The 55,567-nt window shown below is 44.3% G+C and overlaps 2 protein-coding genes across 2 annotated transcripts; both read right to left on the bottom strand.

The window, feature by feature from the left end:
- Positions 1-2,844: 2,844 nt before the first annotated feature.
- Positions 2,845-16,739, bottom strand: LOC149866584 (TRPM8 channel-associated factor homolog). The gene is made up of 8 exons (XM_090041619.1): positions 16,123-16,739; positions 13,476-14,470; positions 12,423-12,517; positions 10,794-11,007; positions 10,001-10,240; positions 9,078-9,415; positions 7,289-7,536; positions 2,845-2,974 (listed from the first exon to the last, which is right to left on the bottom strand). Exons 1-8 carry the CDS (start codon positions 16,737-16,739, stop codon positions 2,845-2,847), a joined length of 2,877 nt encoding a protein of 958 aa, XP_089897745.1.
- An 8,922-nt stretch (positions 16,740-25,661) lies between these two features.
- Positions 25,662-47,831, bottom strand: TCAF2 (TRPM8 channel associated factor 2). Its single transcript, XM_090043943.1, has 8 exons — positions 47,560-47,831; positions 43,884-44,517; positions 39,816-40,798; positions 39,030-39,124; positions 36,399-36,612; positions 35,337-35,576; positions 32,783-33,120; positions 25,662-31,424 (listed from the first exon to the last, which is right to left on the bottom strand). Exons 2-8 carry the CDS (start codon positions 44,498-44,500, stop codon positions 31,170-31,172), a joined length of 2,742 nt encoding a protein of 913 aa, XP_089900069.1. The 5' UTR covers positions 44,501-44,517; positions 47,560-47,831; the 3' UTR covers positions 25,662-31,169.
- Between the last annotated feature and the right edge of the window lie 7,736 nt (positions 47,832-55,567).

Below are 55,567 nucleotides of genomic sequence, written 5' to 3'. Positions count from 1 at the left end.
TTCAAAAGTAGCATCTCCCGATTTACATTCCAAATATCTTGATCTTTAAGAATTTGTCTCATAATTTTCGACCTGGTGAAGTTGGCAATGCTGCATCCAATTAGAGCTAAAAACAATCTACAGGGCTGTGAACAGAAGAGACACATTGCTAGGGCAGGCTGTAGACATGGGCAGTAACTGACAGACCATACTGACTAGGGCAGACTACCAACCTAGCAAAAGCTTGAGTTATGAATGATATTTGCTTCAGCTGGTACACAATCAACAATCAAGAACTTGCCTTTAAATTAAAAGCAATAGCCTGGGAAAGTAGAATAAGAATCTGTTTGTTAGAAATGGAGTATTGTTAGAATATTGTTAGAAATGGAGTGTTGTTAGAAATGCACAGTTTGCATCTTGTACCTGATAAGAAAAAACACTGCCAAGGACTTTTTTTCCTTGGCCAGCCTTGTTACAGTTTTTCTTATGCTAAATCACTCTCTCTCCCCCACGCTCCCCCTGGTTTTCTCATGCAGATTACAGAAGCTGGAATTCAACTGACTGTGTCCTTGAAAGGGGGGGGATTTAAACTCTTGGTGACCTAAAGAATTTTCTGAGCATGCGCAATTAGCTGATGCATATTTACTTATCCGCCCTGCATACTTAAGAAGTTAATTATAATATACATGCGATGGATGAAGTGACGTAGCCACATACATGTTTGTATGAAATGGAAATGAGCTGTAAGAGTTCCTGTTTCTGCACACGTGCCCAGGAGGGGAAGAATAAAATACCAGCTGAGAATTTCCTCAGGGGTTCAGAGTAATCTGAGTCTTTTTGGCTCTGCTCTGACCCTATTTGCAAATACACCTTTTGTGCTGCTAATAAGTGTGTGTCTGAGATTTCTTTGCGTGCCTCCAGAGAAATGAACCGCAATTTTTGCAACATGTTTATCAAGATGTTAATATTAGACTAGGCCAAGAATAAAAACTGCATTTTGGAAAGATGTGTAACAGCAGCTAGAAGTACCAATCGATGTTTTGTTAACCTGTTGAACACTATAATTGGTGTATTCAGCAAAACAGAAGAAACAAAATAGGGTTAAGGAAAGAGATAAGAAGTTCTCCCTCCCAAGCCTGCATTTTTCTCAAGGACATAGACCCCAGCTAACTGGCATCTTCCAAGTCTACAGGAAAAAATGGTTCAGTCCATTTCCCAAAGTTTCAGTGAAACAAAGAAATTTGAATAACAGCAATCAGAGCATTTATTTAAATAACCCACATATAAATATTGGGTGTAAACAGTGGGTGTCTTTAGGAAGACCTCTGCAAAGTCAAGACAACCTTTTGCCAGCCTGCATGCCTTTCCCCTCCCTTCTGTGTCTCTCCCAACTAGTACAGACAAGAATTTGTATTGTGCTGATGCAGGGAGCTAAATAAGCATACAGAAAAGTGCTTATTCTTAAGCTTTGGGTTGTAATCAATAAAAGGTTGGACCTGTCTCTTGCCTCTGTATCTGATGTGGATGATAGTAATGCTTTAGAGGGAATGGAGGATCATTGGGAAATGTGGTTGTACCTTGGCTTGATTTACAAAAGGAGTAATTAGTAAGGGAACTGTAATTGTCCCTGCATTCTGGGTCTAATCTTGAAAAGAAGTCCTGATCATAAATGGGTTGTTATCTTGTCTCTCAAAAAACTGAAAAGTACTTGGTTTTTGACACCAGGAATGGCTAAGGGTCAGCAAAATTGCAGAAGAATGCATAGTTGGAATAGTTCAAAACCATTAAAACAGATAGGGGGTCGTTAATACCTGTGAAGTGGAGAGGGATTAGCAGGAATCATGGGGAGGATAATGAGCCAGGAAGTCAATTGACTGTCTCACCACTGACATAATAGAAATGCTGGTGCCCCACACAGGCAGTTGTTTTTAAAGTTCGGGTGGAACAGGAATCAAAATGTTGGGGGTACCATTGGCATCACTGTACCCACCCTGGAGGGCACAACTATACCACTGTTCCCCCTTCTGCCCTCCCCCCATAAATTTGCCCCTGGACATTTGCTACAGAGCAGGCTCCAAATGCGCTGCAATAAAGAGACAGCTCTTCTGTGTCCCAATCAGAGAAAACAATGAGCAGCCCCAGCAGCACTTCACCCAGAGCAGAGCCTGGTTTTCAAATCAATCCTCTCAAAGCCCTGGGCAGTGAGGAGGAGAAGCAGAAATGTGGCTCATACATGGGCACAGTGTTACCTACCCCCAAGGTAATTAATAGCCACAGTGAGAGCTGGGGTCTCAGGCCAGTCTATGCAGCCAATCAGCAGCCACTGAACGTCACTTCCAGGGCTGGTGCCCGTGCAGCAGCCTCATAGGTCTGCCTGCAGCTCCAGGGGCACAGCCAGGTCCTGGGATGTCAGCAGTAGCCCCAGAGACTCATTGCCCATGGTGGGGCCTCAGGAGGTTCCTCAGGGCCAGAAGGAGCAGCAGCATCCAGCACTGTCCCGGGCCCTGCCAATGCAACAGGGAAATGAATGGTCTTGTCCTTCTGGTTGTCATGTGAAGCCTCAGGGTCTCCCCAGCAATAGCTGTGGAAGGAAGAGGATGTCCCATGGCAGCAGACAGGCCTCACCCTGCCAGTGCAATGACAGCAGCAATGATTTCCCAAAAAGCACAACTGCTCTTCCTAACCACAGGATTGGTAGTATCAACAACAAAGAGAAGATGCAATAAAGAGCTTAGGTACTGCCACACAGGATCAAAGCCCCTTTCAGGGGAGAAAGGTAAGCTCTACCCCAGGGCTCCCCGAGAAGCAACCTTATACATCTCCCTCTCCTGAGGGGCTCCCCTGAAGTCACACTGGTGTGGCCTCTCAAGGGGCAAGCTTCTGGCTTTCAGACCCTGGCTCTTCTAGGTCCCTGGCATCCCCCGTAACCCATAGCACGCCCACCTCCATGAGCTCCTTCTTTTCCGTCAGCTCGTGGGAAGAGTGGGGTTTTCTTCTTCAGAGAGGAGAGGGGTCAGAACGCCAACATCTCCAACCGCTCAACAGACTGCTTCAAAATAAGCAGTTTTTATTCAGCCATTCTCATTCCCTTTGTCCTTCCATGGATTCTACCTTGTCCTCCCTGGGATTTTATCTCTGTCCTCACTAAGACTTTCTCTCTCTATCCTCCCTGGGATTACCCTTTCTCCAGCTCTGTCCTCCCGTTTTCCCTCTAATCTGCCACCCCTCCCCAAGGGACTTTTCCTCTCAAGCCTCTAGCTCTTTGAGACTCACCTTTTCTCTGCAGGCTCAGTCAGCCACGCTTGCAATAAAACAGTTTCGAAACACTAGTACTCTGTTCACCTGGGGATAACACTCACACAGTACCATGAAGCAAAGTCACGGGGATATCAATTAGGAGACAGTCTTTGTAACCTGATGTCAGGCCCAGGCTGCCACCTCCCTCTAGGATGAGAAGGGCATATAGGTGTTCTGCTTATGAAACTTTGTACAGGAACTATTTACAGGTCATACAGAGCCCCTCCACATTGTTCCCAACAAGAACTGCAGTGTAGAAGTCAGCCACATCAGCCTCTTCATCAGAGGCACCCAAAGGTGAGGATGCTAGAGTGCTGGGCATTCAGGTGCCTGCTTTCTGGGGCAGAATCCAGAACCAGCATGAGGTGCCTGGCATCTCTATATGGATCCTCAACAGCCAGCATGCTGAGCAGCTTTTAACACACACCTGATGTGTTAAAAACTCTGACCCTCACATCCACAGCCCAGACCCCATTCATGAAGGTAGATGCCTAAACCCTTTATTTAAACTAACTAAGTAACGCTCAGTCTTTGAAAGCATCATTGCTTGTTTGTAGGCAGTGAGCCCCTTCTTACATAATAGCCTAGAGGTAAGAGCAGTCATACAAAATATGGGAGACCTGAATTCAACATTGGTGCAAGGAGTGTTCAAAGTGGCTGCTGATGGGGACCAACTGCAAAATACGGTTTCCCCAGAGCAAAGGGAAGCAGGGAGGGAAGTGGGCTTCAGAGATGCTCCTCCTGCAGTGGTGCTACTATACATTCATGCCATTGTAAGGGCTTTGCATAAAGGCACAATCTGGTCCTCAACTCAAAATTTGCTTAAAGGACACTTGATATAAAAGAGTAGTGACTGGTTGCCCTATGTATCAGAGGAGCTCTTGGTAAGAAAGTTCAGATTTCTGTGGAGTAGGGGTGGTATGCATAAGACAGAGAAAGCATTTAACTGAAAAGAAACCTTCTCCTGACCAGGCAATGCACCATAAGACATCTGATCCCCTTCCCACTGTATCATACCCCAGTGCTCCTTTCTTATACCATAATGGACATTTATTTCTGACAATGAAGGAAACTCTGCCAGACAGGACATTATCACACAATGTACAGATATTCATTTGCATAAATCATGGATTTCTTTATTAGCATCACCACAATATACTATGAAGACAGGTACTTCTCTTATGCACACCATAGCTGCAGGTACCAACTTCAGATGCATGTCGGTAGCAGGGCACTAAGGTGCCTGCTATTGAAAAGCAGCAGTATGGGCTCAGGTGCTGGTTGCTAGGGGCAACCAGGAGGAGCTAAAGGCCAGCACCTGGTGGAACAGCTGACCAGAAGGGGCAGGGCTGACCACCATAAAAACAGACAGGAGGCTGTGGGTGCTCCCCCTCTCTATCTCCCTCTCCCAACCAGCAGCTGGACCTAAGGAGCACTGTTAGATTAAGAAAAAGAGCTTGGGCCTGAAAGGGGAAAAGGGAAAGGCCTGGAGGCACAACTCGCTAGTTACAGGTGCAACATGGTGCATGGTTTACAGAACGTTTGGTTTAGAGAATGCTTTAGCCAGGAGGCTTAGGTTTGAGTTACAGCTGATTGATTTGTGTTATTACGTTGGTTGTTTGTGGTTACACCAGAGGACCAGGAGAGGCTATTAGACACAGAGTAGGCCTTGTGGGGGCTCCATGGTAGCGTGGAGACCCCCGCGCCAGAGAGGGTGCAGCGTTTAGGGGTGTATTGACCCCGGCCCCAGTGTGGGCAGGATCACAAGGCAGGGCCCCAGTGCGTGCCACAAGCAAGGAGAAGGTCCCAGTGTGGGCCGCAAGCATGGAGGAGGCCCCAGGGTGAGCGTGAGCACGGAGGAGGCCCCAGGGCAGATGCAAACAAGCCCAGAGAGCGTCCGTGAGGGCACGGGCAATAGCGAGTTGAATAAGGGCGTGCCCGTGAGGGCACGGCAAGGGATTGGTCTAACACGGCCAGTACACCTGCGAGGCTTGGGGTGTGGTACAGGGGTGGTAGGAGCCACGCGTAGCCCCTAAGGCTGTAGTGCACCGAGTCACCAAAGGCAGGGCACAGACTGGGACATCTCAGGGCACCGTGCCAAAGAAGATAAAAAGGCAGCCTCCCTTAAACACTAATAACACCAAAGACGTGGCAGAAGAGATGGTGAGGGTGCGTTGACACCAACTTGGCACGGTAGGGGGTGCTAGGGGGGAGTTCACGGCACCCCTAGGTCCTGCCCTGTCACAATGTCCTTCTGAAAAAGCTATTACCTTCTCAAAGCAGTAGAGGAAATTCTCTTCCTTGAGACTTTTAAAACCAGTTTGGGGAAAACACTCAAGGACAGGCTTTTGGGATTAATCCTGAATTGACAGAAAGATGGACTAGGCTAAATGATCTAAACAGAGGGCTTTGCCCCAACTCTAACTCATGGGGCTGTACCTTGTTGTCCTCAGCCTCTCGTTGGTCAAAAGTCCTATAGTCTTCAAAAGGAAATAAAAGCTGAGGAAAGGCTAGATTGCCCCCTAAGGCTCTAGGAAAACAGCACTGTTTGAACATGTGGTTCCAGACATAGAAATGATTTTTTTCCCCCGAAGATTAGCATAACCACAAAATGATTCAAAGTGATACTGGATGAAATATGCTATCAATCGTAAATGTAAATTCATCGCAGGTTTTGCATTAATGCCTGATATGGCTGCACACATTGCTCTGTAGACTGGGTTCTTAGCTGGGTGTGCATAATCTTAAGAAAGAATTTGATGGGGGAGAAGAATCAATGTATGAAGAATCCCCCCAGCCACATTTCATTGGGGCGGTGGTGGGGAGCAATGAGAAATGACTGCAGAGAGAGGAAATCCAATCATTTTCCATCTCCGCTTTTCCCTACCATGCAGACCAGCATTCTCAGTTTGGAATAACAATATCAGCAATTCTGTGCATCAGGAAGACAGGCACTTTTGCTCCAAGGATCTCAAAATGCTTCACAAAGATGGGCTATTGCTCTTGTCCGTGTTTTACCATGCAGGAAACTGAGGTACCACATTCTGAAAACTGGCCCGTTAGGTGGATCATTGGAACAAATTTGAGATACTAGCCTGAAGCTAGGCACCCAGAAATCACTGCCCTCTTCTGTAAATGTGGATGTAAGTGGCTTCTCTACAGCTACACAATGAGTAACTCAGCCTGTGAAACTCAGAGATTGCAATGTCCTAACTCAGATTTGGAAATTCACACACATTCAACCACATGCATATATGAAGCAAACATGGAGCCACCTGTTACAGCTCTGTTGAACTCAACAGAGCTGTTCAGATCTGGCCCATTGTTTCAAGGTGTAATTTGACTGCCAGGATACTGCCAAGCCCCTGACAGATGCTAAAGTCACAGATTTCCATTGCACAAACTATCATTACTAAAAGTGGAACAAAAGAGAACCCCAATTCAGAATATGAAGTAAATCAAAAATGTTTTGTTTATCCTCCTTACCAAGAGAAATCTCAGTTTCATCTTTGGATTATGAGTCTTAATTCTTTGTACTACTATAGCCATATTTTCACCCCTAATACTACTGTATATTGATTCCTATTTTTATTTCCTACACTATATTTTTCTTGCAATTGCTATTTCCTATATTTCTGCTAATTTTCATTAAGTTTTATATATCTGCAATCACCAAATAACTACCAAGCTGAGAGTTCTTTAGAAACAAGACAACAGAAGAAGAGAAGCTGTCATATTAAGTTGTTTTTTAAATCATAAAGACAGAAATTTCTTTCCCACTGTGGCTAAAGAGAGTGCCAGTAAAAAAGGAACTGATCCAGGTCTAATGTGCATAGAGTAAGCAAGAAAAAACGCTGAACAGAGGGTCTATATATCATTCACATTGATTTAGCCTTACATTATTTCGATTGACAGATAAAACAGCTGCAGAATATTGGATCAATCATAAAGTGGAATGACAGTTTTTATCGATTTCATAGTTTTGCCCTGTCCTTCCTAACCAGTCACTCACTGAGAGACGTATTGTTCCATTGGATTCTCTGACCATACTGGGAACGAATCGGCCAGTTGCTGGGAAAGATTTTCCTTGATAGGCCAGCCCCACGCCTTAAAGAAAGGAGCCAAATTCTTCTTCACCTGCTGAGAGAATATTTCTGCCCACAGATTCATCTTCGAGACCTTGTCTCTTGGGATATAAGGCATTTCTTGATACTTAGAAAAGATTTCCATGAAGGTCTCCCATCCAAAGGCCTCTTGAAGCTGAGGATCAGGAAAATAAAAACATCCTTTAAAATGCAATCCCCTTCCTTGGCATTTTAGAACATGCTTAAACTGTACAACTGTTCCACTGCTGTGTGACACATCTTCACTCAGGACCTCTTTTCTTTTTGCAAGCATGGCTAACAAATTTTAGGGACAGTCATAAAAATTAGAATAATCTCTTAACACTACCAAACTACTTAGCAAACCCTGTGCTAAATAACCTCTATATGTATTCTATTTACTTTTAACAATCATATGAAAATACAAATAAAGACTATGATATTTTATTGAGCTTTTTTCATCCAATGTGCTAAAAGATCACTTGCCATCCATATGTGCACATACATCCTCTGGTGTTCACATACCACCCATACATGCACACATAGAGAAATCTTTTTTGCCATCACTAAAGTGCAGTTGAACACTGCAGCTGTGCTTTAGGGCAGGAAAAGATATAGAATATGGTTTACTATTTTAACTGGAGGGGAAATAAGCTGAATGCAGCTACGAGAACTGGAATTTGGCAGAGACAATGACAAGTGACATACTCTTACAAAAACAGCCATGGTACATCTAGATCTAAGCTGCTGGACTTCTCATGGGCCAGATCACAGGACTATGGGTGGTGGCAGTGGCATTAATACTGACTGCTCCAGAACCCAGGGAGTTAATGCCACTGCCATTCACACCTCCTTTTCCTTTGCCACTGATCTGAGTTGCCAGGGGCAACTAAAAACCCCAGTTTCAGAAGTACTTAAAGAGCAGTGAAGTGGAGGAAACAGGCAAGTGGTGATAATTCCTTGGGCTCCATAGTCACACCAAAAGAGCGGGGATTAATGCCATCACTGCAGGGGCTCCAGCAGCCATGGCAGTAAGCCCCATAGGCTGAACTGAGCCCATGAATGTGCGTGGCCTAGTCCACAGAAAGCCCTGAATCCAAATGACCCACCTCTGGGGGCCAGATCCAGCCCACAAGCCAGATGTCTGATGCACCTGATCTAGATTGTGATTTTAAAACTTTCTGGTTTTGTGCATAATAGTTCATTATTGTACGTCTGAACATAGATGTAAATCAGGTGGTTTTGTTTGTAAATGCTATATTATGTACCCACAAATCAATCATGGGTACAGCTGCATGGATCACTTCACTAGCAAAATGTGGAAGTCAAGTTGAGATCTTTTCTTTTTTAATACCCACACCCACACACAAGCCCAAGTAGTCCATTAGTGGTCCATAGTGGTCAGGGCTGTGGTTTGACATCTTATCTAAAACAGAACCCCACAGTACTGTCCTACAAGCAAAACTGTCTGCCTGCAACCTCCTGCTGAATTCTGCTCTCCAGGCACACAGACTAAGCAATGCGGTGATATCGTAGACAGAGGGGCTATTGCTTGGAGGTTAGTATTCATCAGAAGAAGAGATAAAACAGTTGTGTAGTAAGAGATGATGGAATGAGAAGAGAAAGATATATCTTCAAATGACCCACTCTCAGTCCCCTGTGCATGCTAGTTATGCAGTTAATTCAGGTGCGTGTTACCTGCAGGTAGGTCTCCAGAGCAGTGAATAAATTCCAGCCCTGCAGCTGTGCTCCGTTGTGAATGTAATTTTGAATCCTCTTTTCTCTGTTCTCTGGTTTTAATGCCTCATGGGCCTTATCTCTTGGGATCCCCAGCACAGTCTCATACACATAGACAGACCAGAGATTGCAGGTGGCTTCAGTTGTGTGAGGGGGAAACTCCCATCCCTCCCGCTGCTGGTTGTGGCCTAGCTCATGTATGAGTCCCCAAAAGCCCTTGGTTTTCATGGACTGCACATCTGTCATGCCTGTCACTGACTCCAAATGCACCATGACTGGGTAGCCAGCATGCATCCAACCTAAAGGGAAGGAAGCACATAAATACTGAGAGACTATCCCCCTCAAGACACCTGTTGGGTCCTACTTTCTAAAGAGGACTTAGACAATGAATTGTCTTATATCTGTAATTGTTTTCTAAGCTACAAAAAGTAGTACTCTGCTGACACAAAACGCATAGCCTTCCTTCCTGCCTGTGTAACGCCAAGGTCACATTATCCATTGGGCCACCTGTCCCTCAGCTGAATTCCTCATCCCAACAGCAATATTCACAGCAACTAGCCTTGGCTCCATTATTCCCACCCTTACACTCCACATCCAAGTTACTTGTCATCCTACATGAGCCAGTCAGCCTCTCTCACAAAAGCTGCTGTATTTTATCCCACAGTCACCTGCATTTTGTCCCACAGTCACCTGCGGGTGATGTAAGCCCTATAGAGGAAAATCTTATTCACAGAAACAGGTCTTACTCATGTGACCCATCTCCCCAAGGCCATGAGACTGTTCAGGAGAACAACCATTTGCAGGATCTGATTATAATATTAATACACCATGGAACCTAGTAAGCCCAGAGAAAGGTAACATGTTATGAATATAATTTTACTTGCCAGCAGATATTTGGACATCTGCCACAATCCTCTCCGGCCTTGGAAACGTGGCTGGTATGGCTGCCAGCTCAGCCACAGCTTTCATGCTCAGGTCCCAAATGGAGAGCAGAGTTTCCGGGTTTTGTATCTGGCGCACACTGTCAGCAGGCACTGTCAGGATGACATTGTCCACAGCCAGCTCAGCCCAGGGAGCAGGGTAAAGGCGGATGGTTTCCTGCCAGTCAGAAGTGCTGGTTTCCCCTAGTTCAACATTACAGACAAGTAATAACTGACTTAATAAACTGCTTTGCATTGAAATATAGAAAATGCCACCACCCTAACCTTACCAGTAAAGCTCAGTAAATTTGAAGCTCATGTAGATACAGGAGTTTGTTTTTTTGGGCAGGGAGGTTCAGAGGGTGGGTGTTGATCACACTAACTGCTAGACTTGGGGGAAGCATATAGTGACCTGTCTTGGTGACTGTTCATGACCAATGACTCTATGGATGTTGTCAGAGTTTGAGCAAAAGATTGTTCAACCCAGAAACATTTTTAGTACATTCAAATGAAGTGGTTTGGAATTTGTTGAGGAGACAGCAGTTAGACTAACTAGCTGGACTCAAAGCCAGGAACACAACACCTTCTGCAGTAAGTTCATGAGAAAGTCCTTAGAATAAATGACTGTACCATGGGTACTAAGATGTATCTCATATAAGCAGTCAGTGTAAGATGTCAGGAAAACACAGTCAAGTCCATGAACAAGGAACTATTCCTTTACTCTCTTTGTCTCAAGATAGGGGCAGCAGCCACTTACCGAGCTTGAAGAAAGGAGCCTGCACAGCACCTTCTATTGTGACAGATATCTGACCAAGTGTGCACTTCCTTGGCACTAAGACATATATGAGGCCACCCCACAGAGTTGAGACCTTCATTCTTTCTGTCTCAACTTTAAATATCTTTATCACCACCGGAGGACGCTTTAGCTCATTGGTGTTGCTGAGGTCATCAGAGTGACAGCCAATTTGCACCTAGAGGAGGAACTAGGAGTCAGCTGATGGCAGCAGAGAGCTAACACATTTTGAACAGTTGCTCTGAATATATATACCCCCAGCTGTTATAGATAACACACTTCAACTCCAGAAGGACAGACTATACATTGTATAAAACCTCAGATGGGCATCAACCCTTTGGACTGCCTCAGAGGAGGGTGACAGGAATTCAAGGACAAAATTAAGCCAAGTGCCTAAGCAGACTATCCTAATTAAGTTAGCAGACTTCTCCTTCCATGGCACTGCTATGGGAGGGGGGACTTTCCCATTTAAACTATTTCCAGTGTGACTAGGACCCTAGCAACTTACACCAGTTTTAGCCAGCCATGCCCACTCACTAACAGCCGCACTGCTGCAGATGGGCAAAGCCGCTGTTTATATCAACCAGTCTTACCTTGGGCTTGAAATTGGGATGAAATTGCACCACTGCAATAACTGCAGAGTCTACCCATTGCTGGCTAAGAGCACGGAAATCTCTGGTGAAGACAAGAGCTAGGTTGGCACCCAATTCAAGGATCAGATAACACTCCAGTCCTTCTGTTGCTGTCTTCTTAAAAGGAGAAATAATCCTACCGCATTATAGCATTATGTGTATGGCTAGATGCATTGTGGGACTCGCACATTTCCCTCAAGAATTGACTACAGACCAATGTCAGAGGTAGGGCTTTAGATTATATGAAATCCAAAGTTATTCCAGAGTGGTACTTCCTGTGACCTTATGGCAAAGTCAAATAACTCAAGAAGGAAAAAGAGAATAAGGGGAGGCAGAAAATGGGAAAAGATGTTTCAAATGAAAAATTGGAAGGGGAAAGATAAAATGTCTACCTGGAAGTGGCATCCAGCTGTTAAAATATTTTCTGTGCATAGAGGCACTGGGGTTGCTTTGAAAAAAGAAGCTTCAAGGGGAGGAAACAGTCACAGACAAAAAGTCAGATCAACTAGAGCAGAGGCTTAAATCATAGATGATGTGGCAAGCCTGAACACCATGGGTGCGTCCACGAAATACTAAATGCACACTAGACTAATTCTACTACACGTTAACATGTCATGGCAAGAGCTGTGCTAATACGCTAATGTGCAATAGTATTAGTCTACTGCACATTGGCAACACTTAAGAGGCATGCATCAGCACTACTGCGCAGTAGTGCCAGTTACTGCACATCGATTTAAACTTAATATGCAATAACTACAGTGCATTAATGAATGTATAGACACGCCCAGTAAGGGTATAACTGTGAAGGAAAGAGGAATGAGAGTAATCTGAGGAAATGAGGATTTTTATAGCGCCAAGGCAGGAAGAATTGTTCATGTGTCTAGCCCAAGAAAAAGCAAAGCAAACTTTGAGGAAATGAGAAATACTCTTCTGGCTGTAATGAGGAGCCGGCAATGGTTACCTTCAGGTTGGCTGTGATGGCAAAAGCAGGAAATACCAAAGTGGCTGTTTCTCCTGGTGAGATATAAAAGCCAGTGCTTCTCCATGCTTCTGGACCTGTAAGAAGTCACAGCAGATGAACCAGTTTCAAAGCATATGATGCTAAGTCACATGACGGTTATAGTTAAGGCTGAGCAGCAGTTTCTATTCTAATTCCCTAATTTCATATGTGCTTGTTTTTCTGACATTTTCACCCTTAGGGCTGAGACACTCTAGCTTGGACTGTGGCTGAAGACATGTTTTTCTTTTTTCTTAGAGTCTTTGATCAAAATCCCTCCAGTTGCTTTTAGGTTATGGAAGAGTGAAAAGTAATATCATGGACCTTCAAATGCTGCCCTCAGCAACATCTGTGCAGCCCTTTTGCCTCCAGTGTGTTGCTGTAGTTGCAACACTTTGATTAGAACTTGAGCAGCAAATCTGTCAGTGATCCATGTGTCAGAAAAAAATACGGGCCTTTCAGAATGGATACGTGATTTTGGGTGCCCAAGTTGAGACACCATCAAAAGACTTAAATTTTCTCAGGAAGGTATCCATTAAGCCAAGCAAAGTACACAGCTCCATCCAGTATGACAGTGGTGGTCAATTTTCTTGGCAAGCATGCCACAAATTCAGTTAAAAGTATGAGATAACACCACTCTAATAAGCAGCCACCACCACTATGCAGTGTCATCAGATCCCATTGCTACCTGAATGTGCCAACATTACACTTGGCAAAACCTGCCTTCATGGCGTCTGCAGGGCCAAAACCTTGAGCCAGCACTGACCTGCTGGCCAGTCCCTAAGTACCATTCTAATCTCTGACTCCTTTCCAACTGCTGCCCCAACCTGCATTACCAGCACCAGGTATAACTTGGCATTTGGGGTTTATAGGCCAAAAACACCTGCTGCCTGAGCCATTTGTGTCACACATGCCATGGGTTGGCCACCGTTGCAGTAGGATCTGCAGCAGCAATGTGCTGAATTATAAAAAAGTAAAGAACAAAAACCCAGAATTAAAACAGAAAATGCCTCCTACCTTCATTGCTTCCATTAAGCTGAATAGTTACAGGAGGGGACACAGGCATTGCTGGAAGATTTTGACTTGGAACATGCACTAGCGACTGGAATTCAGGGTGGTCATTGTAGACCACTGTAGCTAAGCTTATTAAAACTGCTTCCACGGAGTTGCTTTTGATGGGGTTTTCTTTGCTGACATCAGGAAGGCTCGTAGCAGTGATTAGCTCGGCCAGCAACTTGTGAATGGAGGAGACAGATGGATTATCCTGAGCTGAGATCCTCAGAAATGCTGTCGAATCTTCCAGTAGTTTCTTCAGCCATAAAGAATATGGTGGTATTAGAGCCTGTTTTTTCTGAAGGTGTTGCTGAAACCAGAAGAGTGCCTGGCGGAAGTGGTAATAGGAGGAAATGTTTTCAGGTTGGACAGCTGAGTATTCTGATGTCATGACATATTTCCCCAGGATCCCAAGCCCAAACTTGTGCAGGATTTTGTTGCCAGGATACCCAACCATAGTATCTTCATGAGAATTCCTGCTAGCCCAGACCCAGGCCTGTCCGCCAATCAGCAGGCCACCACCTTCTGCGACAAACTCATGGATCTTCTCCGCCTCTCTAGCACTGTAGGCTGTGCAGCAGTACACGCTCAAGTTGTCTGTAAGGTCTGTTAGCTTGCATGGGATTGTCTTCCGATTTAGTGCAGCAAAAAGCTCCTGAAGGTCATCTCCAATGCCAACTAGGCCCCCCTTTCCTGCATCTAGCCAATAAATGGCATTCAGGATAAAAGTCCTCATTTCTGGGAGCTTCATATAACTTTCATGAGGGATTACCACAACGCGACCCCAGCCATAAAAAGCAGCTGCAAGTAATGACTGGTGGGAATCACTGTCAAATCCAATAGGAAATGCTAAAGACCCATGCACCAGGAGAGGCGAGGGGACACTGCTGCTTCTGATGTCAAACTCAACCACTCCATTCAGAAGAGCCTCCAAGTCTTTTTTAACATTTAATCCATGTCTTGAAAATGAAGAGAAACAATTAACACCGAGAACATTACATAAAGGATCAAAGTAGTACTTAGCCACATACTACCATATTTTCTCATCAACAACTCACACCTTTTCCCAAAAGACAGCCGCTGGAAATTGGAATGTGCATGATATGTAAGAAATATGGTAAGAGCAGTTTCCACCATTTCTGGGGCAAATGTGAAAGTAAAATCTACCCCCAGTTCACAGGAAGCAGAACAATGAGCAGGCTCAGCTCTCTAGCTGCTACACCAGTCACTTATTATAACGAAAGATTTTTTTTTCTTTATTTTGCCTTCTAAAACAAGGTACATGTCTTATTCTCAGGCATACTGTATGCTTGTATCCAAGAAAATACTGTACTTTCTGCAGCAGTATAACTAACTTCTAGATCTCATCATTTCAGGATACTTACTTGTTTATCGGCATGGCTTTTGCCAGAGCCTGTATTGGTGCAGCACCAGGACCCAGGAGGTGAACACCACCATTCCTTGCCCCCACTCCCCACCAAACTCCTTGCCTGCCACTGAATTCAGTGGCAAGGAAAAAGGTGGAGAAAGCAGTGGTGGCATTCACACCTGGCTTCCAGACCTGTGCTAATGCAACAGCTCTGGCAGAAGCCACACTGATAAGTCAATATGCTCAGACCACACAGCTGAAGTGGTGTGCAGCCACACTTACATAGATCTGTTCTTGGCTATATTTAAGTTACAAGGGCTATTAACCCTCATCAGGATTAGAGTTGCAGGGGTTTCTGAGGTGTTTGTATCTTCAAAGGCACAAGTTCAAGGCTTGCACTGGACTTGTGCTGAAGACTGATGCCAGTGAACTGAGCTGTATGTAGATGGGTATGTTGCCATTCAAGCTGGAGAGTCAAAGGCAGGTGGATGTGATGCTAGCCACAACACTCCTTTGAGTGCTTGAAGCTGCTAACCCTAAAGACTGCTAGGCTTGGGGCATACTTTAATTAACTCTCACAGTTTCTGCAGCTATAATATTGCTACCTGTTCTTTCAGTCAAGCATCTTCCATCAGCTATCATTTACTCCAAGTAAAGCTTTACTCTCAAAAGTAGCTACAAAAATACCACTTTTTACTCTGCAGATCTGCACCTTAAGTATATACAGAGCCAGATTTCTTTAATGGTAATACCTCTTGCAGCCCTACCAAACCAAACACTCTAAGAAAGCAGAAATAAAATCAATTTCCCTTTGTGCAAGATCCAAGTTGCTAGTTACCAAGTGCTCCAAGGGAAAGGTGAACTTCTGCCTTTGTTCATTTTGTGCCTCCTGCCCCTGTGAAGACCATTTGGGTGTCATTGAGGGCAGAATTTGGCCATGGGATCTTTCCTATTGGCCTCCATGTGTGAGAAGAAAAAAGCCCAGCTCAGCTCTCAAGTCTCGGGCTGATTTTGTGAGACTTGTCTTTCCCCCTGTAAACTGAGCAGGCTGGCTCTGGAATCATGAGGGTGTGATAGAGAGTGTTAGTACAAAGTTACCTTCCAGAGAAGGACTGCACTGCATGGCAAGCAAAGAGTGTAGTTTTCTTGCTCCCTTCTCCATCTGCACTTTCCCTTCCTTGATTTTGCGCTGTAGTTGGTCCCAAAAGAATAAATGTGGGTAAAATGATTAAAGATACTTACTGGGTGATCAGAGAAGTCTTCGGCATTTCTTGGAACACTGAGAAAGTCCCACGTTCTCCCATATTGCCTGTGAAGTACACGCCAGCCACACTGGTCACCCGGTTCCCAGGGAATTGGAAGAGCACCTTGTCCACACCATGTTGAGAAGCCCAGTGCCAGGCCTGGCCTCCGATGAGCAGGCCCCCACCTCTCTTCACAAACGGTACCAGAGCCTGTGCCTGGGTGTAGTCATAGGCATCTGTACAGTACACCCCGATGGAGTCACTGAGCTCCACTCCAGGCTGTACTTTGGTGCCAGCCTGGAGCAGCAGTTCAGAGAGGGAATCCAAACTGTTATGGACACCAATCAGCACTTCTGGGGAGGATCTGAGCCAATTCACAGCATTTTGAAGGAACTGAGAAAACCTGGAATTCCCTAGGTATCCCTCATGAGAGATGACGACCAGCCGCCCCTTTCCATACTGGGACGCTGCAATCAGCACTTTCCCATTGTCACTCACCACAACTGGGAAAGCTTTATCTCCAGTGATCAGCAGCTCACAGGGCTGACAATCTTCAGTGAAGTTGAATGAATCAATACCGTTCACCAGTGAGTTATAGGCAGCTTTGAAATCCATTTGAAAGATCCCCGTTTACTGAGGGTACTGGAGAAGAAAGAGATTCTGGACATTTTAACCTAAAAGCCATAATTTAAACATCTCATTAATATCTCCTGTCCTCCAAACATTAATGATCTTACCAAAGTTGCTGTTCAACAGTTGCAAGAAATGCCCACGATTGTGAATGAGGGCAATGTGCACTTACATATATAGATATGCAGATAGCCACAAACGGATTTAGAAAAGAATGATAAGAATGGGGATCCTTTCAATTGGCTTTCAATCATAAAAGACAATATCCCTGCTGATTTGTCACTGAATGTGTGACAAAAGGCCTAATCCCAATGAAATCTTCCCTTATTTCTCTGCCTACCACTGTTCAAATACTAATAAAGCTGATTTATTGCCCCAACATGTCCAGAATGGCAGGAGAAAAATTATAAGCATTTTAAATTAAATATTGGGCAATTTCTAATGCTTTATAACCCTCAGATTGTAAAGCCTGCTCCTGTGTGGTTTCAGATCCCCAGTTCTAAATAGGAACATTCTGACCTAAGTGCTTCATGGAGGCAAAAGCTTTCCGGGTTTCATGGGTTTATGAATTCTTCTCTGGCACCACACAGGCAACTAGGGTACATGTCAAAGTACACCCAAAGTAAGGAAAGTGCCATGCTCCCGTGCAATGCATGTCCATTATATAATTCTACCCATTTCAACAGCTTCCTACTTCAGCAGCATGCTGGGTTCATGGACACAAGGGTCTTATGTAGCCTTCCTTGCTGCTAGCTCCTGCACTGGTCATTGAGCTTTGCCATGGTTGCTTTACACTTGTGTCTGCTGAGCCTACCAGTGATTCTCAACCTTTTTAGATTTGAGGAACCCCTAGATAGACTCACAGCACTCCTCAGAAACTGTCAGCTCTAACTTTTCACTCTTTTTTTGACTACAGAAAAATAATGGAGCATTTTTTTCTGTTGCAAAGAACTCAGAAAGACCGCAGCGATGGATTTCTATTTGAAACTTCTGGGTTTATCTTACGGATCATATTTGCAAATTTAAGAGTGCTAACATTATGTGGCATCCCACAGCACCTTTGAAAAGATCTCAAGACGCCCCTGGGTACCTTGGCAGCTTGATTGATAATCACTGGTCTACACTAACAGAATCGCAAAGGATCAGGTCCTACCTCTCTGGTACTGAGCTCACAGTCTGAGTGAATTTGAGGGGAGCAATTGTAAATAAGTGTTCCTTCAGTATCGGTAACGGGCAGTGTTTGGCCTTGAAAGAGATGCCTGCTGTGGATAACAAAGAAGTTAGAACTATAATTTTTCTCAGAAATCAGCTGAAATTGTCATCTACAGTAGACATTTTGTCACACTTCTGTTTTTTTAATCTAGCAGCTCATTTAATTTAATGGAAATTCAGGGGACTGTGGAAAACGGTTATTTTGTAAATCCTTAAGTAGTGCTCAGATACTATAGTAATGGGGACAAACAAGTACCTCCCTAGCTAGATTTTTAATAGCAAACTTTTCATCTGTAAATCACCAGTTCAAATCCAGATCACATTAACAGTGGGAATTATTCTTATCTGATATTCATTACAATCCTTGTAAAAGTCAGAGTTGATTGAAGTCCTCTCCCCAGTGGGTGAAGGATCTACTTTGTAGAAACAGCCACCACAGGTACCTGTTTTCTGGCAGTGCCAGCAAATAGTCTTAGGGCACATCTACACGACACCCAATGATGATGTTGTTACTGTGCAGTACTTTTGGAAGTACTAATGTACATCACAGTAGCCACCTGTACTGTGCTGTACATGCAGCGCACGGTTATTTTTAGCTGCTACTTCACTGTGGTGGTATGTTAAAATGGGAGAGTGCACCGCTATAGCAAAGTAGCTGCCAGTGATGTGTAGACACGTGGTCACTACGTCACTGTAGCATGTCACTATAGCAACTTAGTGCAATGTGTAGATGCGCCCATACAGCCACAGAGTTACAGAGAAGCTGGGCTGGAAGGGACCTCCAGAAGTCATCTAGTCCAACCCCCTGCCTGAAGCAGGATCATCCCTATCCAAACCATCCCATACAACCATAATCTAAACTCTACATAAGACTACACTCAATCCTGACACAACATAAACCTAACACCCTAACCTGCCACAGGTTAAGCTGGGGAACCACAGCAGCCTGTGTCCTGCTTCTCTAAAATGTTGATTCAATATGTGCTCAAAAGGTCCTGGATAGAAAGGCACACCCCCTGCTAGAGAGAAAGGCAAAAGCCCCCAGAGTCCATACCAATTCCTTCCTGACCTCAGATATGGTGATTGGTCTGACCTTGTGTGGAGGAGCAAGACCCTCTAGCCAAGAAACTCTGGCTTTGCTCCTAACCGGAGAATCAACACACCGCAGTTGAAGTCCTCAGCCTTAGCTGTAGCCAACACCCAGTGCCTCTGGGAAGGCTTAAAAAAATAAAGACTAGAAAGTGCCACTGGACCTGGCCTCCCCTCTCATTGAGAACTGGTCCTTTGAGAACATGATGGGAAATGAGAGGAAACAGGTGGCCAGGCTAGTAGATACAATCCTAGCTTTGGCCTCGGCATGTGGAAAGATATCATATTTGAAGCCTTTCAAAGGATGAGACAGACAGATGTACACATCCTTTGAAACACACCAAGAACTGCACTCATTATGTCTGTCCACAAGCTCAGAAGCTGTGGGTACAGTAATAAATTCTCCCAGTGACACTGGGTAGAGGATGTTCATTCCCCATCTCTGCTTCCTCTCCTACACCTTTTGCCTCTCTTGCCTAGTTAGACTGGGGGGCTGTCTAACTTCTGAGCAGTTGGGGGCTGCATTCCACAACTGGCACAGGCCCCAGGCTACACAGAGCACAGGTCACACACCAGACAAGCTCCTTGCTGTGTGGGCAGTACAAGGTCCCCCTGCCCTCACTGTTTGCCCTCCCCCCATCCTGCTATCTCCCCCAACCCAATTCCTGCTACCTGGGTAGGGCAAGCCCCACCCGCATTCCCCTGCCACATGGGCAGCAGGCTTACCAGGTCCCCTCCTGCCATGCTGCCCTGCCCAGAGACCCCAGCCCCTGCAACAACAAGAGCTTTGGGAGGAGTGGCAGCCCGGAAGGAGCCCATGGACTGCATGTTAGCCCCTTACAAGTCAGGTGTGACCTGTGGGCTGCCAGTTAGACAACCTGATTCAGCCTGTAAATCTTTTTGGATGGTACCATTGACAACTGTGTGCATGTGCAGCACCTAGCACAAAAGGGTCATGACCTCAGTGAGACCCTACAGAGCAAGTGCAGTCATCATCATCCAACCCTGCCCATGTTGTAGCTGTTGAGTGAATGAATAGAAGGTGGTGCTTCACAGAATTCTCATTTTAGCTTCCGCGAGCAGTAGGTTACTTATTATTATGATTTTATTTAAATAGGAAAAAAAGGTCAAGGTCACCTTTTTCTGACTTGTACCACAAAATGCACACCCTCCATGAAATGTCAAACCAATGGAATATGAATCACAGTACAACAAGACCAGCTAATCCCTTGTTAAAGTCAGAAATACATTTTTAATTTTTTTTCCTGTTTGCTTTTCTTCGGTCAACCTAAGAAGAACTACTGTGTGGGGACTTTTTTGTTCTAAAGCAGTGGTTCTCAATCTTTTTATACTCAAGACAACCCTTGTTACTCACAGTGTGCCCTTTATTAGATTCAAGGCTCCCCTCAGAAAATGCTGACTCTTAGTTTTCTCTCATTTTTTGAAAGAGCAATTCTTCTGTTGCAAAAAAAGACCACATCAAAATGTTTTTGACACTATTGACTCCTACTTGATGTCTCTAGTTTAGTGTTGTGAATTATGTTTGCATGCCTAACAGTGCTAACATTGTATGGTATACCAGAGCAGGCTTGAAAGGATCTCAAGGCACCCCGGGTGCTGTGGCAGCTGGGTTGAGAATTACTGTTCTAAAGACACAATAGGCTGAAAATGCAGGGAGAAGATCATGTATCAACCTACACTGCAGGTTAATCCTCCATTCCACCAAAACAAGTCACATCTCTGTAATATCATAAGGTACAGGACAGGTGATGCCCTTGTTCCTGCAACTGGATAGTATGAGTCTTTCAGTACAACTAGCAATAGTAAGCTGAAAGGTGCTTCAAGTTAAGAAGCATGGAAAAAGCCCCGGATACAAATAAGTGAATGGTGTGTCCTATCCAAGGGGAGATGGGGAGGCATGGATTTCAGCTGGTATTTGGCCTGAAGTGCAAAATTATCTTTAAGCAGACAAGGTTCCTTGGGTGAATCTGATATATTTTATTTACCCAACTTGAATTCTTTGCAACAGAGGAATTGCAATATTACTGGTAGTTTTTTGTAGTAAAAAAAGAGTGAACATTAAGAGCTGGCATTTTCCAAGTGGTGCCTTGACTCTAAGAAGGATGAGAACCATTGATCTACCAGAACTACTTGCTCAGGTTAGTGTAGTCATCTTAGTACAGTACTAATGGGATAATTAGCCAATGTAGTAAAGGGCTGCATACTGCTTCCGATAGAGTTAGTTAGCAATCAGCACAGCTAACTATCCCACATGGAGCAACACAGGATGACAACAGGATGATGTGTGCTGCCACAGGAATGTCTGGTGAAGGAAGGCAAATCAAGGACAAAATTACCATCCTATGGGCATTTGGCAATACTGGGACATGACCCTGAAATTTGGATCTTTCCTGAAAACTTCGGGTTGTTCACATTAACTGGTAGCTAATGTCTTGCAGCTGCCATGTATACCTACAAGCATTTGATATTGCTTTAGTAGTTTTCTGGATCACCCTGGAGTTTGACCAGTGTGCCCTCCTCTGCTCTTGGGTTGTGCTGACCTGATGTCAACCCACTGTTGGAAATGTAAGCATGCAGCTATGGTTTGTCCTCTTCTGTTCCAGCTTGTGGGAATTTCTCATTCCAATAGTCACACTGCTGATGGCCAGTTATGGGCATCAGTGCCTCAAGCTTGGCCTCAGGCTGTGGCCCAGGGTTTCATTGTCCTCCGAAGAGAAAAGGCACCCACACAGGCTCATCTGAATTCTAATCACAGGTGCTCACAAACATCTCAGCAGTTATCTAACCAAATAAAAGAGGTGGGGGGCATGACTGGGACCTAGTCCAGTGCTGCCAGTCTGCTACAGTGTAAAAGACTATAATAGGTGCCCTGGGAGACATCACAGGGTGCTACTTCCAGGAGCTGAACCATGTATTTGGGAAGGATACCCTCACTGGCCTGCTTCTTTCCTTGAAGACCCCAAAGATGACCAAGACAACAAACAGGAGGACAGTGACACAGATACTTTCTATCTCATTGCCCAGGGTGATCCAGAGGTAGATAAAGCCTTGAGGACTGAATTGCTGACTGCATCAGAGTCAGATTACTCCAAGCCAACTGCATCGGGAGAGACAAACAGTGAAGGATAGAGAATAGAAAACAGAAACTAAGTGTTCATGCAGACTGATTTTATCAACACCCTCCATTTTAGCCAGCATGAATGGTTTTGCAGCAATCCCAAAACAGCAAACAAATATTACAGAAATGAGAGACAGTATAAGGCGTGCTAAAGGATTTAATCCATCATAAGCAGGGAAGACTAAGCAAATGAGTCCTTCTTCTGGAACAGGGTTTCATTGGCGCCCTCAATTTTTGGGCAACATGAATTGGTGTGAAGAAGAAGTTCCCAAATTATGACGCAGACACTTCAAAACAGAAAGAGATTTTAAAGGCACTGGAAGGAATTAAACCTTTTTGTGCTACTGAAGAATTCTATGTATTGTGCAGGGCAATCCCCGGGTGTTACAAAAGTAAACTTAAGCCAAGGGAACTGCTCTAAATTAGTAATAAGATGACCTGGAAGTGCAGGACTGCACTTCCTCAACATTGCCCACACATCTGGTTCCTTTCCATTCCTACATGCATTTGGCAGTGCCTTGTTTTCCTGGGTCCCCATTCCTGAACAGAGGCCTATTCTTTTTGTACCTCACCCAGGGTAATGTCCTCCGAAATATACCCACACTGCAGGTGGGCACATGCCATTAGTAGCTTGTCTCTCCTGTTGGGAAATCTGGTTACCTGTCAGGGGGATCCCATTCTGCTGGAAGCCCGCTCCTGTAGATACACAGATCAGCACAGAATGCACTACTCACTCTAATGTGAACTTTAAATTCCAAAACCTGGGTGCACATTTCAGTTCTTAGCCTTGTATTTTATTTGTAATGTCATAATATCTTTTTGTTTTGAATAGTTCTTATGGCTTCAATGTGTGAAATCAATTTATTCATTGCTGTTTCTTAAATATGCAATTAGTATGACCACATATAATGTACTATGATGTTGAATGTCATGTACTATAATGCTGTCATGTGAATTACACTGCCCAGGGGACTGGAGGAAGAAACTGTAGTGTGAACTGCAACTCCCATTAGCCTCCAAGGGACTGGAGGAATGAATTGCAATGTGCAGTACAACTCCCAGAAGGCAGCAGAAGGCAGGAAGAAGCAGAAAGAGCAGCACTGGAGCACAGGTGTCACAGCAGAGACATGTGGCCAAAGAATCAAAAGAAGTGGTGGAGCTAGGACTGCAAGCTGCAGCAGCAAGGCTTAGGCATGGAGCCTAGGCAGATGACAATTAAACATTTTATGGGACCAGAGATGGGTTTGGAGCCCTCTAGAGTTGTGGGAGGGTTTAAGGTTCCCAAATGTATATGTATCATGCTGCTGGTGTTCTTGGGAGATTTCACCACAGCGTCACTGTTTATTTCCTGTTACCCAGATCCTAAGTGTATGTACCTTAATGTTAATATTAATGTTTATTTACCTGTATCTGTCCCCCTCTCCTTAGCCTGTTGGCTTGTGACCCCAATCCCTGACATCCCCTACATAAAAGTGGGAACTTCCTTTGCTGGGTCCCTGTGCCAATTCCTGGGGTTTCAGGGTTTAATATACATGCAAATCTAAAACAACGTAAGAAAATTCTCATCACTACTGCACATTTGTTCATACCCTGCTACACTCCAAACATGCACAACCTCAGGGCTTTCCAAATGGTAGTCTGTGAAGGGTTAAGTGGCATCCCCTGTGTGACCACCGCTCCCTTCATCACTCTAGCTGTAAGAACAGCCAGAGTCTCTGCTGCTCCATGCCCCCCCCCCACCACCCAGCTTTCACTGCCTCTCCCTGCCCCAGAGCAGTGACGCAGGGGGAAGAGGAGCATCTGTGCAGCATGGGGGCCCATGGTTTGCCCAGGTGTGGTCTGTGAGCATGACACATACAGCCCCCCGCTGGTGCATCCCATGGGGCATTTGGTTCTCAACCACTTAGAAGTTGGACAGCCCTGCACTACCTCTAAGTAACGTCATTATTTCACACGACTAGTGAGTTTTGAAACTTTTGGGTATTTCTGATAGCTCATTCAAGTTTCAAACCCATACAGCTGAGCAGGGATAACAACATCCTGGTAGATTCAAAGTTTGGGACCTGATGTCATGGTCCTTAAAGACACAATTTTGGAAATTTCCAAAAGGCAGCACTGGCAGATTTTATTCTTGAATATTGTTGTCTATATTTACTTTTTGGGAAAGCTGGCTACCCAAGTTGGGGAAATGCTCAACATCCTCCAATGATTGCTCTGTAATTGAAATCTGTGGAAGAGCAGCTGGTTGGTTTTGGGGTGGGTTGGTAAAGTACTAGGCTAGTATCAAATAATTATCTATTATGTTGAAATTTAATTAAATTACTTAATGCAGCTTAATATGGTTATTTTCTTATTTAGAAAGTGTGGATCTAATAGAAGCATCATACAACAAGACAGAGAACAGAGACCATAGTTTATAGCCACAGTACAATAGAATACAGCCCTATCTACAAGCACCTGTCTAGTCTTAATCAAGTCCTTTTTGCAGTTTTTCTGAAATCCTGTTAAGTAAGTATCAAAGGCAATTCCACTAGCATGCTGTTTGCTTCCCATGCAAGTTACTTAATAGACAACTTCCCCTTATCCAGACCTCAGTGAGGTCAAGGAAATCTGTTCTACTGATATCAAGGATATTGGATCAGATATTCAGTGCTTTCTTATTTATCCACTAACCCACTCCTTGTTTTGTGTATAATCCTTCTATTAAAAAAGAAAAAAAATCTACTTCAAAACATTTATATCCAAGTCTATTTGAATTTCTTTCAAGAGTAAGATTTCATGAGGCATTCTCAAATGCCTTCCTATGTTGATGTGCCCAAGACCTAGTACCTACACATCATTTGGTTGCTCACAGTCAGGAAGTGATGTCTCAAATACATCACAACAACAAATTTGCTGATGCCCCTTTTGAGAGTAACAGTCAATCGCTGGTGCTTTTCCACAATTGATACTTTTGATTGTGGATTATAAAGGAAGGTACATTGATGTGAGCACAGTCGGTGCCATGCCATCTTCTAGATGATCAAATAATGAATCTTAGGGTCACCAAATTCATAAACACATCAGTATCTGGATTGAATACTGGTAGTTAGTAGTGACACACAGGGTTGGTCCAAGGGTAATTGGTACCTTAGGCGAACTGTGTACCTCAGCGCCCCCACTACTTCCAATATAAAGGAAAATAAGAAGTCTAGAATGAACTTTTACATGTACTTATTTGATATTCAAAATGAACAATAAAACAATAAAAACATTTTTTAATTGATTGTTTCACACTTATAATTGTGTTAGGGTTAATGAAAACAGCCAGCCAGGGTAGTTATTTAGAATGATGTTCCTGTTATTTTGTTCTGCATATAATTTTGGTGCTCCTCAAATTTTGGCACCCTAAGTGACTGCCTAATTCACCTAATGGTTGGACCGGCCCTGGTGGCACAGTAAACAAATCACTACATCAAACAGTGCAGTTCTGATTAAAATACCACTTTATTATGATTAGGGTGAGGTGCAACAGTCCCCAACTTCCAAATTGCTCCTAAAGAGAGCTGTAAACATCATTTCATACACTATTATCTTGTTCGATGCCACATGTACAATTGAAACAATATCAATTAACGATTTATTGATCCTTGAGAGGGTTAGGGATCTTTCCAATGTCCTGCTCTTTTTTTTCTATGAGTTTTTGTAATTAATTTAGTGTAGAGGAAAAAATAGTTTTCCTCGAAATATAGGTGTAGGAGAATACCCTTCTTCCCAGGAATATCTTATGTAATTCACCATAATTATTCATATAAACATCTGCCTAGACTGTGACCTCTGCAATTGTGTTCCTTCCCTCCTGTAGATGTTGGTCCCCCACATCCTAGAAAAAAATTATTGGGGTTGTCATTTTCAGTGAATTCTACATTGATTGAGGTAGGGATGATGAGACTTCAGGATTAACTGGGCAGCTTGTCCCATACATCTTTGAAATAGAATTAACCACTGCAATGGACTCAGATTGGTTTGTCTTTCTCTCCTTTTGCCTTAAAGTAAATGGGAAAGTCCTGGGAAAGAAAAATAATTTAATTTGTCCAGGTGTCATCCATTTTATCTTAAAAGTGGACATGAAGACTGACCTTGTTCTTTAATTAAAAAGTTGAGCTTGAGAAATCAAAACCTTATGCAAAGCTATTAAGTTCACAGGCCTTTCTTTTTGTCTTGCTTTTGTCAGACTGCAGCATGGAGATTCAAGTATGGATGTAGTGGTTCATCAGAAAGTTTTAAAGAATAACTGGAAACCCATTTAGAAGTAATATAAAATAGAAGTTAGTTTATCAACAGCTTGTTGGGTCCACAGGTTTTAGGGACAACACATCAGAAATCTTCCAGGGGTGTTTTCTGCAAAACAAACTATTTATCTTGATCTGCAAAATTACGGCAATTAGCTTTCTGATTGAGAATGTCTACATACTGTGACACATTTAGTTGAAAGGTCAAAAGTTTTTACTAAACTGGCTCCCCAGTCAATGGTTTTACACCAGCCACGCAAATGTAATGTATGCGCTCCTTAAGTCTGTTAAGAGTAGTTACAAATACATTATTGCAACAAAATTCAGACAATGGTGTAAAGTCTGTAAATGAATTTAGTGTAATGAGCGCTGAGTACCCGGCCCAGGCATGGTCTGTTCCTTTAGCATTTATAGTTTCAGTCCTGAAAGAGTATTTAACTCTGTTGGAACCTCAGAAGTAGAAACGTAGCAATACTCACACCTGATGCAAAACAAGATATCCCCATACTGATGATAACATACAGAATGAGAGTGTTTTCCCCAGGGAAGTTTTACCCAAATTTAGGCATATTAAGCATAACTTTAAATTAAATGTCAGTGATTGAAAATGTTTGGTACTTGGTTCTTCTTCAGATTCAAATCTGATTTACTATTTGAGATAGAATTGAGCAAATTGGAACCCTTTTTGAGGATAAAAAGGGAAATTTAGCTCACTCCTAAGGTTCCATGGAGTACAACTCTCCAATTTAGCAATACATGGCATCTGGTAGTACTTATTTAACAAAAATAGTCAATAAACATAATCTTAGCATTCTCAACTTTTTGAAAGGTGATTTCACTGGATCTTTATTTTCGTTGCAGTTTCTTTTCCAGATCTCTGTAAAATTAAACTTGAGCTTATAACATATGAAGTTACTTTGAGTAGTGACTAATTCTTGCACCTTGACAATTTTACTTTTCAATTATTTGCAAACAATATACAAAATATCCATGTTGTCTTTGGGTTTTTAACACTTCTTATAGAAGAGTCTTTAATTCAGTACATATTACACTCCAGATCTCCTTAGATTCTGGAAGTTGTGGAGGGAGTATAATCCCAACTTTTCTCTCTGCTACATAAAATTTAACATATATTTCAAGAGCAGAAATGCTCAGCCATTCACAGGGCATACCCTTAGGACTGTATTTCATTATGGGGATCTTTGGGGCTTTTGATAGAGAGCATCCCCTTAATCCTGCCTCTGGAATATTATTTTATTGTTAGGTCCCTTTAATTATTTTCATAGTAAAACTCCTAACTTATTAAAGACTAAAAATTACAGACAAAAATATATATTCAACAAAAAATATTAATTTAACCTTTTAAATAAAAGGAAATTCTGTTAGCTAGTATAGGATTTAGTTTCAGACCAAAACTGGTATTCAAAGTTGTTTTTTTTCTGCTTCTCCATAGAGAGACAGAAAGAAATGGGGAAGGGGAAGCCCTAAAGAAAACAAACGGATGTTAATATCTATGAATAAATATACCCCTTAATTTCCAAACGTTTAAAGGTACACTAATCTTAATTCAGTTTTCCTGTTGTTGTTAAACACAAGGAACTCAAAAGTAATAAAGATCCCATCTTCTTAATTTCTCACAGAGCCCACTTGATTTTTCTATAAAGGGAAAAAGATCTCAGTTTTGCTGAGAATAGGACTAGCAGTCTCCTGCCTGGATCACCATATCTGTTGACCCCTAGAGTAGATTTGAAAAAGTCTGAGGGTTAATTTTGTCAGGCCCTATTCGCTTGCAAAATTAGTCCTTCGATGAAGTGAATTTATGAGTAAGTTTTATTAGAATTTCCAATTATGAATAAGCTAGCAAATAAAAAATAGCAAAATACATATCTAGATATACCTTTATGAACCAAGCAGAAGTAAGCAGTCTTACAACTTGGAATCTCTACATCTTAAAATCTTATGAATTATTAACAATTAACCAGCTTGTTAGAGAGATCTTATCCAAATTTAGAGCCTGAGTCCCTTTTTATCACCCTTCACAAACAAAGACTTAAAACATTACTTGATAGAAACTTTGACAAGTATGGTAACAAAAAGATGTCATTCTGTTAATCAAGATAGTACACACTGAACTAATCCCTTTATTAAGATTACATGTTCTCAGACTGGCTAGTCTTCCAAAAAGCTTTTCTCACCTGTGATTCAGTTCCTTTTATATTACTTCCCTTAGCCTCACTGGGCGTGTCCCCATGAGCGGGAATGTGCATTATCCCAGGGACAAACAGCAGTGTCACATATTTGTGCCACAGCTAGTTGTCCCCAGGCATACCTCTACATGCATGTTCTAGAGAATGGCAAATTGACCCAGGTCAGGTAAGGGACGCTGGGACCAGCACCTGGTCCTGAGGGCCTCCCAGGGCTGCAGCAGTGGTGATCTGGTTGCACAGGTTCATGGAGCCTGGCCAACAACCAGAATGTGACTCTGGCCAGCCAGGTTCCAGTTTCAGGTGGCACATGGTACAGCCACATGCGCCACCCTGCTATTTTTGGCACAGGCTTTTTTTGACACCAGGATCAAACCCACTACACTACGTTAATTTGCAGCACGGCAGATGCATGCATATGTGGTATGTGCTGTTTGCAGTGCCACAGATGGGTTTGTGGCACCACAAACTACACATGCTCACTCGTGGGGATGCACCCACGTACGCTAACTTGGACTAACTTATAGTTAACACAGCTACAAGCCTACTAAGGTAACTATAATGCACATTAAAAGGATTCTATCTAGCTCAACACAAGGTTTTATACCCCAGAAGTTTCCTGTGTCACTTGTGGTATGCATGCTGCAGGTTGGCCACCCCCTGCACTAAGCCATAGATACATAAGCTTTCAGAAGCAGCAGTTTATGTTATCAAATGCTACACAGGGACTGCAACATGCAGAGCTCATGTTCCTGCAGTCCCTTCATATAATCCAATGAAGTAAGATGCTACTTATGAAAGTCTGTACATCCATAATTTAGTCTATAAGGTACAAATGTATCCTGCCTTCTGGCTGCCTTCAGACTAAAATAGCTAACCTCTTCTTGTGAAAACAAAGTCAATCACATTTAATTAGAAAGTTTCACAATGAACCCATCAGTTTTTGGAATTTATTGGAGAAGGAGAGTCTGGTTTCAATCTGTCTGAAGTTAATGTAGCTTCCAAGTGTATTTTCTTTTTCTGTTTTTCTTTGAAAGACTGCTCTCAACCATGACATGAACTTGTTCCAGACAGGACACTGACTAGTTTCGTTGATCTTTCTGAGATCTCTCTTTACACAAATGTCTTGTTTTACTGCTGTAGAGACCAAGTCGGGATGCCTGTTTTTGCAACCAAGGTCCAACCTGGCACTTACTGAGCAAAATTTTTATCCAATTTTTCCTGTTTTATGGCGTTATATATATATATACATTTTTTTTTTTTTTTTACTAAAAGAACCCCCCCCCAACAAATTAAATTGAATTGGTTGTTTTAAAACTGGATTTGATTAACATGCATCCCTAAGTACATCAGATCAGAATGTCAGCTGGCACAAATTGTGATCGCTCCACTGAAACTAATGAAACACTCTGTATGCCAGGACCTGCCCCCTCCTCTACATGCTTGGCCTCTCTCTGTTTTGCTAAGAAAAAATAAATGCCACGGCTTCAACACCATAGAGTTCTATAACAGAACGAACAACATTCTTAGCCATTTGTTTCTATCCATGCACTATTTGACTTCAGTTTATAAGTTCACTGAGGATGAGGTCCACTTGCATAGACACCATGACAAGTTTTATTTTGGGTCTTCAGAACAGGACTAATATGGGATTGAAGAGTTCCCTGCCCTGTGCCAGCATACCATACAGACTTTATTGGAAAACCCTCTTATAACAGTGCCAAACAACAGAAAGTAACTGTAAAATGTGAGGCAAAAAATTAACCTCACACATTTCAGTATCACAGAGTAATTGGGAGTGCAATCAAGACAAAATACAAATGAAAATTAGCAAGACAAAGTAAAGAGAAATTATCAGCATCTGGGTTATCAGTCAAATGACAGTTGTCTAAAAGTGTTATGACTACTGGGTTGTATGGTAATGGGTGTGGAAACTAATAGAGATTAAAGCTTAAAAACTAAAACTGGTCAAGCCTCTAATAGAGGTCTTATATTACCTAGATTAAAATAATAAACTAGAAGAACTCAATTGCCATTAACAGTGTTTGCACTGAGGAAGAATATCCTGAGATATGATCCACAAGATAAGCACAGTGAATGTTCTGCCCAGGAAGAATCTCTGGGTGTAGAGACAGGTTTTGCAGGAACTGCACACAACCACTTCCAGGCAGCGGGCCAGTGTAAGGCCTGTGCACTGTGTAAGCCCTCACAACAGGTCTTACATAGGACTTGAATGGTATATTGACCTCTGCTGAGTCCTAGGCAAGCAGGTGAATTTCACCCAACCAGCTGAAGCATTCTGTGCAAAGCTAAGGGTAATTGCCCAACGATACAAAGACTAGTAGTTTCAGCTATTGATGTGGATCAGATACTTGGGTTGATGAGGGGGGTAATATCAGAGTTTTAGAAACTTGACCCTAGCTTTTAAAAGGCATTTAGGCATCTTGTTCACAAGATCAATAGGAGTTAGGCACTAGATTTAAGGATCTCACAACCTAGATCACTTTTTCACAGGGATATATTTCTTCATGGGGTTCTCCTCCCATACTGGTAGAGCTGCCAGCTCTGAGGAGACTTCACTCTTTATAGGCCATCCCCAAGCCATGAAGAAAGGAGCCAGATTCTTGTTCACCTGCAGAGAAAACTTCTGAGCCCACATATTCATCTTGGAGGGGTTGTCCTTGGGGATGGTGAGGATCTTCTGGTAGTCGGAGAAAAGCGTGATGAAAGGTTCCCAGCCAAAGCCCTCCTGCAGCTGAGGACCAAGGAGAGGGAAATGTTAACAGCACAGTTGTCTTCCACAGCTAGAATATGAGAGACTGCTTCATCCCACCTCATGCAACATTTCAGAATGTAAATCAAGATTAAATCAACCTCCATCTTGAGGATATGAAGACCCTTCATTGAAGTACATTTAACCCTTGCAAGGACTTGTGGCCCTCACATTACAGACGTGAACTATTTTCAAACATTACTCATCACAAGAGGTACACATTTTAATTAAAACAAGTCACATACTGCTACTTGAGGCAGATCATAATCCTGTAAGGTCAACAAACTTTATGTTTTGCTTGCTGCGAACAAAAAAATCTCCCACTGGCATTACAGAATAATCCAGATACTGTAGCTCCAATACGATGAGCAATAAAGCCATCACTGCAACCCCAGCAGCCTACCTTCACCCTTCTATTGTCAGGAGAGGCTAGCTGTGTAAGCTACCTCCTAATTTGTGCAATAGAAAGTAATTTGTACTGAGGAAAGAGCAGGGTGTTGAGAAAGGACTGTGGTAAAGAGGTAGGAAGTTTCTGGGTGAAAAGAGAACAGGGGGCTTGGAAAAGGTTTGGCAGAGGAAAGACAGAGGAGGTGGGACATACATTGGCCTGGATTCAGATTTTAGGAGGTTTCATTTTAAAATAATTGTATGAGCAATGAATTCAAGAGAGAAGGGTGACTGGGCACAGGACAGAGAATTCAAATTAGTGGTCAAGATTAGATTGAGTTAGAGGGCTGGATGATAGTAGAATGGGATATGTCTGTGCATTGCTACAGCAAATCATCATCTCTCTTGTTTTACAGGACCATTTTGATTGTAAAAATTGTTCTACAGCCTCCACATTGTCATGAAATTCAGAGAAGGAGCCAGGAGAAATTCTTATATTTGCCAAAGAGCCAGTTGTGAAGGATCACCAAACCATGATAATCCTCTATTCAAATGAAAGCCTCCTAGGACCAACAAAGTAACCACACAAGAAAAAAGTCTATCTGGACTGGCCAGTAACTAAATAAGGGATCCCTGGGTGAGAGACTTAGATCACCTGGTGAATATGACATGGGCAAGGTGGACTATTACTTTATGACTTTTGAGAGACAGAGATCCAAAGCAGTAGACCAAGCTGTACAGGAGAAAGGGGAGGAGTTAGAGGACTCTGTCCTAAACCCAAAGGATGCTGGAGTGGTAAAGAACCCATCAGGTGCTTTACAGACCTATGATATAGCCAACTCCTGAGCACATATTTGCGTAGGCCAAAGACAGCAACCTGGGGGTATTTTATCTGCCAAAGGGATTAATAAATCCAGTGAGAACAGACCTAGTTTCATCTCTCTCAGAGTTACCTGCAAGTATGTCTCCAGTGCAGTCCACATGCTCCAATCCTTCAGCTGAGCTCCTTTCTCCAGATACCCTTTTATCCTCTCCTTTCGACACCCTGGCTGGAGGGCTTCATGGGCCTTGTCCCTGGGGATACCCAGCACCTTCTCATGCACATAGACAGACCAGAGGTTGCAGGTGGCCTCCGTAGTGTGAGGGGGGAATTCCCAGCCTTCCCGCTGTTGATTGTGTCCTAGTTCATGGATGGGACCCCACAGGCCAGTTGTTCGCATATGTTCCACATTCACCATCTCCTTCACTGAATCCAGATGGCCCATAATGGGGTAGCCAGAATGCATCCAGCCTAGAAGGAAGACATAATGCCAACATCCAGTGTGAGCGATCACCCCAGCACCACAGACGCACTTACTCAGCATGTTTAGCACTATCCATGTTACTGTACATCACTTACATTCCTATTCCGTCCAAGGAATAGAGCCATCATTACCACGGCATTCAAGTATCTTTAATATACTTTCCCATGTGATACCACACAAAGCAAGGCAGGTGCTACTATGTCCATTTTACAAACTGGACCCAAAGAGCAGGAAAATTAAGGACAGGATCCCTTTTGAGTGCCTGAATGAATTTTCCAGCTATGTAAATAGCCTTTTTGGCACTTGCACAGAGTTTGCAAGTACCTTTCCACTGCAGACAAGTTAAGTGTGCACATCTATATAGAGCATGCTCAGTAGGCTAAACTAGTGGTGTCTGATCTTTTTGCCCTGGGCAGGGCCAGATTAACCCTTTAGTAGGCTTAAAAATACCACTTACGTGACTGAATATGGGCCAGTTAGGAGTATACAAGGAAAGCATCACATGAGATGCTTACTGTGCATTAATATAACACTGCGCAGTAATGTATCACAGCAAAAAACATTCTAATAGCCTACTGAGTAGTTGGAAAAAAGTTCTTAGCAAGCTTTTGGGCACAATTACCTGTCATCAGGTCTAGGGAGTCTCTTTTGGTCTGAGATTCCAAGGAATGAGAGAAGCTAAAAGTGTGGTAGGATATCAGTGAAAATGTAAATAGGTAGAGATAAGCAAGACAAAAGGTAAAGCAAGGGAGGGGATGAGGAAGATGGCAGGGTGAAAAAGGAAAAAAAAGGTCTGAGGGAGACAACAGTGATAAAATACAAGGTGGAAAAGAGGCTGTCTGTGAAAAAGGGAATAGATGGAAAGCAGGAAAGCAGGAATGAGAAAAGCTAAAATTGTGACAGGATGTCAGTGAAAATATAAAAGGGTAGAAATTAAAAAAGGTAAAGCAGGGAAGGGGCGAAGAAAAACGGGACAAAAAAAGCCAAAGGGAAAACACTACAGTGGTAATAATAAAGTAAAAAAGAGGCTATAAATAAAAAGGAAATGGAATTTAATGACAGTTACTGGACAGCTTCCAGCAACTTTTCCCAAAAATTCAGCCCCTCCAGCCTTAAAACAGGAGACAAAATGCAAGTCCATCAGAAACCTTGAGGAATTTTGGGTCCAAAGAATGCAGTTCTGGGTAGCTGGCATTTATCCAAGATAACCAAAGATTCACAACAAACTACTTTGATTTAACCACAGGACAGGACCTCAGTTTTTGTGCACAGACCTTGTGCAGACCATCTGCATGATACCACCGATTCTCATCCACAAGGGTTGTTCTGCTCTGGAAACAGACTCCATAAAAATAACAGATCCATGTCTATCATCCAGTGGACAACAGATCAACTAAGATGACAAGTTAAAATACTACAAACTTACGCTGGGTCTTCAACACCAAGCTGAGTTTGTTCTCTCTTTCTACCACTACCGGCAACAAAAGTTTTGGAGGCCAAATTCTGCCCACAGTTAATGCACCCCTTTGTCTTGAATAAACATGTGGAGGTGTAAATATAAGGGGCTGTAACTGAAAGTTAGTAAGCAAGCCTGTTACTGAGAAAGGGAAGGAACTGAATCTAGGTCATACTTGACAAGATATTCTAATTCTGCAGGACAATCATGAGGAAGGGGGGGAAAAAGGAGTAAAATAAGTATTTGAACCACTAAAGTTAGGAAGCACTGCGCACTGCACAGTAGACTAATATACTGCACAGTAAAGCATCAGCATCTACACATGCACACCATTTACTGTGCAGTAAATTAGCCTACTGTGCAGTTAGCTACAGGTAGTAATGTGAAGTAATTATGTATAGATGCTGACCACAGTAACCCTTTATAGTATTAATTACACCTGTAGACATGCCCCCTGACTGAACATAGCTAAAGGAGCAGATCTACTAAGTAAGAAAGTGCCAACTTCCCAGAATAGAGCTGCATGTTAAAGCATCTTAATAGTTTATAAAGCCCTTCTTTAGAGTGCATCTAGGCTTTAAGCACACAGAGGAACCAAATGAGCATGCAGTTCTATTAGGCTTGCATGTTTCTTTGACCCTTCTCATTCATCTAAAACTTTAGTCGTCTAAAAATAGTCTTGGAAGGAACTGGAGTTGTTGTCTGAAACCCTTTCTGTCAGAACCCCTGATATGACCATATACTCACCAGCTGAAATCTGGACATCTGTTACAATCCTTTCTGGCCTTGGGAATTTTGCTGGTGCTGCTGCCAGTGTGGCTATTGCCCGCATGATCTGATCCCACAGGGTCAGCAGTGGCTCTGGGTTCTCTACATCATGGATGTTGTCAGCAGGCACAGTCAAGATCAGATTCTCAGTTGCTAGTTCTGCCCAGGGAGCAGGGTAGTGCCGGATGTTGGTCTGCCACTGGCGTTTACAGGTCTCTCCTGCATCACACAGAAAACAAATTAAACTACCCCAGTCTCTCAGCTAGATCTGGTTACACCACAACACTTAGGAAGCAGTACTCAGTAACACTGTCAAACCCTCAGCCAACACTTCTATGCCAGCAAAACCCCTGGTGTGGATGTAGCAATACTGCCCAAAAAGGCCTTCATTCAGCTTAATTTGGCGGCTACTACCTGTCCCTTCCCACTGAATTCCAATACATCTCTCAGAAACTAGGAGGTGTCAAACTACACCACATTATTTTAATTTAAAGCGACACAGAGAAAAAAGTTCCATAGAACAAGAGAAGGCCAATGGAAAAACCAGGAAACTTATCAGAGTAGCTAATTATTTTACTTTTTACTAAAAAAATAAAATAATTAGCCACTTGAAATAGCCACATAAAGGCAGTAAAAGGAAAGCAGAATAAAGAAAAGAAAGCTGGGCAAAAAGATTATAACTGGTTGGACTATTTTCAGCAGATTGTTTTTTTGTCTTCAGAGAATGTCAGTCTATCAACATCTAAGTGTTTGGGAAAATGTGAATATTGAAGATCCTTTCACATGCCAACCTGAGTTCCAGTGCCAACTCTTCCTCCACTTACTATCCACCTGCAGTAGTCCACCATTTCACACATGGGGAACTGAAACAAGAGAGGCTCAAATCTCACCCTGAGTCACCCAGAGGTGTACAACAGCCTAAGAGCTTGGAAACCTGGGCTCCATTTCCTATATTAACACCCAAACCACTGGATCAGCCTTCTCTCACATGCCCATCACAGTAACTTCTCTGGCGAGAGGCACCGAAGAAGAAATACTTACCAAGTCTGAAGAAAGGAGCTTTGATTGCGCCTTCTATAGCAATAGTTACCTTCCCCAGCTGGCTTCCGCCTGGTACCACAATGTAAATGAGGCCACCCCAGAGGCAGGAGACTGACTGGTTCTGGCAGTTGACCTGGCACTTACGTATCACCACTGGGGCCCGCATCAGCTCCTTTGCATTAGTGAGGTCATCAGAATGACACCCAATCTGCACCTGGGAAATGGAAAAGGAGGAAAAGCAAGGTAAAGAACATGAAGCAAACCCCTCATTCTCTGTCTTAGAGCCTATCATGTACAGAGCATGAAGAGGAGGGTCACTAGTTCCGATCAAACTCAGCCACGGAGTGACCAGCAGCAAATGCTGCCTGCTGCTTGCAGGGGAAACAAGCCCATAAGATTTAATAAGGTTCTAGATGGGCAACTCTTCTTTTCACAAAACACCACTCTACCCCATCCCTTGTATGAGCTGCCTCCCTCAATGGCAGCTTCGGCAGTGGCCAAGAACTGAGAGCACCGTTGTGACATATCCCTGCCCATAGAGGTGGGAGCACACTCGAAGAAGTGTGGCATGTGAGCAAGAGGCTTAGCCTGCTGATGTCTCTCACATACCAGTTTAAGGGAAAACAGCAGGATTCAGCCTCACCGTGAAAGCCAGGTCATGTAAAACAGAAGGCCGCATCTTGTTAATGCACAAGGTGCTGCCACAAACTCTGTGCCCAGTGGCTTTCCCCTCCACCTTGCATGCTTGCACTGATGCATTAAAACCCAGTGTGTCTACTTACAGTCATAGTCACAGCACTGAGTTGGATAGCAATAGACGAGCTAGCTTAGATACTAGCAGCAGTCTATTCATGGCAGCATGGAGCCTGGCACAGGCTAACATACCCAGCTGAGAATCTGGTTAGAAAGCCTGAGAAGAGCTCTGTGTTATTGTGGCAACAGTGTTAGCAGTATCACTGCTAGATCATTTAAAGCAAGACCAAATATGTCAGGGTAAGCTGAAGTCATTGAAGTGACTGTCTCTCTGGGTGTGTGTAGGTTCCAGTGTTCCAGGGAAACACAGAACTGAATTGGGCTCTTGAGAATGTACAGCCTCTTAGGCTGGGTCCACCTTCATTACATCTTTCTGAGCATATCTGCACATGAATATTAATGAAATGTGATAAACTCCAGCACAGTTCACGATAGAGCCTATTGCTCCAGGGTGCAGCATTTACACATGAGCCCTGGGACCGCAACATGTTGAGCTAAGATAGTGTAGCCTTGGCTGGCAGGAGGCCCGGGGGAGTCAGACTGCCAGTCCTGGGACTTGTTCTTGCCTGGCTCAATGTGCTGTGGAGGGGCTGGCTGGGGCACCCTCATGCCCCAGCCAGCACTGGACTGGTCACTATCTACACGTGTATTGTGGTAGCATAAATAATTCTGTTGTAGAATAGTACTTGTGTTGGGCAGCACTATGCCAAGGGAAAATTAATTAGTTTACCCTGGCCTAATAGCATGACTTGTGTAGACAGTGACGGTTTACTGCAGAGCTAATTAGGCAACTGCAGTAAGCACCTCATGTAGATGCATCCTTTGTGTAACAAAGAAAGAAGCTCAGCCTTCAGACAGCAGCAAATCCGATTACCCAAATAACAGGGAGAAATGGAGCTACAAGTATACAGCCTGGGAAATATGAATAAATATCACTGTAGCAGCATTGCAGTAGCCATGATGGTCTAGGGAATGCATGCGAATCAGGATGTGTTTAGCAATATCTTTTACTGGACCAAATTTGTAGTCAGGAAGGATGTTAGGCAAGCTTTTGGGTACAAAAATTCCCTTCCTCAAACATTTGGGGTGCAGACAGAAGTGCAGCTCCCAGCCGTAACTCAGAACTATTTTTGCAAAGTGTTCTGACTTACAACCTTACCCCAGACCAAACTGAAGTTCACTGCTGGTTCCAGGGGAAAAGGGAATCAAGCTGCTGCTGGGAGCCCTGCAGCTAGGTTCCCATAGCAATGGCCAGGCTCTCTGCCAGCATTCCCTGTTTTCAGAATGGGAGGGAAAAAAGAAAGTAGAGGGAGCTCATCCTAGGGGCTCCCCAGCTGGTGCTGAAGAGTGGGGTGGGTGAATTGGAGCCCCCCCACACACACCTGGGGGGGACTGCAATACACCCACTCCACCCTCCAGATTGAACTCTCTCCGCTCCCTTTCCCTCCTCCCATTCTGAAGAGAGAGACAGGCTGGGAGGTCCACAGACACAACTTACAAAAGATGCTACATTTTGCAACATCTTTATCTGATACCTCATGCAATGAGGGGTCAGATTTTCACCCAATTGGCCATTTTTAAGCTGTTTGTAACCATGCACTTGTGCTTGGTCACAGCCATAAACTGCTTTTGCTGGCCAGATCAGGCAAAAATTGTCACTTCTGTCTGCTCCCTTGTGTGGTATCTGAAAACTGGTCTAATCTCTCTCCCAACTAAATTAAAATCAATGTAATGAATTAGTCACAAGGTGGCAGCAGAGGACAAGGAATGGGAAAGGATAGTGCAATCGTAAAGAATGGTTCTGAGCACAGTTATAACTCATGTCACTGATACCAAAAGCTCATTAATGTATCAATGCATTAAGTCCACAGAAGTCACCTGCAGACCAGCACTGGTTGCCGTACAAGGAAGGGTTATCATCGCTGTGCTCCCGTCAGGTAGGTAAAGACCAGTACTTCTCCATGCTGTCCCACCTACAAAGGAATCAGAAGACAGGCCTACACATGAGAACTGATTTAGCCTCTGTAACTCCTCCCCATCCTTGTGTTCTGCCCAACCTAACGTATTCCTGAGTTTTCAGGGCAAAGAAAAAGCCGGTCGCTTTCCCCTTTCTCAGTCCTCTCAGTCCATGTTTTACCAAACCTGACCAAAACATGATAGTTCCACATCCTGTGGATGAGCAGCAACCAGCGGTCTGATGTCACACAACACTGCACATGGGTTAATTGGCTCAGGAGAGGACTAACTGGCACAATCATTCAGTGTTAATCAGTTTGCCCAACACATCAAGCAAACAGGACTATACTTCTTTTGGTTCAGGAGTCAGCTTCCACAGAACAGCACAACATATTTGAAGATGTCACTGTCTGGCAAAGTTTGCACTGGAGACATGCTCTAAATGCTCACCAAGGTAAATAAAGATTCCAAAATCTGCCTGAAAAATCCAGGAAATCAAGATCAAAGCACCTGGAAAGATCCATCATGTTAATCAGAGTATTCACTCAGATAAAAGAGTGAATTTGGCACTGGAGTACAGTCTCAGCAGGGGGATACTTAAACATAAATGCACACACATACACACACGAGCACACCTACACAGCATATCATAGTTTCCCATTGCATTTTTATGTATTTCTATATGGGGAAGAGGACAGAATAGCTCACCTGCATTTGTGCCATCAATTTCCACAGTGATACGAGAGATGGAAGGTGGCACGCAGATCCTATCACCAGGTTTCTGTACCAGAGTGGCACAGTCTGTTATGTTTTGGGACAGCTCTGTTGCCAGGCTTAGCAGGACGGCCTCCTTGGAGTTGCTCTTCACCGGGCACTGCTTGCTGACCCGTGGGATCCCAGTTCTATGCAGCAACTTGATCAGGATGCGGTGGAGTGAGTTGTAGGCAGGGCAGTCTTCAGCTGGAATGCGCAGGAAGGCAGAGCAGTCCTGCCCCAGCCTCGGCAGCCAGCTGGTCAAGGGAGGCTGGAAAGGCTCTTCCTTGTCCATGTGACTCTGGAAGAGGGAGAGTGCATGGCGGAAGTGGTAGTGCTCCATGGGGAGCTGAGCTGGGTACTTATTTGCCTTGATGTTCATGCCCAGGATGCTGATACCAAAGTGGTTGAGGATTTTGTTGCCAGGATATTCAGCGACAGCAGCTCGGTCTTGATGCTGGGAGGCCCAATACCAGGCCTGGCCCCCAATCAGCAAGCCTCCTCCTTCTGCCACAAATGTGTGGATCTTGTCAGCCTCTTGGTCGCTGTATGCAGAGCAGCAGTAGACACTCATGTCATTCCTCAGCTCTGACACCTGGAACTTCAGCCCCTCCTGAGAGAGAATGGGGCACAGCCCCTTCAAGCTGGCAACAACTCCAATCATCCCTTTCCGCCCAGCATCCAACCAGTTCACAGCATTGAGCAGGAACCTGGCCAGTTTTGGGGCACATAGCTGTCCCTCATGGGATGCCACTACCACGCGGCCCTGGCCATAGCGTGCTGCGGCAAAGAAGCAGCATAGTGAGCCATCCAGGCCAAGTGGGAAGGCCAGCACACCATGCACCAGCAAATGGGAGGGTATCCCGCCTGTCACGATATCCAACTCTGTCACACCATGCATGAGAAGCTCCACATCATGAAAGAGATTGGCTCCATGTCTGCAAAAAATCAAGAGACACCTCTCCAATGTCTAATCAACCCATCTTGCCATCATGCCAGCTCCTGCTGCCAACTCTCATTATTCTGTAGTGATTACCACAACAGCTGAAGTTTATCTTAAAGCCTCAGCTCCTGGAGTCAAGGGATTGTGCGAGATTCACAGCTTTCATTTTAAATAAACATGAGTTTCTAGCCCTCATGCTTGTGAAGAAAAGCTTAAATTTGTCACCTGAGTATACCATGAAGGTTCAAAACACAGAAGACAAAGAACCCTAAATTTATTGTCTTTACAAAGTCTCATCATTGTTGTGCCCAGCTCATGATTTCTGCAGGCCTGACTCATGATTTCTGGACACAGACGAGGCCAAACTTACGACAGAACTAACCTAACTAATTCATCCCAAAAATTCATCATCTAGCCAAGGTAAAACATTTTCCTGTGCTCTTTCTTTTGCTATCAGTCACTGACACACACTGAGTTAAGCTTTTCATCTCTGAAAAGAAATGACCTCTGCTTCCCAGCAGTCTCATTTCTCTTTACTCAAGACTCCACTTCTTATCCTCTGTTATCTCTATGTGTGTCTCACATGTCACTGTAGTCAAAAGTCATTGGTTTAGTGTTTTGTTTCAATTTCTTCTTTCCCCTCCCAGCCTCACCCCCGCCCCCACTTGGCTGTTTCATTTTCCCTGTGTCAGTTGTGAAGAATTTGTTTTTATTGGTAATTTTCCTCCTAAGCAAAAATGCAGCTACTTGAGAATAAATGAAGCAATCCCATGTGTCCACAGGGCAAGAATTAAAAAACTCAACATTCCTCCTAATACCTTTTTCCCAGTTTCTTCTTCAAATGAGACCTATCACTGGGGCAAATCAGTATCTTAAAGCTTAGTTTTATCCTCTGTGAATTAAATTCTCTATTATGTGGGGGATCAGCTCAAATAAAATGTACCATGGAAGCCTGATTAAGCTACACAAATATGGTGAAAGTCACCCTAAACAGTAATTCAAGGTGCAATTATCTCTGTAGAACTTCTCCCCAGTGAAAGTCTTGCATTGCTTTGCTGCCAATATGCTTCAGGCAACAACACAATTAATCATTAGCAACTTTAAATTAATTTAGTATGAAGCTGTATCCTTAGCACCTCTAAATCCAATGGTAAAAATTCTCTCTAAGTGCAGGAAAACAAATCCAGAATCCAGATAGCAACACTCCTAATTGTTCTTCCAAAAGAGAGAGAAAAAAAAGAGTTTCCTAAAAGTGCTAACAGGAAGAGGGAGAGGGTGGGAGTGAGAGAAATAAAATCTGTGTGGAAAATGTTATTACAACTGCCATGCAATATAATGGCCAGATAATGGGAGCAAAACAGTATTGTAGTCATTAAAGACCCTGATATGCTTTGTATACATCAAAAGCAAACCATGTCTGGCTCAGAGGAGGAGGAAGAGAATGAATATATGCTAGCCAGATTGTGGGGCCAGCTGGGCATTTGCCTCATCTCCAGCCAAAGTTTTACATCTGTTTTTCTTGTTTTCTGTTTTTCCTGACCCCAAATGACCATGCTGGCAGCTGGGACTAATTGGTATGTGTAAGTAGCTTGCACTCATTCTGTGCCAGGAACCAAGAGGGCAGGTGGCATACAGATCTTCCTCAGTCCTGGAGACTAATTTCTGAAAGTTCCCAGAAAGCAGGTTAAACTGGTTTTCTGGCTGTCAGACCTAATCTAGCGCGGGGTGTTACCTTGGGCGTTCCACCACATATCCACTTATAAAAATCCCCAATTTCCTCAAATACAGAAGGGGTAGGGGGGGAACGAGGTACCTCTCCCTTCCCAAAGTTGTTGCATGGTCCACAGAGTTAATTTTGCTTCTCTACAAAAGATGACTGCATTTCATTCACGATCACAAAGGGCCTGGTCCACCTTCTGTGGAGACTGTGGGAGACCAACGTTTGGCTTTACTGGAGGAAGACTACAACACAAGTCTATCTGAGGATCTCTCAAAATATGGAGTGTCTTATGTTTGGGTAACGTAGTCATAATTAAACACTATTTCAATCTTAATTTCTGTTTTCTAAATCAAAAGAATTAGTTGCATTAAAAAAACACAAAACAAAACCAGCTATGATTTACATATAATTTCTACTGAACTCCAGGACTTTCTCCCCAGCCTTGATTAAGCACCAGGGGAAGCAGCTAGCCAGATGAAGGCATTATATTATCCCTGCTCAGGATCTACAGCACTTGGAGAACAGGGACAGAAAGTAAAATCCTGACAAGCCACAGGGATCAAGCTCAAGAGGGATCCAGGGGCTGGATACAAGCAGCTTGGGAGCCCCTAGCTCAAGTACTGCTAGCAACGTAGTCTCAGCAAAGAACATGGCTCAGGCTGCAAAACCCACCTGAGGAGGTGGACAAATACTCATATATTTAGCCCATGCAGAGTTTCACACTGCCATGAGTGGCCTCATAGCAGCACCTGTTTAATACAGGTTCAGGTATGTCAACACAAACTGTAGCCATTGCAGCTCAGCTATCATTCATGCCCCCTACCCTGCCCTTTTCAGCAGGCAGTAGTCTCATTTGGTCCTAACAGCATCTGTTCAGTGGCCTGCAGATGTGAAACCCTACAATGTCCATGAATCCCAAGGTCCCTCTAATACTACTACTTAGTGTGCAACCATCTTTTCAGGTGCCAGAATCTATGCCAGTGACAAATTAACTAGGGCAGTCCCAGTGCTGGTTTTTGTCTTGAAGATTATGGTTAAAGAGACACCCTTTTTTTTGGTATAAGAATGTGCATCCACTGCTGAGTTTCAGAAAATGGGCTATTTCCCCTGATACCCTCTGTGAATGTTCTGGGCAGTGGTGACGCACAGGGGGTGCACACCTCCTCAGCAAGATGGGCCACAGGGGGCAGACAGACACGCATGCACGCATGCACACACCATCGGCAAGACTGGCCACGGGGGATCCCCCCCACCCATACGGTCACTTACTGGTCACTGAGGGGGCATGTAAGGCGGCACCAGTCACCCATGGTTCTGGGAAAGACTGTCCATAATAAGAAAGATGAGTTCAGATACTCACGTGACAGTGAGAGGGATTTTTGGTATTTTCTTCGAGACTTTGAAGACACCTGTCTCCACAGCATTTCCTGTGAAGTACACACCAGCCACACTGGTCACCCGGTTCCCAGGGAAATCAAACAGCACCTTGTCCACACCGTGTTGATAAGACCAATGCCAGGCCTGGCCTCCGATGAGTAGACCCCCACCTCCCTTCACAAACTGGACCAAAGCCTTTGCCTGGGTGTCATCATAGGCATCTATACAGTACACCCCGATGGAGGCAATGAGTCCCACTCCAGGCTGTACTTTGGTGCCAGCCCTCAGCAGCAGCTCAGAGAGGGAATCTAAACTCCTATGAACACCAACTAGCGCTCCTGGGGTGGGCCTGAGCCAGTCCACAGCATTTTGAAGGAACTGGGAGAACCTGGGTTTCTTCAAAATCTCTTCATGGGAAACAACCACTATCCGGCCCTTCCCAAACTGTGAAACAGCAATCAGAACCTGCTTCTGGGGGCTCACCAGCACTGGGAAGGCAGCCTCTCCTGTAAGCAGCAGCTCACATGGAACAAAATCTCCAGTGAAATCCCACTGCCCAATACCACCCACCAGGCGCTCATAAATGGCTGAGGGTTTCATCTTCAGTCTTCTTTTATCTGAGAAAGAGAAAGAAAACCAATATTACAGCTCCAAATGCTTTATTTGAGCTCTGTAGTCAACTCTGAAGAACTATTGTGATACTGCAGCATTGCCTCTTTATGGTCTCAGTGACTCCAGAGCAAACATGCAATATTTGCAGAACAACATTTTTCAACCTCCCAACCCTACAGATTCACTCCATTTTCTCTTTGTCTTCTCCTTTTGTGCTCCTGTGCTTCTCCTGTCAGCATCCCCGTCACTGGGAGCTGACAAGGGACTCTGTGGACTCTGTTGGTGGGGTGAGGGAACTTTTTGTTTACTTGGGTATTTTTTTTTAGTGTTGTATTTAGCAATTAAATAGAAAGCAGTGACAAAACAATGCAATTACTTTTCACCAGACCAAAATATTTAGACAAGAAAACCATAACTGATTCCACTACATACAGTGAAAAAAGACACAGTAAAAAACTATATGTACATGTGTGTATATGTATATGCATTTGTGTGTGTATACACACACACACACACACATATATGTAAGTATGTATATGTGTATGTATACAGATACGGAAATGTATATAAAACCCCAGCAACAATAAACATTTCCCATTCTGTTCTTCATTGGGAAGAAATGCCAATGAGTGTGGACAAATACATTCAGCTTAAGGAATGGGAGGGGAGGGGTAGGAAGAACTTTTGTGTAGCCACTCTGATCCATGGTAGTGGACTCTATCTCTTGGTAATTTAGCAGTTTTTCATTTAGAATCAGACTACCCTCATATGCCTTTCATAAAATGGTTACTGCAGATCAATTAGCACATTAGCTCTTATCCTTTTCTATGGGCCATTCCCCACTCCAGAGAAAAACAGCTCCACTACCTTTTAACATTGGGTATAATTTCCCTGTACGTACTCTGAGACTCCATATCATTCACTAACAACTTCAGTATTGCAATTGGCTTTATATGGACAGTGACCAGGTACTACAGCTATGGGCAACTCTATTAAAACCTCAGACGGATGCAACTTCAGTTCCAGGAGTGTGATTGGCACCTCTGAAAATATCTGGACCATTGATAAGGTGCTCTAGAGAAAGGAACTGTAATCTAACAAGATTTAGGAGACTCTAGATTTAGAAGGCAAAATTCAAGAGGTTCTGTTCCCAGCTCTGGTCTGCTAAACAGTCTTGGGAAAGTTGTTTCCCTTCTTTGCATCTCAGTTTCCCCACCTGTTAAGAGGAGGAGAATGGTCTTGACTTCCTTCATGAAGTGCTTCCAGATAGATGGTGCATTTCATCCATCTTTGGGCACCCCAACTTGAAAATGTGTGGTTTAAACTTTCATTAAAACTATCCTCAGCACTGAGCTAGCCCTCCTTCTCACCACAATGTAAACAGGAATATATTAGGGGCCAGGCATCAGAGCTGGTGCCACATAGCCTGATTCAAGGGCCCCAAGCTGACTAAGAGAAGGGCAAAAGGGTATCTACAGCAGGAAGAGACAAGACTGCCACAGGGACAGGGTTGGTGCTGTTACAAGCAAACACTGGAGCTGCATCCTGTTGGTATTTCACTCTCAGCCAAAGCATTAGTTTCACATTTGGCTGCCTCAAGGCAAGTTCATGACCTGCTAACAGAGGAGAACTACCTAGAGTGGAATCACTCTGTAGGAGCAGGATCCTTGATCTGGGTTCATCGCTAGCCCACAAGACCTCCAAAAATGGTGTCCCAGACAAGAGTCACAGTGCTACTAAACCCATACCCAAGCATCCCTGAGTTTTTGGAGGCATTTTGAACATAAAGAAAGGTATTTTAGCATTTGTGAAAGGTATTGATTAACCCTTGGGAAGCTGTACACTGTCTGGAGAGCTTTCTGGTCTTGTTCTAAGCACAGTCTCTGCTACTCTGGATTTGAACAAGCCTTGTATTGAAAGACTCCAGGGTTTAAAACTGCATTTGCCAAAGATCAGTGAAACAGATCTGGGAAGTGCAGTGCAGCTCCAGCTGTGTGGTTTGTCCAAGACCAACAAGCCATGCAGTGAGGTAGTAACAGAACTAAAGAGGGAATTAAGTCATTCTTCTTCTCTGGGCCTGATTCTCCATTTCCTCACACCAGTTCCATGTGGAGGTAACTTCACTGACAGATTTACAAGAGTGTAAGAAAGAAGAGAATCAAGGCACCTGCCATCTAGCCTAGTCACATTATGCCACTCCTCCCACCAGGAGGCTTAAGCTAACCATAGCAAAACTTGGCTTCAAAACCTTAGCTCTACTTTTATTCCTGTTTTAAAGGTACAAAACCTGACATCACAGGTCCCAACATCAAAGCAGTCTGTGCACTCAGATACTTATCACAGCAATAATGTGACTTTGTTGAGAACTCTGTAAATCATCATCTTCCCCCATCAACCCAAAGCTTAAAAATTTCCTCACTTCCCTGCATTGAGTTCCCACCCTCCTCTCCACCTTCAGCTTCTTTCCCTCCACAAAGCAGGAACTTCAGTCTTCATGATCTCACAATAAATTTGATGCCTTTTCCCACCAGCATTAGAATTATTAGTTATTTTAATGGGGCCTAAAGGTGACCCAAGTGCCTCACAGAAAACATGGAAAGGCTCTCTCCCCGCTTTAAAGAGCTTGCAAGTGACCGGTGTGAGAGGCCCGCAGCTGGAGGAAGGATATTTACCAATGAAGGGTCAGGGTAACAGCAAGTATTATTACTGTAATGGACCACAAGTTCACCCAAGTTAGCTCTGCCTCTGGAATAAGAGAGTCCCAATACATGAAAAATATCTGTTTGCCTGGCCATGGGGTAGGACACACACTCTAATTGTACCAGCAATGTTTTCCTTCTCCTCATTTCAGTCAAAGATGTAGAAATTGGAAATAGATATAGTTCGCTATTAAATCCTGCCTACTTCAGGCTGTCTGCCAACTCCTCAGCCAGTGACAGATTGTGCCTTGCCATGTTTTGTGCAGTCCAATACCACCACACCCTCGGGGTGACTAATAAGTCTTTGTGAGGAAAGAGAAGAGCCCCAAAGAAGTAAAATGGCCTCACCTGAATTGCAAGAACTCCGCAGGGCTCCTTCTTCACCTGGTGTTTCAGGAGGGGACGACGGAGTCAGCCAGAACTCCAGGGTAAAAGGAATCGCGAGGCAGGCAAAAGGAGGACACCAGAAACCAGAAGTGGCTGACTCAGGCAGAGAGACGGCAGGGATAGCCGAAGGCACAGAGAAGGCAACGGAGACCGGGTTTAAGAGAAGCAGCTCTGTGGAGGGAGCTGCCAGGGGAGAGAGTCCTGAAAAAAAAACACAGGGAAAGAAACTGCAACTGCGGGGAACAGTTAGATAGTACCATAAAGACACTAATAGCAGGACTCAAGTAAAAGGGTACCGTAAAGTTGGGAATATAAGGGCGGAAGTGCCAGTTTGCTTTCATTCTCCTGTTTGCTAGAGTGCGAGGGAAGTCATCCCAGATGGATAGTGCATTTGCAACTATCGGGACAACAGGGCAGTAAAAGAACTGGCTAGAATTAATGGCAGATCTGTGCCAGGCTCCAAGCCGAGTGAAGGACAACTGGGCCCATCCGGGTTGTTGATTGGCCAGACCTAGAGACCCACAAAGCACTTCTACTGCTCAGAGGCAAATTGCTGAGATGACTGAATTAGCACCCGGTGGAACGGGCAAGGCCATAGGGGTTGGTGGAGCCCTCACTACACTAAGACAGATTTCAAGAGCGAAAGCGTCAAAACCCACACACCCCGGCATTCTATTTTCTCCCGTGACAACGAGTCGTGGCAAGAGAGATCGCAGACATGTGGGAGAGTCCACCAAGACATCGTGGTGGACTTTGGCCTGCTAGGCAAGGTGCTAAAACTGTCTTTGGTACAGAAGACAGAGTATGAAAGGAAAAAAAAAGAGCGAAAAACTGCTCAGACAAGGCGATGAGCACCAGAGATTGACAAAAACATAGAATAATAGAGACAAGCCTCTACCCCAGATAGGGGCAAGTTGGGGTGGAAGCCTGCCATTGGACAGTCTTGATGTTTTAATAGTTTTCCTCCCTCCTGAATGTTCACACTCCTCATATACCAATACATGGTCAAGAAAGAACCACAATCCTTTCTAACCTACCTGGCTCCCAGGAAAGGAAATCACTCACTCACATAAGGAAGTTTCTTGCTTCCTGCAATCCAAAAAACAGAAAGATTTACACTCTTAATCCGTCACAGTCAGAGAGCTCTTGACTAGCAAATAAAGAGGACCAAAGGGAAAGCAGTGAACAAACAGGGAGGAGTCAAATAAGGGATCTCATAATCGCTCCCTCTTTGTGGTTTGTAATTCCAGGCGCAGTGTGCCAGTCTAGGAACGCCCCATTTGGAAACCTAAATTCCACACAAAATGGAAGAGGCTTTTCCACAAGTTTTCATTGGTTTCTTACTCTTGGCAGCTGAGCTTCTGAAGGAACTGCAGTGCTGCATGTAGATCCCTGGTAAGGCTAGAAGACCTAACTAGGATTTAGCCTGGGGCTGGGAGACTATCCTAGCTGACAGGTGAGGGTAAGTTTTCCTTCTTAAAGGAGCAGAGGGCTGCTTCCCCTTTTGGTACTTATGTTATAGCCTGGGGAGTTATTGTTTATGTTGAAGTTACATGGATGGTTTGGGTTGGGACAGTATACAGAGGTCCTATTAGTGCCCAAGGGGCAAGGGTTGAGCCCAAAGCAAGGGTTGAGCCTGGAGCGGATAGACACTAAGGTCATGGAGCCAGACAGGGGACAACGGCCTGTATAGCAGAGCACTAAGGTGCCTGCTACTGAAAAGCAATAGTATGGGCTCAGGTGCTGGTTGCTAGGGGCAACCAGGAGGAGCTAAGGGCCCACACCTGGTGAGTCAGCAGACCAGAAGGGGCAGGGCTGACCACTATAAAACACAGACAGGAGGCTGTAGGTGTGTTCTTTTCCTTCTTCTCCCAATTGGCAGCCAGTCTGAAGGAGCACTGTTAGACCAAGGAAAAGAGCTTGGCAGGGAAAGGGAAAGGGAAAGGCCAAGGCCAAGGGCCAAGGCCAAGGCCAAGGCCTAGAGGTACAAACCACTAGTTTTATGGGTGAGAGATGTTGCATGGTTTAGAGAACGCTTTAGCCAGGAGGCTTAGATTTGAGTTATAGCTGATTGGCTTGCGTTATTGCTTTGGTTGTTTGTTGTTACACTGGAGGACTGGGTGAGGCCATTAGGGGTTGGAGGAGGCCGCAAGAGAAGCCAGGGACACAGGCACAGGCAGAAAGGCGAGCCAGGCGGGCGACCGCGAGAGAGGCCAGGGAGCGTCCGTGAGGGCACGGGCGACCGCGAGAGAGGCCAGGGAGCGTCCGCGTGGGCGCGGGCAATTGTGGGACAAGCCAGGGAGCACAGCCATAATCACAAGGAAAAGGTTGACAGTCGTTCTATTACTGGGCCAAAGGAGACAGGAATAGATCAAATAATCATTAAAGAACTGGTAGCAAGTGGCTCCCAAACAAGTCTCACACACACTTCAGAACTTTCCTAGCCCAACACCTACCCTGGGAGCATAGTGCAATAAACCCCAAGCACCCAGTTAATAGGAGAGCTGCAACTAAACCCATATACCTGCTACATTGCCACTCCAGCATCAGCCCCTCAACACTGGATTAAAGGACCAACCTCCCCTTTGCTGGAGGTTGCTGATAGCCACCCATGGTACAGGATTATACTGTCAAATCCTAGCTTCCAGGTGGCTATAGGTACAGGCAGCCCTGGCACTAGTGTGCTGGCCAGTGCATCCTCCCTCAGGGACTGGGCCTCTCAACTCTAATTTGCTTTAGTGGACTTGATGCAGCTACCCTCAGGCCCAGTGTTCAAAAAAACAGACACTTTCTGCCTGCAATCACCCAGTCTGCTGGGTGGGTTAGATACCTGTTCAGCATCACCCCTCTAGCCTCCTCAACTACAAGCTGCCTTGATGCCTTTTTTAGCTGGATCCTGAAGACAGTCCAGAGGAAGGTGCATTTCCTCCAACTGTACTGATTGGTGGGGTTATTTGAATCCTGTTCACACTAACCCTATTAGCAGCTGGTCCTGGAACAAGCTGCTGTACTAGCCTTTAACCCTGGCATGTAGGTAAAGAATGTGTAGAGTTGGATTTTAGCATCCCTCATCTCCCAACAAGCCTATCATGCTTTCTTCTCTTCCCTCCTGGTTTAACGTCTGTTCCTTGGGCAGACCTAGTTACAGCCCCCAGAAAATTCACCTGCCAGTGTTCTGTGTACTGAAATACATAAGCAGTCTAAGAGTATTTCAGAGAGCAGGTACTAGCAGGGAGATTGCCATGAACTCTGTATCTCCATCTCCTAGGTTGGCATCAGTCTCTGAAAACTGGAAGATGGGATGGATTGCATCCTCAGCAAGTTTGCAGATGACACCAAGCTGGAGAGGGTAGTAGACACTCTGGAGTGTAGGGCTAGGATTCAGAGTGGAGGATTGGGCCAAAAGAAATCTCACGAGGTTCAACAAGAACAAGTGCAAAATCCTGCACTTTGAATAGAAGAATCCCATGCACTAGTACAGGCTGGGGACTGACTGGCTAAGTAGCACCTCTGCAGAAAGGGACGTGGGGGTTACAGTGGACAATAAGATGAATATCAACCTACAGTGTGCCCTTTTTCCCAAGAAAGCTAACAGCATGTATTAGTTGAAGCATTGCCAGCAGATTGAGGGAAGTAATTATTCCCCCCTATTCTGCACTGGTGAGGCCACACATGGAGTTCTGTGTCCAGTTTTGGGCCCCCCACTATAGAAAGGTTGTGAACAAGTTGAAGAGAGTCCAGCAGAGGGCAACAAAAATGGCTCGGGGCTAGAGCAAATGACTTCTGAGAAGAGCCTGAGGGAACTGGGTTTATTTAGTCTGCAGAAAAGAAGACAAGAGGGGAGATTTGATAGCAGCCTTTAACTACCTGGAGGGTGGTTCCAAAGAGGACGGGAGCTGGACTGTTTTCAGTGGTGACAGGTGACAGAACAAAGAACAATGGTCTCAAGTTATAGCAAGGGAGGTTTAGGTTGGATATTAGGAAAAACTCTCTCACTAGGAAGATGGTAAAGCACTAAAACAGGTTACTTAGAGAGGTGGTGGAATCTCCATCCCTGAAGGTTTTTAAGGCCTGGCTCAACAAAGCCCTGGCTGGAATTAGCTAATTAGGGATGACCCTGCTTTGACCAGGGGTTTAGCCTAGATCAGCATTTCTCAACCTGTGGGTTGCGACACAAAAGTGGGTTGTAAAAATATATGGAAGGGTCATGACCAGACTTTAAAAATGGATCAAAAAACCTGAAAAACGGATTTTCCTTTAAAGAAAAAAAATGTGGGAAACTGTGGCTTTTCCCTTGCAGGCTGGCAGAGTTCTAGCCTGCAAGGGGCTGCTTGCCCCTCACCCCCGCCCCACACACTGGGGGCAGGGGGAGCAGGTCAGGAGTGAGGGGCCCTGAGTTGGGGCTGGTTATCAATGTTTCTCAAACTGGTACAAAAAAGGTTGAGAACCACCGGACTAGATGATCTCTGGAGATCCCTTTCAACCCAAATTTTCTTTATTTTATGAAAAAGCCTGGATGAGGTGGGGAAGGGGGGCTTTGTTGTGCCAGCAGCACATAGAGGATCCAGAAGCCACCCTACAGATTGTGCCATCTTTACAATGCTAGCACACGCTGATCATGATCCACACAGACAACTGCTTGTTGAAGGGGGATTTCATCTGAAGTAGTGAAGGAGACAGGACCCACTGGGGATAGAAAGCCCCTGGACATAGATAGCTGAGCAATTTTGTGGGGAGGGAAAAACAAAGGAAACTCTCAGTGTGCAAAATACTACAGTTGGGGAAGTATACATCCTGATTTCACTAGTCTCCAAACTAGTGTTTGCTACAGAGCTCTATTTAATGTTCTTCCCCCTTGTGGAGCTTCAGACTCCAGGAGAGAAAATAGAGCAGAGGTTTGAAATGCAAATCCTCCCCAATGAGCACTGCCCACTCCCACGGACAAAAACCACATGGCCACAGTTTCAGCACTTGAATCAATTCACTTTCCATCCTTCTGACCTGAGCCTTCTCCTTCCTCCAAGAATACCTACCCAAGCTACTGTAACAATTGTTTGAACTGCAGTTCACACACAATGAAGAGTTAAAACCAGAAATGTCTGCTATCCAAGACGCTGAGGTCATGAAAACAAGCAATAAACTGGCCTTTCATTTTCCTTAGATAAGAAGCCAGGGTTCTTCTCACTCCTAGCCGCAACAGAGAGGCTACACTTGCCCAAGCAGCAAGAGATCCTGAGAGCCTGCTTTGACCCGTTCGTCTTCCGCTTCAGGAATGCCCTGTGGAAGACCAGGAACTTGCTCATAAACAGACACACAAACCTCTTAGTAGAGGGCTGCATCAAAATGGGACTGAGTGAAATGTACTGGTACTACAGAGAGATGGTAGAAGACAATGGAGAAGAGATGGCAGACATCATGTGGAAGAGAGGGGCCTGCCTCTCAATAAAGCATCCTGCCCTAAATGCACAACAAACCCTAAGACGACAAACTGGGCACTGATACCAAAAGGCTTGGTGATCTTCAAGTGTCCCAGGACACAGCCCAAAAGGTAGGGACGTGCAGAAAGAACCCTGGGAAAAAAATCTGACTACTGAGATGTGGAGAAGGCAGAGCTGTTCAATGTCTAATTTGCTTTAGTCCTCACAAAGCAAACAGGCTGCACTGTAAGAGTAATATGTGTTCTTCCATTTTGACCAAATTTCATTTTTGCTACCTATTATTGCTACTGGGGGTAGCTTGTTTATACTTGTAGATTATGCATTGCTTTATTTAGGCAAACAAAAAATATAAAACGTTGAAGGGACTGCTTTGGGTAGAAAAGTGTGATGAAAGGGCATCAGAAGATAACCTGAGAAGAAATAAGGGGGGGATTTGGAGGGAGAGAGCACTGGAAAGAAACAGAATAAAGAGTTTGATTTAACATGATTTAGAAAAACATTAACTATTTGCTGTGGAAGGAAGATAGTTGGTAGGGAAAAACAAGAGGTTAGTAGTCTGAAGTAAACCTAATGAGGGTTAATCTGTAGTGCTGGCAAAACGTAGGTTTAAGGGAAGGAGAAAATTCAACAAAAAGAACCCAGAAAAAGTATATAATGAAGGGACTTAAGGGTCTTATTAGAAGACATGGCCTAGACTTATACTTGCAGCATGTGAGGCAAAGGCAGGTAGGTGCTCAGAGACAGTTATATGGAATGGAGTATAAAACTGAGAGAAAATGAGACAGGATATATCAGAAAATCCTAAGTATCGAGTATAGATGATGTTCAAGCCAAGGAGAAGCCTGAGGCACATAGATTTTAGTTCAAATGGACATTATTATTTCAGTTCAAGCCTTTTATTATTTCAGTGCAATATTCCAAATAATACCCAACCCAAAGATTCGTATCAAAACGTAAAGAGCTTGTAGTGAAAACAGATTTAGGCATTTGTGGGTAAGTTCTGTTTATAGACAAAGACGTTAGAGAAAAGTATTAAAAACTCTAAACAGGACAGAGATAATAGAGACAGCAAGGCTAGAAACAGACATTCAAAAAGCCTGAGCCTGAATTGACTCAATCTTTGCAGGTTAGTCTAATCCTGCTAGGCTGAACTCATTGGACAGACATTCTCTCTGCACTGAGGAAATTCAGGCATATGCTTGCAGTGGTTCAGGTTAGAAGCCAGGGGGCCCTACAGCAGCCCTCCCTTCCCTTCTGCAGGGCGCTAAGCTGAGGCATGGCAGGACTCTCTCATTAGGGAAGTCTGCCTGCACAGCCCTAGGCTTTTCCCCACTGGCTGCTCAAGGGGCAGGAGTGTTGCCAGCCCCCAGCTAGCACTCTGAGGCAAAAGGGGGTGTGCAGTACATACATCTGTTGATGATACAGAGCTTTTCAATCTCCCTCCCTGCTTCATCATATTGTTTGCAGCAAACTGACAGGTGAGCAAGCAAGCCAGCCAGAGGGGTGGGGGTGGGGAGCATCTGATAATGGTCTTTATCACCTGATTAGCAAAACAATAGCCTCTCTCTGCATTACTTCAAACTTCTTAAACAGCTTACCCGCTGACCTGTTGATTAGCTCCAAAAGCCCTAAGCAGTCACTATTCTGCCTGCCTGCCCCAGTGAAATTGGAAACACACACACAAATACCTCTTGGCATTAGCTAGCATACCACATGCTGCCTACAGTCCACGCTGTGGCAGAGAGAAAGAAGGGATCTATGCTTAAGTAGAGAGTGGTGAGGTGGGGAGAGGGAGGCACAGTGAAGCCAGCAGCCTGCAAGTCTGTGCTAAGCTCCAACCAGGGAGCAGAGAGGAAGGGCCAGCCCTGCTGGGGAGTGGAGAGCCCTGCCTGGCCCAGAGAGCATGCTAGGATGCTGGGGGACTCCAATTTAACTTAAACCAGTAAGGGGTCTGGGACAGACATTACATAAATCCATTTGACCCAAATCAGTTAAGTCTGATACTATGTTCAATCAAGTTTATCTCAAACTGGTTTCAGCCATTTTCAAACTGGTTTATGTGCACTGAACATCTATTCTGTTACAGGTTTAAACCAGTTTCTGATCACTTAAACCAGTTTATATGTAATGTCTGTCCCTAGCCCAAGTAAACTGCAAAAGGAAGAGGAAAAGGGTAAGAGTGTCAACTGTGAAATGTAATAGTCCTTTGTGACACTGTTCCTGAAACCTTAAATAGCTATTAGCTTTAGAAATACCATGAGGAGACCGAAGGATGGCTGGAGCCCTGGGCTGGTAGGGCATACCCAGGAGGACTGAGCAGGGGAGGAAGGAGGAACCTGCCCAGCACCACTGCCCCTGGCTGACCAGGGGTGGGGGAAGCTGCAGGTACATTGTGCCCCGCTCCAGCTGGGGGCTGCAGGGAGAGGCTGTGCAGGGTACCAGGGCAGTGGCAAAGGGTAGGTCTCTGTTCCCTCCCCCTCCACCATATCTCCCCTGTGGACCTGGGGCTCCAGCTGCAGGGATCAGCTCTG

This window comes from Crocodylus siamensis, chromosome 4, assembly GCF_052110815.1.
Source record: "Crocodylus siamensis isolate JL-2025a chromosome 4, ASM5211081v1, whole genome shotgun sequence".
In the NCBI taxonomy this organism is placed as follows: Eukaryota; Metazoa; Chordata; order Crocodylia; family Crocodylidae; genus Crocodylus; species Crocodylus siamensis.
This window is presented reverse-complemented; position numbering and strand designations above follow the sequence as displayed.

What these genes read in the sequence shown, in the direction of transcription:
- LOC149866584 (XM_090041619.1), bottom strand. Translation starts at nt 16,739, where the DNA reads ATGGATTTCAAAGCTGCCTATAACTCACTGGTGAACGGTATTGATTCA. An exon ending in GGCTCCTTTCTTCAAGCTCG is followed by an intron (nt 10,241 to 10,793) that starts GTAAGTGGCTGC and finishes ATGTTGAACTAG; the next exon opens with GGGAAACCAGCACTTCTGAC. An exon ending in CTCTGGAGACCTACCTGCAG is followed by an intron (nt 7,537 to 9,077) that starts GTAACACGCACC and finishes CCTGATCCTCAG; the next exon opens with CTTCAAGAGGCCTTTGGATG.
- TCAF2 (XM_090043943.1), bottom strand. Translation starts at nt 44,500, where the DNA reads ATGAAACCCTCAGCCATTTATGAGCGCCTGGTGGGTGGTATTGGGCAG. An exon ending in AGATGTCCAGATTTCAGCTG is followed by an intron (nt 33,121 to 35,336) that starts GTGAGTATATGG and finishes TCTTCCTTCTAG; the next exon opens with GCTGGATGCATTCTGGCTAC. An exon ending in CACTGGAGACATACTTGCAG is followed by an intron (nt 31,425 to 32,782) that starts GTAACTCTGAGA and finishes CTTGGTCCTCAG; the next exon opens with CTGCAGGAGGGCTTTGGCTG.